Source organism: Phaethon aethereus (genome assembly GCF_964289735.1).
Source record: "Phaethon aethereus genome assembly, chromosome: 1".
Taxonomy (NCBI): domain Eukaryota; kingdom Metazoa; phylum Chordata; class Aves; order Phaethontiformes; family Phaethontidae; genus Phaethon; species Phaethon aethereus.
The window spans coordinates 172,028,046-172,100,134 of NC_138575.1; positions in this window are offsets into that span (position 1 = coordinate 172,028,046).

The window sequence follows — 72,089 nt, forward strand, 5'->3', positions numbered from 1 at the left end:
TCCTCCTGAGCGGCACAGGGTGATGGGGGATGGGGGTTGTGGTCAGTTCATCACATGTTGTTTCTTCCGCTCCTTCCTCCTCAGAGGGAGGACTCCTCACACTCTTCCTCTGCTCCAGCGTGGGGTCTCTCTCATGGGAGGCAGTCCTCCATGAACTTCTCCAACATGAGTCCTTCCTACAAGCTGCAGTTCTTCATAAACGGCTCCAGCCTGGGTCCCTGACACGGGGTGCCGTCCTTCAGGAACAGACTGCTCCAGCATGGGTCCCCATGGGGTCACAAGTCCTGCCAGCAAACCTGCTCCAGCGTGGGCTCCTCTATCCATGGGTCTGCAGGTCCTGCCAGGAGCTTGCTCCAGTTCAGGATCACAGTCTCCTTCCAGTGCATCCACCTCCTCCAGCATGGGGTCCCCCATGGGGTGCAGGTGAATATCTGCTCCACTGATAACCTTCATGACCTGCAGGGGGACAGCCTGCCTCACCATGGTCTTCACCATGGGCTGCAGGAGAATCTCTGGTACCTGGAGCACCTCCTCCCCTCCTTCTTCTCTGACCTTGGTGTCTGCAGAGTTGTTCCTCTCACACATTCTCAATCCTCTCCAGCTGCAATTTCTGTTCCCTTTTTTCTTCCCCTTCTTAAATATATTTTCCCAGAGGTGCTGCCACCATCGCTGATAGGCTCAGCCTTTGCGAACATCGGGTCCATCTTGGAGCCAGCTAGCATTGGCTCTATCAGACATAGGGGAAGCTTCTAGCAGCTTTTCACAGAAGCCACCCCTGCAGCCCCCTACCCCGCTACTAAAGCTTTGCTACACAAATCCAATACAAAATTTTATATCTAAACTGTGCTTTTCCATTTGGTGTGCATAATGACTTCCTCATACCTAATCAGTGACTTGTGGTCATACGAATCTCTTGATGCGTAAGATTTCATGTCTATACTAATGCAGTTAACCTTTATCAGAAAAATTTTCACAATTCTTCTCCAAAACCAATGTACTACTCATTCCTCCAAGATTTATCATATTCTCCATCATGAGCTTTTTATCCTTTTTTATCCTTTGCATAAAATGCAACATTGCAACACAGAAAGTCATACACCAGCAGGTAAGGTTCATTGACCTTCACTCAGAACAAACTGTTTCCTAGCAAAAACTAAAACAATAAGATGGTCAGTCTTGCACCAATATAAGCTTTATGCATATGTTCATAAGCAGTTATGTATAAATACTGTACAGATGTCAGAGAAATGGGCTAGCTAGGCATACGGACTTCATATCTGTGTAAAGAGCTTGTACTACACTAATATGCTAAGACAGATTTTAATTTAGGGATAAATCCTGTCATACCACACTGAATATTAAATTTAACTATAAATTTTAAATTTTACTTAAAATAACTTTCAGTTCAATAAAAATATTTTTAAATCCATCTAATATTCTTCCTTCATACTTATATGAAGGTCTATGGTCTTTTAACTAGTATCCTAAAGGTGGAGAAGAGTAGCAAATGCATAATCATCAAGGAGATTGAAGAATACAAGGCTAGTTAAAGGTAACAGAAGTAGAATCTTTTAAAGATAGGTTATAAGACAAATTTTTATAATGAAAACAGTAAATCAGTAACTGTTTAATAGCCCTAATTTCAGACAAGAACATGAATAACATTTTAATTTTTACAACACTAGCTAAGTTGTAAGTATATTTCTATCCCTATCTCTACCTGCCTCTCTAACCTACATACCAACTTCTTTTCTTACCTACATATATGTACAACTTCATATGGTTTTGAAATTTTCAATTCCTGAATGTTCCTTGTATCCACACAAACAACATTGTGCAAGTAAACCAACATAGTTGAAAAAGAAACCCCCAACTTCTGTCACATATATGCAAGCACATCTAACTACTCTATAAATGTGAAAAAAAACCCAAAACTCTGAAAACCTGTTTCTGGTCCTGAGATTTGGACACTAGAACTATTTACATAGTCAGAAAGAGTTGAAAGCTGTTTTCAGATTTTGCTCATCACCACATGTTAGTCATCAGCTCTGTGGTATGTCAAACAGAACTGACATGCTTTTGACAAGCTTACTGTGCCTGAATTATGTAAATTTTGAGAAAATTTGACTTATTAACCAACATGATGAAAATTAATTTAGGAATAAAACTCATCTGTTTTGCCACAAATGATCATCCTTATCCTGGCTAGATTCTTTTCATGCTATGTAATAGTCTGTCTCAGGAGAATGTTCTGATAGTCAGTAACTTTAACTTCTAGTATGTACAGCTTCTACCTATTTGTTTCTGTCAATCTCAAACTATACTCCATCTGTCTTATGTGGACCTTAATTTCAATTCCTTTTTTTCATTTGTTGGACTTGTCAGTGTTAGATTTACAGTTGGACTTGATGATCTTAAGGGTCGTTTCCAACCTAGATGATTTGATGATTATATGATTTGAAATTGGTAATATCAGTGATAGGCATGGTGTTAGCTTAACTATGGAGGGCTGGATTCTGCAAGCAAACTCTGCTATTTTTACGTCAAAGGACAGTAGGCATTTGCTTGGTTAGTTTGGGGTTCTTATAAGCTTGTAAAGAGGGCCTTTGTTACAGGGACTAAACAGACAGCTTTCCACAGAGTAGTATCCCTGTCTGAATATAGATCATTGCTTTAAGTAATCACCCTATCAATATGCATATCAGTTTAACTCTACCAATGATATCTAAAGGTTATATTGCATCGTCCCTAGAAATACCCTTTTACAGATAGGATGAGGAAGTACATGTTGACTGTGCAGCTATTCTTTCTCTGGTTTCTCTAGCAGCAGTAGAAAAACATTCTGCTCTCCTCCTTGAGCTGAATCAAAATGGTACAGTTTTCTCTGCATACCAGTGATTTTCAAATTTTGTCATTTGTACTTCATTCTGAATTTCATATGTAGATTCATGTATTCCTTTCAGTTACAGTCCCTGTTTCTGTAATTTAATTTCTTCACCTTATGATCAGACTTAGAAGCAACAGGAATCCTCTCCCACTGGAGACCCATTATCACAAATTGTGGTTTTACCTGATGCGCCCACCTGCAGCTAACTGTGCTCACACAACACCAGTCTTGATTCACATCACTAGGTACTAATAATGAATTTGTTAATTTAGGACCAACTTCAGGAGATTTGCATATTGAGTATTACTATTTTGGTTTGTGTTCTTTTTTGGGGTTTTTTTGGTGGTTTGTTTTTTTCCCTCCCCAGAACTCCACTGAGTTCAGCATTACTACACTTGTTTGTACTTGCAGAGGATCTGGGCAATAATGTTTCCTGTAGATGAAGAAAACAAGCAAATCTCCTAGGAAAACACTATGTATCTCCAATACGAAAAACCAGGGGTGGGGGAAGGAAATAATTTGTAAAAGATTTTTACTACGACTCTGTAGGGAAATGTACATTAGCAAATATGCATATTTGAAGCATTTCCAACTGCTGAGTGGTAAATAGTGGTATATGAATGTTGATGTTCTGAATTTGCATTTGCAACCTCACTTTCCTTAGAAAACAAAGTGTAGAGTATTGTCCTCAGAAGCGTATTTGAAAAATGTTGTCAGTTACCAAAACCAGTACAAGTCTTACAACATCTGCAGTATATATTCAACATGCAGAAAACATTTAAAAAATTTTTGCCTGCTTAACAAAAAGAAGTATGAGAGGTTTATTGACTTGTAGGCTTAATCAGTACTCATTGACCTTAATTATCTTGGGTTTTTTTAGCTGCAGACTTTGTGCTTATATTTTTATGGTAAACCTGGGGGTTTTAGTCCCCACTGGAGCAACATGTTTCATTGTATACGATACATAAAACATTGTGATAATAGAAGCCTAGACAATTTCTAGAAAATTGTATCAGGCAGATTTTTCCTGAAGTAATCCAAATCATAGCTATTTAATTTAGTCTGGAAAATAAAAACTGCAACAAGCAAGAGCAAACAAGCTTGGACTTCTGAAGATGTGAGACGGTATGAAGACTACTGGTTTAGACTCTTCTGTTCAAGAATATTCTTTGTGTCCTTAATTCTTTTCTTTATGTCTCTGTTGTGTTTTATGCCTTTCTGACATCCAATCATGCTGATCAGGAAAAATTTTTCATTAAGAAAATTGCCCATAAACTGCAAATGAACCACTAAATTAATTTTAAAGTTCATCTTTGCCAACTGTAATCCTTCCCAGGCCTTCCATGAAGACATTTAACAGATACACTTGGACCCTGTTCAAATGCCTCAACAAAGTTGTCCAGGAAGATGAGCGATGCCCTAGCAAATTCTGGCTGTCCTCCAACTGCCATTCTATAGTGATGTGGGTCTCCTGAGTGTCATATCTGCAATCCCTGTGTGGATCTCTTACATAACCTGGTGCCTCTTGAAAGACATTATCAGTTATGTCCAGACAACCAACTTGACGCTCACGTGCCATTTGTTCTGTGGGCTCCGTTGATCTCCACTGATGATAATGGAAGCAGACACCAACATTTAAATGTCATAATCTTGAAAATAATCTCAGTCCTGTCATCTAAAGAATTCCTGAATATACTAATGAATCCTGAGTCTATGGTTTAAATGAATGGAATTTAGATCTTTCAAAGGCATTTTGTATTGTCACTACAATGTATGTAATACTATTTCACCCATCTATTTCAGGATATGAAGATATGTGCCTGTGAAGAAGACAAAGAATCAGGAATCTGTTAGGTATTGTCATTCAACTTGGATAGTCATAGTATCATAGAATAGTTTGGGTTTGAAAGTACCTTTAAAGGTCACCTAGTCCCATCCCCCTGTTGTGGGCAGGGGCACCTTTCCTAGATTAGGTTGTTTAAAACCCCACCTAATCTGGTCTTGGACATGTTATAAATGATTTAGTCCCAAACAGGATTCCAATTCAAATTTACAATTTATTAAGCAAATAGAGGCAAGCAAACAGCGCTGGGTGCGCCGGGAGTCTCTGCTCCACCAAGACGCACGCGGTACAGTTCCTGTTCCTGGTTTATATCCTGTCCGTTAATACATATTCATGAATAGGCATGTCTTCTTCGGCGCATGCCCTCTTCTCCTTCTAGAATCTTCTCGACTCTTCCTCAGCGTGATCCTGTTCGCTAATACATATTCATGAATAGGCATGTCTTCTAATACATATTAATGAACAGGCGTGTCTTCTTCAGCGCATGCCCTCTTCTCCTGCTAGAGTCTTCTCGAATCTTCCTCGGCGTGCCCCCAGGATGACCCCAAACCTTATGCATGCACTTTCTTTACACAATACTATGCAGTCAGTGGTCAAACTGGTTTGAGCTGATATACCAGCAAAGTAGTTTAACTTTCTCCTGTAAAATACCCCTTTTTATGGTGCAGGAGAAATCCATGAAAGTACAGAAGATTACGCTTCATCACACAAATCAGATAAACATATTTCACAGACACTTCCAGTGATAGGGCATCCACAATTTATCTGGACAACCTGTTCCAGTGTCTCACCACCCCCATCATAAAAAATTTCTTCCTTATATCCAATCTAGACTGACCCTCTTTAAGTTCAAAACTGTTGCCCCTTGTCCTGTTACTAAAGGCCCTGCTAAAAAGTCTCTCTCTCTCTCTCTTACAAGCTGTCTTGAAAGGCCACAATAAAGTCTCCCAAGATCCTTCTCTTTTCCAGGCTGAAGAACCCCAACTCTCTCAACCTTTCCTCATAGGAGTGGTGTTCCATCCCTCTGATCATTTTTGTGGCCCTCCTCTGGACCCATTCTAACAGGTCCATGTTTTCCTGTACTGGGGACCCCAGAGCTGGATGCAGTACTCCAGGTGGGGATCTCACCAGAGTGGAGTAGAGGGAGAGAATCACCTCTGTCGACCTCCTGGCAATGCTTCTTCTTATGCAGCCCAGGATACAACTGGCTTTCTTGGTTGCAAGCACACATTGCTGTCTCATGTTCAGTTTTTTTGTCCACCAGAATCCCAAGTCTATCTCAACAGGGCTGCTCTCAATCTGTTCATACCCCAGCCTGAATTGAGAAGGGGATTGCTCTGGCCCAGGTGCATGGCTTTGTACTTGACCTTGTTGAATGTCATGAGTTTCACACCTCCACATTTCTCAAGTCTGTCAATGTCCCTCCGGATGGCATCCCTTCCCTCTATTGAATGAACTGCACCACTCAGCTTCGTGTCACCCACAAACGTGCTGTGGGTGTGCTTGATCCCACTATGTCATGGATGAAGATATTAAACAGTACTGGTCCCAATATGGACTTTTGAGGAACACCACTCATTACTGTTTACTCTCTAACCGTTACGAAAAAAAGTTAAAATTAAGGGAACTGTTTGCTCTCTTTAATATTAAAATAATATTGAAGTGTTTCTCTGTGTGCTTCAGTAGTATAATACTAATGTCCTTCTTAGGGAAATCGGGAGCAAAGCTGAGTCCAGGAAAAAGGGAGGGGTAGTGGGAAAGTATTTTAAGAATTAGTTTTATTTCTCATTATCCTATTCTGATTTTGATTAGCAATAAATTAAACTGATTTCCCCAAGTCGAGTCTGTTCTGCCTGTGATGGTAATTGGTGAATGATCTCTCCCTATCCTTATCTCAACCCACAAGCTTCTCATTATGTTTTCTCTCCCCTGTCCAGCTGAGGAAAGGGAGTGATAGAGTGGCTTTGGTGGGCACCTAGAGTCTAGCCAAGGTCAATGCACCATATCTCCTTAATTTACCACATTTTCCACTGTTTTCAAAGTTTCAAATTAAATTGCATTGTGATTCTAGTCTGATAAAATGAAGCTGGTCCAAGTGCTGCATCTCCGAAGAGCTGGGAATGATGCACCAGCCCATTCCAGGCTACTCACGTATAACAAGTACCGGACAAGGGGCTAGCCTAGCAATTATTCAATATTTGGCAAGTGTGGGAAAATAATGGAAGATTGGCAGGGAGGATTGTAAACACAGTCAAGTGACTTGCCGCTGAAGTGTTGAAAACTACATATATCACACTAATTGTTGTTTAGTCTTCTGTGTTTTGACAAGTAGAACATTCGTGTTTAGATAACATAGCCCTGTGATAAAGACACTCTATCGAACAGGTGCTTAAGGTTCCTACCCTGCTATGGAAAACATCAAAGCACAGTGGTAAACTATGCCTGTGTGAATCCCTGATATACAGGCAAAACCATCAGGTTCCGTGATCCCCTAGCACGGATCGAGCTCCGCAGTGCCTGCGCCCCGGCTTCTGTGCCTCTGCCTGTGTGCTGCTTCAGGGATCCCCCAGTTGGCAAAGTAATGAAAATAAATTTACTCTTTGCATTTCATCTGTGGTTTTGTGGTTGTTCCTGTGTCCTGTTGGTGCCGCCTCACACAGCAAGTTACCAAGTTACTACATTTTCTCGCACACAGATGTTTATTCCTTTTTTTTTCATCCAATCCCTCCCTGATGTTGTCATCCTCAGTTTGGGAAAGTGTCAAAGAAAAGGTAATACAGATTCTTTCTTTTAAAGAAAGGAAGAAGAATTTCAAAGCTTATATGATAAAAAATGGAATATGATTACATAGAAAACAACAGGAACCAGTTTCTGTCTTTCCTTCTTTAAATGTCATTAAAAATACTTCAGTGGATTGTTTAGTATCAGTTTGGTTTTTGTACAATTTTGTTTACAGCTTGATATATCTGGAAAGTGTTCTATGTATAGAATATGTATATATATTATGATATTATTATAAGGATAATCTAAATTGATTTGAAGAACAACTAAATTTTCATTTGTATTATATTTTTGTCTTTTCCATTTGAAAAAAGATTTGTTTTCTTACTATTTTTTTAATGCTGATGATATTTCCTATGATCTTGATTAATGTAAGGGCTCTATAGACATATTTATTTTTAAAAATAGATTATTCATGACCTTGAACATTCAATATATATTTTTATTTTCAGATAATCAATTGTTTTTATTATTTTTTCCTTATTTAGGTACATCCATGACATAGAGATATGTTTCACTGAGTGGACTCAACTGAGCATACCACAACACACTGCAAGAGGAATATTGAAAAATCTTTCTTTAAAAATTGAGGGTTTTTTTCATAGATTTTATAGAGAAAATAAAATATGTGACTCAAAATAAAATTTTATTGATATCACAGAATCACAGAATCACTAGGTTGGAAAGGACCTTTAAGATCATCAAGTCCAACCATTAATCCAGCACCACCATGTCCCCTAAACCATGTCCTGAAGCGCCACATCCACACGTTTTTTGAACACTTCCAGGGATGGCGACTCCACCACCTCCCTGGGCAGCCTGTTCCAATGCCTGACCACCCTCTCAGTGAAGAAATTTTTCCTAATATCCAATCTAAACCTCCCCTGGCGCAACTTGAGGCCATAATACAAAATAGGAGAAAAGTATAGAATCAATATTGAAAAGAATTCTAATATAATGGAGAAAGAAAATCTTTTCGTACTTGAGTGAAGAAATTTCATATTTATGGAGTGATAAACCAAAAAACACAATATCTAAAGAATGAAGTTAATTACTTAATGAAACATTCTTTTTGCTTGTTTATTATAACATTTTAAAGATTCACACATTAAGAAGATAAAATATTACTCAAAAAAATATTACTCTCAAAACTGAGACTGACTTTTCAAACAAAACTCAATCAAACAATTTTTATGTGCCAGATTGAAACATGGTGAAAATTAGAAGAATTTTGGAAACACCAGACTCTATCTCTGGAATCAGGAAATCTTGATTCTCTCCTTGCCTCAGCCATTGATTATTTGTATAAAATTGAACAAGTTGGTTTTTTTTTTTAGTTTTCAGCCTCTCATTTATCGTATGTTTTACCCATTCTTACTGAAAACTTTCTTTGACCACAATAACCTTTCACTTCGTTTATGTATGCTACCTACCATAGTGGGACCCAATTATTTTAATAATGTCCTATGCAAATTACAGAAAGTTTGCAAAGTCAAAGTTTTACAGAAACGTGCACAGTATATTTCTCTCTGTTTAAGAACTTTATCTGAAGAAACTTGTAAACCAGTACTGAACCAAACTGAGGGCAAAGTGACATAGCATTTACATTTGGAACCAACTGTAATGATCTGAAATATTATTTCCCTACCCCAACTGAATTCAGTGCAAGCTGTGATGATAAAGCCCAGAAGCAGAAGTGATAGATTTATAGACAGGTAATTTCTTTAGCAAGATGTGAAAGGTCCTTTCTGCCTCTGTTAGAAAAAACACAAAGGCTGGGTCAAGATTTTGACACAGCAGTGTCAGGAAAACCTATTTCAGCCATCCATACCACACACAATGCAAATTCCAGGAAAAGTGTGCAAGGCAGATTGTGTTACTAATGAAAAATTATTCTGTAAACATGAACTGTTATGAAGCTGAGGTATTCTTTTGCCAAACGAATATGCAGATCAACAGAAGTCATTAAGTTTTTTAACACTGAAATGTCACTAATAGTGATGGCATACATAAGAGAGATTGAATTTTAGTTTTTACTTGTTCTTTTTCCTGTTGCTCTTACTGATGTTGCTCAGAAATAACTGTTAGGAGTCATTGTGTCAAATTGAGACTATAACTTAGATGTAAGATTAGTTACTCTCCTGTTCCTGACTTACTAGCAAATTTGTTTTCTTATTTTATTTAATCTGTGATTTTGGTACCGTTCAGCTTCCATTTTTTCAGTTTATGGCAGGAGGGTATTCAAATGAGTAGGGGAAGAATAATTGGACATGTATCCCTGAAAATATGATTGTGCTAACACTAGTAAAAAGCCACATGCTTTGTATTGGCTTGACAGCACAGAGACTTGGGACTCATCAGGATTTGTCTTGGCCTGAGCTGGTTTTACCTTTTTTTCAGCTGTGATAGCAGTGCCTAGAGGTCAGGTAACTGTTTCTTAAATTTGTTTTGGATTTTATTTAACTTTATGCAGTTGTGTGATACGAAGCTTACAGTTACAGATAGAAAAAACAAGCAATTATTCTCTGTAGAATGAACCGGCTGTGACTGTAGAATAAAATATAGTATGAATTAATGCTGACAAAAGACAATATCTGAAGTCCCAGACAGACAACAAAAACCACAATGATCAGTCACTGGTCACTACAGCTCTACAACCTTTGTTACAGTGATCAAAGAACAGAAAAGCTGGAAAATTAGAAACCAATTAAAAGAGAAGGAGTTTTAAGAAAACTTGTAAAAAAAACGCTAAGTGGATTCCAAAGTGAAGGATGAAAAACAGCAACCAAACGGCATCAAACTGTTCCAGGCAAAGACCTCTTGACAATGATGACTTGTCATTACCCACTCTCTACACAGACTCACATACTCACAGAATCGTTAAGGTTGGAATGGACCTTCAAGAACATCAAGTCCAGCTGTTAACCCAACACCACCATGCCCCCTAAAACTTGTCCTGAAGCACCACATCTACCTGTTCTTTGAATAGTACCAGTGATGGTGACTCCACCACATTCCTGGGCAGCCTGTTCCAATGCTTGACCACTCTCTCCATAAAGAAATGTTTCCTAATATAAAATCTAAACCTCCCCTGGCACAACTTGAGGCCATTTCCTTTCATCCTATCACTAGTTACTTGGGAGAAGAGACCAACACACACCTCACCACAACCCCCTTTCAGGTAGCTGTAGAGAGCAATCAGGTCTCCCCTCAGCCGCCTCTTCTCCAGGCTGAACAACCCCAGTTCCCTCAGCCACTCCTCATAAGTCTTGTGCTCCAGACCCCTCAAGAGCTTTGTTGCCCTTCTTTGGACATGCCCGAGAACCTAAATGTCCTTCTTGTAGTGAGAGGCCCAAAACTGAACACAATATTCAAGGTGTGGCTTCACCAGCGCCAAGTACAGGGGCACAATCACTTCCCTACTCCTGCTGGCCACACTATTTCTGATACAGGCCAGGAGGCTGTTGGCCGTCTTGGCCACCTGGGCACACTGCCGGCTCATGTTCAGCCGGCTGTCAACCAGCACCCCCAGGTCCTTTTCTGCCGGGAAGCTCCCCAGCCACTCTTCCCCAAGCCTGTAGCAATGTATGGGGTTGTTGTGACCCAAGTGCAGGACCTGGCACTTGGCCTTATTAAGCCTCATACAGTTGACCACAGCCCATTGATCCAGCCTGTCCAGATCCCTCTGCAGAGCCCTCTTACCCTCCAGCAGATCAACACTCCCACCCAACTTGGTGTCATCTACAAACTTAGTGAGGGAGCACTCAATTCCCTCATCCAGATCATCAATAAAGATATTGAATAAGACCGGCCCCAGAACCAAGCCCTGGGGAACACCGTTTGTGACTGGCTACCAGATGGATTTAATGCCATTTGCCACGACTCTCTGCGTTCGGCCATCCAGACAGTTCTTTACCCAACAAAGAGTACACCCGTCTAAGCCATGAGCCGCCAGTTTCTCTAGGAAAATGCTGTGGGAGACACTGTCAAAGGCTTTACTAAAGTCCTGGTGGACAACATTCACAGCCTTTCCCTCATCCACTAGTCAGGTCACCTGGTCATAGAAGGAGATCAGGTTGATCAAGCAGGACCTGCCTTTCATGAACCCATGCTGGCTGGGGCTGATCTCTTAGATATCCTGCACATGCCCTGTGAGCACCCTCAAGATGAACCGCTCCATGATTTTCCCTGGTACTGAGGTCAGGCTGACAGGCCTATAGTGCCTGGGACCCTCCTTCCGGCCTTTCTTGTAGATGGGCATCACATTGGCAAGCCTCCAGTCTTCTGGGACCTCCCCTGTTACTCAGGACTGCTGATAAAGGATGGAGAGTGGCTTGGCAAGCTCCTCCACCAGTTCTCTCAGTACTCTCGGGTGGATCCCACCAGGCCCCATAGACTTGTGTGTATCCAGGTGGCTTAGCAGGTCCTTAACTGTTTCCTGATGGATTATGAGGAGTATGTTGTGCTCTCCATCCCCATCTTCCTGCTCAGGGGGCTGAAAACCCTGTGAATACCTGGACTGGCTATTAAAGACTGAGGCAAAGAAGGCATTAAGTACCTCAACCTTGTCCTCATCCTTGGTGACAGCGTTCCCCAACCCCATCCAGTAAGGGATGGAGATTGTCCTTACCTCTCTTTTTGTTGTCAATATATTTATAGAAGCATTTTTTGTTATCCTTTACAACTGTGGCCAGATTGAGCTCTAGCTGGGCTTTTGCCTTTCTAATTGTCTCTCTGCTTGACCTAATGAGACCCTTGTACTCGAGTTGCTTTCCCCTTCTCCAAAGGTGATAGACCCTCCACTGTTAGCCCTGAGTCCCAGTAAAATCTCCCTGTTCAGCCAGGACGGTGATCTTCCCCACCAGCTCTTCTTACAGCACATGGGGACTGCCTGCTCCTGTGCCTTTAAGTTTTCCTTCTTGAAGACTGTCCAGCCTTCCTGGACCCTTTTGTCCTTCAGGACGGTCTCCCAAGGGACTCCCTCAAGCAATGACCTGAACAGGCCGAGGTCTGCCGTCCAGAAGTCCATGACAGCACTTTTGCTGACCCCTCTCCTTACTTCACTCAGAATTGAGAATTCTATCATGTCATGGTCGCTAAGCCCAAGATGGCCTCCGACCACCACATCTCTCACCAGTCCTTCTCTGTTTGTAAACAACAGGTCAAGCAAGTCACCTCCCCTGGTGGGCTCACTTACCAGCTGTGTTAGGAAGTTATCCTCCACACACTCCAGGAACCTCCTAGACTGTTTTCTCTCTGCTGTGTTGTACTTCCAGCAGACATCTGGTAAGTTGAAGGCCCCCACAAGAACAAGGGCTAGTGGTTGTGAGACTTCTGCCAGTCGCTTGTAGAATGTTTCATCTGACTCTTCATCCTTGTTGGGTGGTCTATAACGGACTCCCAGCAGGATATCTGCCTCATTGGCCTTCCCCCTCATCCTTACCCAGAAACACTCGACTTGGTCTTCACAATCATTGACTTCTATACAATCAAAACACTCTCTAACATACAGAGCCACCCCACCACTTCTCCTTCCATGCCTATCCCTTTGGAAGAGCTTACAGCCATCCATTGCAGCACTCAAGGCATGAGAAATATCCCACCATGTTTCTGTGGTGGCGACTAAGTCATAGCTGTCCCATTGCACAATGGCTTCCAGCTCCTCCTGTTTGGTGCCCATGCTGCGTGCATTGGTGTAGATGCACTTGAGGTGGGCTATCGATTTCAGCCCCAACTCTGACATACCACCCCCAAACTCATCTCTAGTGAGCCTGGTTTTATCCCCTTCCCCATCTGAACCTAGTTTAAAGCCCTCTCCATGAGGCTTGCCAGCTCATAAGCTAGAAACCTTTTGCCCCTTGGATACAGCTGCACTCCATCTGCTGCCAGGAGGCCGAGTGCCGTGTAAACCGCCCCGTGGTCAAAAAACCCAAAATTCTGCTTCCGGCACCAGCCCGAGCCATGTGTTGACCAGGTGTGCTTTCCTATTCCTTTCAGCGTTCCTCCCTGCCACTGAAGGGATTGACAAAAACACTACCTGTGCTTCCGCCCCATCGATCAGTTGCCCCGGTTCTCTGAAGTCCCTTTTGATTGGTTTTGGACTTCTCTCCGCAACCTCATCATTGCCAATCTCTATGGCAAACAGCAGGTAGTAATCAGTGGGCTGAACGAGACTAGGAATTTTCCTGGTGACATCTCTCACCTGGGCCCCAGGGAGACAGCAGACTTCCCTGTGGGTTGGGTCCGGTCAGCATATTGGGCCCTCTGTTCCCCTCAGAAGGGAGTCGCCTACAAAAATTTCCCTCCTTTTTTCCTTGACAGAGGACATCTTGATGCATGGGGCTGGCTGACTCACCCCCGGGACCCCTCTGGATGGACTTCCAGCAAAGTCCTCATGTTCCTGGCCCTCAAGTTCTAGAGCCCAATACCTGTTGTGTAAGGGCAGCTGGAATGGTGAGGGTGGCCGGGAGGGGATTCGCCTGCCACTCCGAGCAGGGACGTCTTTCCATTCTCCCTCATCTCTTAGGTCCCCTCCTTCTGCCAGGCAGCAAGAGGGTAGGGGATCCCCTGCTGCTTGTGGAGCCTCCACGAGCTGCCTTTGCCTCAGGGACGGCTGGGTGTGGCTCCACCAATCTATCTCACTCCTTGGGGAAGCCTGGCATTATCAACCTTAGTCCATCTCCAGTGGGACTCTGGAAGTCATAAGCTCCAAGAAAAAAGGTAGGCACTAGGTTGCATTTATGCAATAATTTTAATAAATTGTTGATGTATATTTTTCTGCATAAAGTAGACTCTCAGTATTAGTATCATTTTAACTGAACAAATAACTGCTTGTTATATTTTGATTATAATGCCAAGACTTTAGTTAGACTAACAATAAGTTCTCGTCTCTGCATACATATGGTGTGTTTTCCCTTTTGCTTATAACAGATTTTTGAATGTTGAAGACAATACCACAAGAAAGTCTGTACTTAATTGATGTGAAATGTCGAAACAAGAAAGTATAAATTGTATAAATGGTGCATACATCTATGTTGACTTCCTTTGACCTATTCTTGTAAGCTATGATTCTACAGATGTCTGGAAGAAGACAAAAGGAAAAGTGGACTAAAAATGGGCTGTATGATAATAAATGTAAAAATGGTACAGAAATAACAGAGGAAGTAAAATGTTGTCTTCACCTTGTCAGATGTGTTGTTGATTGTAGCTATAAAATTTATTTTTTCATTCTCATTAATCTGATGTAGTGAGAAAGAAGGTTTTCTATTACTTCTAGAAATGGTGTATTTTATGTCTTTCTCCTTGTGATACATATATCTGTTTCAAGTAAGTATTCTTTGAGCTACTTGTTTCATTATCCTCATTTAAAAAACTTAGTCAACCCTCTTGAAAAGCAAGACGCATTGAAAATGACTGAAGCAGTTCATCTTGACATATGGCAACATCACATTGTGTGTTCATAGAATCATAGAATAAAATCATAGATTCATTAAGGTCGGAATGTATACATTTGCACTGAAGAACATAATTTTTGCTATATTCTTCTTCTTATGCCCTTCTGCATTCTTTTTTAGTCCAAATCTGTGTAATATTTACTCTTCCTGGGAATGCTGGATCTTTACTTCCATTATTCTAAATATTTACAGTAAGTCATTCCCATGATCTAGATTAATATAGTGCATGGGTGGTGGGGGAGCATTCCAGTGATGGGATGAGACCTTTTTCTCCTGATTCTACATGTTTCCAAAGACTGAAATGACAACAAAGTAAGGTGAAAAAATATGCTAAAATTAAGAAAACTATTAAGAACTACTTCACTTTTCATAAATAACATTCCCAAGGGCACTTTCCCATTTGAGTTTGCTTCCTTCCATTTTGTTTTGTCCTTCCTTCCTGGTCTGCTGACATTTCTCATTATGTTTTCCATCTAATTTAGACTATGAGCTTCTCTGAGTAGGCACATTATTTACAGTTTTACTCTTAAAGCACCACTTATTCCTATTGTGTTATAGGAAGAGAAATCCATATTTTTAGTAACACCATCCTGGTTTCAGATGAGAGAGAGTTAATTTTCCTCATAGAAGCTAGTATGAGGCTATGTTTTGGATTTGGGATGAGCAAATGTTGATAACGTACTGATGTTTTGGGCTGTTGCTAAGCAGTGAAGGATTGTCCAGCTTTTCATTCTGGCCTGCCAGTGAGAAGACTGGGGGTGCACAGGGAGCTGTGGGGGGACACAGCCAGGATAGCTGACCCAAACCGGCCAAAGGGATATTCCATACCATATGACATCATGCTTGTTATATAAAACTGGGATGAAGAAGAAAGAAGGGGAGGGGGGATGCTTGGAGTTATGGCATCTGTCTTCCCAAGTAACCGTTACGTGTGCTGGAGCCCTGCTTCCGTGGAGATGGCTGAACATCTGCCTGCCCATGGGGAGTAGTGAATGAATTCCTTGCTTTGCTTTGCTTGTGTTGAATGGCTTTTGCTTTGCCTATTAAACTGTTTTTATCTTAACTTATGAGTTTTCTCACCTTTACTCTTCTGTTTCTCTCTCCCGTACTCCTATGGGGGAGTGAGTGAGCGGCTGTGTGGTTCTCAGTTGCTGTCTGGGCTTAAACCATACCACAACAGTGGTGATACAATGCATTTGAAAAAGGATGTAATATAAACTCAATAATTAGTGTACATTGTTTGAAACATGGAATTTTTCTAGTTTAAAATGCAACTATGAACAAGAATCATCTATGAAATAAATAGGGGAGATTTTGTAAACATCTGTAAGTTGTAGTGGTGCAAAATTTAATTTAAGTCAAAGAAAGGGGGTGATTTTTCAAAACCCTTCTTTACTATATGAATATAAATAAAATTGAAATCACCATTGATTAAATTGCATTGTCAACCTACAAGCCAGCCTCAAATAGGCAGTACCAAATAATTGGGTAATTTTATGTTCCTTCATTTCTAATCCCTTCTAAATCTGTGATAATTAGGTTACTAAATCTTACCTGCCTTTACTGTTTTGATTGCTCCAGATATTAATGAATTTTCCTGCTTACATTACTGCCTCTTCAATCTGTTTTTAAGCATGACCTTGATTATGTTCTACCATATTAGTGAAACTAATTGCCCAGAGCATCAAATCATTAGTGACCGTAAATTATGTGAGGATGATAATTTTCTAGTTTACATTAGGGATCCAAACACCTACATTTGTGTCAGTGACAGCAAAACTGTAACCATTCAACTCAGCAGTATAAGGTATGATAACATTCCCTCATGATTCTGCATTTTAATACTTGAAGCAAGATTTCCACAATGGAACATAAAATGTTAAAATAGTTATTCAGTATACATTGTTCTAATATTTCAGAGGTAATTGGTTTAAGTAATAAATAAATGTTACAGATTTTTTTTAAGAGGGAAAAAATAATTATAATCAGAGCTATATATTGTAACTCAAAATGCTGTTTGTGCCCATTACCAGCTCTCAAGTGGAAATAAATTCAGTTATGGGTAAGAAAACAAGGGGTGAGATATAGTGCATATTATTAAGGTTAGAAATTTAGCAAATCTTGTTTGGTTTACATATTACCTACACTCAATAATTTTCAGTAATAATTGGAAAACTTCAAGAACTCTATACTAACGTTGCAAGATTACAGGTTATAAACAGATTATAGACAGTGTGTGACCTGTGTAAGGCAGTGAGCTTTAAGTGAGAAACTTCACTTAAAAGAAAAACAAAACAAAACAACAAACAAAACCTGGAGTTAACCTGCATAATATGAACTAAATTTAAATGAAAATAATCTGCTGCATGTCTGTCTTATATTTATTGCAATTCAAAGTGAAAAAAAATAGTTTGCTGCTCATTACAGAAGTCACATTTTTTTGATCCCTGGGTACATTGACATAACCAGACATCAAGATAAACAGATAAGGCAAGACTGTGAGAGGAACTACCAAATTATTTATTTGGTATGAAACAGCTGAACTTGAATGGATTAAAATTTCAAAATTTGTTTGACTGTACAGTAGAGTTTATGCTGATAAAACACTATGTGCACTTTAAATATCTTACTGAAATATTCAGAAAAGCACAAATTATATTTTTCAAAATATTTTAATTGAATCCTTTAATATTTGACTGCAGGGTACAGTACAGAAGCATCAGCTTTGTGTAGTAGAATAACAGAACTTTCCTCTGCATGTTGATGGAAAAGGGAGCGAAGGCAAAAGTGATAAAGTTCACCAAAGATATTAAGCTGATCGGATAGAGATATCATCAAGAACTTAAATAAATAGAGGCATAAATAGATGTAAAGCAAAAATCTTCAAAAATTGATCTCAGTCTTACTTATACAGTGTTGGGCTCTAAGCTCATTGGAAAGAAGCTCATTGTAGGGCTGTAATAGATCATTTTGTGAGTCATTGACCCAATAGTAAGGTTTATTCAAAAAAGAAACAGCAAAAAAGTATAATTATTAGTAAAAGAATGGAAAATAAACCATTGTGTATCTCTATGATGCGCCCATGAGTCTATCTCAAAAGAGGGTAGAGATGGAAGATGTATAAACAAGGTCATGAAGGATCGTCTCAGAGGTAGAATGGTTTCACATGTGGAACAGCAACAGACTAGGACAGTTCAGCATGGGAAACAGATGACTGAAGAGGGATATAAAAGAGATTATGAAATCATGAGTCTTTGTCACAGTTTTGGACTAAATTGACAGTGTGAAGACTACAAACGCTAGAATATCAAAACACTTAGTCACAGCTATATTTAATGTTCAGGAGGGACATGACTCCTCTGTCCTGCAGGGTTACAACATGGTCAGGTACTTCAGCACAGGGCTGGCAAGTGTATTCCTGGGGCCAGGTTGTAAGGTCCCCTATCTTCTCTCTACAGGGTGTCTCTCAGGGTCTCTTCCAGATTTCTCCCTGAGTGACTACAGTAATAGGGCAGAGTAGAGAATACCTGTTTCTGATCAGCTCATTCAGATATCTGCAGCACCTAAAATAGGCTGTCACAATCACTGGTGCTCACCATCTGTCCCTCTTAAAGTTTCTCTGCTTGTTCCTTCAGGTACTGAAATGTCATTTACCCTTACACTACTCCCTCATTTTTGAAACCAGGTCCAACACATGCCAACTGCAACAGTGCCATAGGGAAGGATGAACAGAGAAACATGGTTCATTTCTCTAGCACTAGAAGTAGCATGTACCAAATTATACAGGCTGATCATTGGTTCAAAACAGACAAGAGATACTTGATACAATCTGGAGTTAGGCTTGCTGTGGGAGCTATGGATGCTGAAAGATAATACCAATTGAAAAAGGGTTTGAACAAACTTACAGAATAAAACTGTAAGGTGTTACCAAATTCTAAGGGACCACTAAAGCTGAGAAAGCCACAGATTCACTAATCAGCAGATGAGTTACTGTGTTAATACTTAAGTTCTTTTTCTCTTCCACAGGGCATCCACTCCTGGCCATAGTGAGCTGGAAGAATTTTAGATATATGTATCTCAGTAAAGTAAGCTACAACCTGGCACCATCCAAACAAGGATCCAGAGTCATCCTGATTATTTAATTGCTAACTTGCTCCATGGTGTTATTTCGACCTCCATGCTACTTTCTCAGATGATATCAAAATGTGTTTCAGAAAATAACATGGGCTGGGATCTGCTATAAATAGAAAATATTGACAAGACCACTCTATTTTGACAATAAGGGTGTAAATTATGCTACTGCACTAGTACATTTACTGCTATATGTGTTTAGTCCTATTGTCATCCAGTCCAGTTGCTCTCATATTCTTATAATGTAATCTTATCTCCTGAAGGATTTATTTTTATGATCTATTTGCAGTGTTCAATTAGCCCTTTTGGGAGTGCAGAGATATTTGAAGAAGTTTGTAACAAACCACTCTGGGAGTACCCAAAGTCCTCAAGTGATCTACGGTACTAGCCAATCTATCTTCAGGCTTATGTATTATTATTTAATGGTAGCTTTGACTGATTTCTTCTTGTTAATGGTGAATGAAGTATAGACTATAAGACTTCTCAGCTGCCTTCAATATTATGGACTACTAACATCAGTCTGTGAGCTGGGAGGCACTTGAGACATGCTGAACTTATTTCCTTTTCGTTATTTTATTTTGTTTTTATAAAAATTTCCAGTGTTTAATAGAGTCCACAGGGTTTTTTTTCTCCATGAGCTCTCTTCTAAAGTTTTGTGTCAGATTTTGTTCCATCATTGTTTCTGCTCAGTGTCCTGGAAACTTCTAAGAGAGTTGGAGGAAAGTTATGGGTTGGTATTGAATAAAAATGTGAATAATGTTCATATTTATACATGAAGCTTTTTAAAGAGTGCAGTAGTAGTCCACATGAACTTCCATTGAGACAAAATTTTGTTACGCACTAGTTTTCCAGTCTCAAAAAACTTTGTCAATTGTCGTCTTCTCTTGAGTCTGAAGTTTTGGTGAGGACCAGGTGTATTCATATAGTGAAATAAGCTATCTTCAAAGAAGATGGTGTACACAAGCTCAACAGTGAAATCAAAAGAGGATTCTGTCAGTGGAAGTCTTTACAGATGACTGGTGTTACGCATTGTTGCTGGAGATCAATTATCTGTTCTGTTTTTGAGTGCTGTTGTACTATAGCCCAATAAAAATTATAGTGTAATTTAAAACACACCCTATCCATCCTCAGGAAATTTTTTCAAGTACATTTTCCCCATTTTTTTCATAGCAATAACCTCTTACTGGTAATAAGATCCATAAAATAGAAAATTAATGTTACAGTTAAACCTTCTTTGAAGTGCATATGCATCTGCAGTCTACAAAATAAAATGATTGAACTCAGCATTTGATATGCCTCATTATAATCATGATCTTAATGATTGAAAAATAATTTAATAGAAAGATACTGTATATTACAAGTCCTTCATGACAATGCAGAATGTAAATTTTGTAATAAAGCCTTTTTTTTACTTTTTTAAAATATAATTTATAATCCAAATACCTACAACTAACTTTCACTAATAATTTGGTTTTACATTCTCTTGGTTTGAGTCTTAATACTGTAAGCAAATAACTATTATAAGCTGCTTAAATCACAGAACACTTTAATGTATAGAACAGCATAGTTTCTATTTTTCAGAACAGAATTAGAATGGGTTATTTAATCAAAAGATACAGACTCATTCTTCTTTGGGTCTATTACAAATATATTTCTATTTGTATAGAGTATGAATTACACCAAATTTAATTTGACCTGGACAAGACTGGGTTTTTTTCAAGCAAATTAAGACAGCGTCTGTGCACAAACTTACCATGCCATGATGTATTATTCATCTTCATCATCACTGTTCACTAGAGGCATACTCCTATGTTTTTGCTCAAATCTTTTGAATTTCACAGTCATTCTTCTGAGGTTTTTGCATCATAAATTTGTGTAAAGAAAGAGATAGAGGTGGGAAAAAACCTGAAAACCCCTAGAAGTCCAGTGTGCTCACAGACATCTTGAGTTCTTTTTAGCATGTACTAATATATGTACAATATGTTCAATACGTTCAATGAGTAACTGCACAGAAATACGTTGGCAAGTTTCAAGATTAGTATCATCTAAATAAAATTTACATTTAAACTCCATGATTAACTTTAGTAGCCTTTATAAATTATTCTCTGTGATTTGTCAGAGGTTCTTAAAATGTGTATCAAGCAACTTAATATGCTGAAATGGTAAGCTGAAATGCACTTGAACTTATACAGTGTTTAGAAGCTAATACAGTCCAACCTGAGCACCAGTCGTTAGAATAGTAAAAGCAGAATATTAGCTGAAGGAGTGAATTCATGTAAAGAGGGGGCTGGAGAATTACTGTCAGAATTGTAGGCAGTTAGCTAACTGTGATAGCCTTGTAAACTGTAAGGTATTGAAAATCAGTCATTTGCACTGCAGTTCTATTCATAATTATTCCTTTCATTGAGGTATTAAATGCTCTCAAAAGCAGATACTCTCTGTGCCTAAGAAAACCTCATCTTCAGCTATTGTTCACACCTGAAAAACATGCTGCTAGAGAATGTCATGTCTTACTATATAGATGATATATGAGTCTCTGTTTTTTCAGTTTTAAAGAAAATTTACCAAAATCTACTGTTACACTCAAGATGTTTTGTAATAGTATGAAGATATATATCTCCTGTCTTTTGTTATTTTCTTCCACTATCTTTTCTTCTTATCAAACTGTAGTTTTAAGAGAGTTTTTCTTCTCTCTTACTTCATAATTTTACTATTATTGTGGACTGCTAAGTAACTTGACAGAATGAAAGAGAACTTAAAAGAACTACATAAATTCACATTTTTAAGAATAGTAATAAGGTTTACATTGTCACATTAAAGAATGTATACTCAGGATAAACTTGTCAGTTAAAGATTCTCAGTTCTTTTAACATTAAGATGAAACTCATAACCTTGGAAATATGCATGTTCGATAAAATTAGTGCTAATAGTTTCATGAATACTACTCTCTCTAGATTTTTTTTCAGTTCTAAGGAATGCATTATAGTATTAAAGATCAATAATATGTATTTTAAAGATTGCTACATGAAATAAAAAATGTAGTTCAAGTGTATTAATCATACTAAACAGTTCACAACTGAACATTTCTAGATGGATTATAAAAGTATTAGCTCTTGAATAAGGAACAGTGATTTTTCTTATAAAATCTCAAGTCCAGAGGATCATGGAATCAATGGATCATAAAACATCATCACCTCGTGGTGCAAAATACCAAGGGAGTTTGGGTATTGCATTGCTGGAATTACAAAGGTAAGACCAGAGTATCCCCCCTTGCTGTAGAACCACTCCATTCAGAGGATCACCAGTGCACTCTTGTCTCAGTGTCTGGAGAGGATAATGACATTTTCTTAACAAAACAGTTCCAAATGCAATAAATTTAGTTTTGAGTTTGGGTGGGTTTTGTCTCCTAACATTCATCCCAAATTTAACTTCTTGTTTGCATAGTTACAGTTTTCTCCCCCAAGCTGGAAAATCAGAAACAATTCCTTATTAGCTTCACTATTTCCTCACATCTTATTTATGCCAGATCCTCTAGATAAGCAATGGAGAGCTGGTGCTTTGTTAATTTTATAGGTAGACAAATCCAGACCTCTATGTTCACACTGCTCTGCTGTGGAAATTGGGAAGAGTTAGGTGAATGGCAGGTTTTCAAGGAGATAGATAACTTCTGAATGTGAAGCACAATACAGTACCTTCTTAACAGTTCTTTCAGGCTTTTTTATGCTAAGCTTGTTTAGCACACATCATGTTAGAATATGTCAGTTGCAATCCTGCAGGTGTGATCTGTAAAGGTCAATACCCAATTTGAGAAGCAGTATTTGAATTATGTCAGGGATGAATAGGACATTGGCCACTAAATTTTCTTCAGTGTAGCCCATACCCCTAGCGGAAACACAGACACTTAAGCCATCCTGGCAGAAACACAGGAAACTCCAAGGTTAGGCAAGAACCTGATTTTCATAGAGCGACCATTGGCTAAATGGTGGGCTTAGGTACTGTAAAGCAGCAGTTCTGAACCTAAATCCTTTCTTAGATTTTAATCATAAATTAGGGATTACTGTCAGTTTTCTTCTGTTCTTGCTCTCCACATCTCCTCAGATTACACGTTTCTCCGGCTAATTATCTTTCTAACCTTCCCTCAGGTAACAATCTATCAAAGTAAAGGTTTAGTTTGAAACTGCTCCAGAGCCTTAAAGTATCAGTAGCTCTTGGGAGGAGCACAGAAGAGATATTTAATTTGTTAAGATACATATGGAGATACTATTAAAATCTACCAGATTATATATCTCTGTTAATTTATTAAGTACCTGAAAGATGCAGCTAATGAAGGCATAAAATTTTAGTTTATAAAAACTCTGGTCCTTACATAACTGCCATCTTACTGAATAAAAAATACACAGTCCTTCAAGTAAGTTAACAGGCACTGAGTATGGCATACAGGCATTTGCTGAAATTATAACACCTCATCCAAACTGGAATATCACACATTTTCTCTCCTACCTGCTCCACACTTCTGCTGTCTGTCCTTAAGTCACTCTTGTTGGACAAGTCTGTTCAGATCAACAGCTGCAAAATAACTATGGCTATACTTTTAAAATGCCTGTCCCTTCTTGTCATAAGTTTTAGTAACCTGTGTATCTCAGAGAAGCCAGAAGCCATCTCAAGAGACAGGATATAGAACTATGGGTCTTCAGCTGAAGATAGTGCAAATCAGGTTCAGAACAAATAAAGAAGCCTGGAATGTTCCTAGGTGATATATTCCTAGGAGAGGTATTTGCCCTGCTCTTCGTCTTTCCTGGCATCCGTTTATGGTTATTGTTGGAAATGGGATACCAATTCAGGTGGTTCATGCATGTGAAAGTGTATGTCCATTTTCATGTTCTTACTTACTGTAGTGTAGCTTTCCATCTCAGTGCTTTCATATTATAATAATAGTTATTATTAATATTATTATTATTGGTATTATTATTATTAGTGGTGGTGGTGGTGATGGTGGTGCTGTTCTTGTCATGGTTGCATAGTTATAAAGAACTATTAAAAAGGACAATGCCCATTTTTTGTATTGTTTACTTTCTTGAACTTACAATTTTTTTTCTCTAATGCTATGTTCATAATTTTTAATTTTTCTATTCCAAATGTTTTATAGGCATGAGTTAATTTATTTTATCTTCATCTTCTTAAGGAGGATAATTGTTCATACTCTGGTTACAGATGGATCCTTTGTTTACTGCAATTCAGTTTTCTTAATATTTCCTTATTTATAAAAACAATGAAGAGTATTTTTATGCTTTCTTTCTCCTGAAGAATGTGTTAATTTAAAATTTTCTAAATTAAACTAATTTTATAATAAAACATGTTCATAGGAAAGCTTGGGTTCTAACCCTAACGTTTGAAAAAAGCACACAGACAGAGGCACAAAATGGAAAATGCTATTGTCTTCTGGCACAGCCTAGCAAGATGCTATTTGTCTGTTCACTGCAGAAAGAGTAGAGAAGATTTGAGAAAAGATTAACAGTCAAGATTAACAGGATTCCTCTTGAATAACTTCCACTATCTATAATGTAAGTTTCCACTTCTCAGTGGTCACTTTAGATATCCTTTGCAGTTTAAAGAGGAAAGAAATGTGTCTTCTGGGCTAAGATTCAATTAACCTATTTTAAACAAATACTTTAGGATAAGAAGAAGCCTTAAAGTACTATTGTCTTTCCATTGCTTCTGAAGAGCACCTAGAATGACTAATTCAGTTGTAGATGTCCCCACTATAAAAATTTACATGGGAGGTTTTTCTTACTGATTCTTTTATGTGCTGTTCCCTGACACCTCATCAATCTGTACACTGGATATTTTGAGCTCATGGAGTGACTAAACTTGCTCTAAAAGGAGCTCCTTTGAGAATCCAAGTACCCAGTTCGGATACATACACCAGCAAATTTAGTGCTCGGAGACTATTTAGTGCACATATTTAGGTTAAATTACTAAACAAACAAACAAACAAACAAAACTTCTCTCTACACTTGCAAACTGTCAAGCCTTCAAAATAAGACAGTACGTGCAAACTGCTGCTGGTGTCCTGTCAAGATACAATGTTTCTGACCATTATTCCTTGCGTATGTCCACAGCACCCATATACTGGTTAAGCATCAGCTCTCATCATTGTAAATGTCTGCAATGCAGGAATTTTTTTTTTATACAATTTCCATTAATAAATAATAGGCATTTTTCAGGTACAATTCAATTGACTTATTTAAGACGTGAGATGGATCTCAAATTAGATGTGCCCGTTTCTTCCTATTGACTATAAAAAGAGTTCAGATCAAAATCTTAGGTGTAAATACCTACACTGAAGATACAGAAGGGAAGAAATGTCTGAGTTTATAAAGTTCTAGTTATTCTGAGGGAATAGGGTAGAACCCACAAATAAAGATGACCATCAGATTTTTGAATGCAAATATTTTTGTTTACTGTTTATACAGAGCTTTGGAAGGCTACTAATTTCTCTAAGTGTTGATTCAGCAACAATGGAATGTCCTGTGGAAGTGGAAAAGCCATTTTTGTCATGGACGAAATTCCTGATCAGGATGGGAAAAAATGTATGTAGCACCTTTTCCACTTTTATGCTCACCCTTTCAGTGCTCCTCCAGTTTCAGTGCATCTAAGAGTGATGGTCATACTCTTCCTCAAGAACAAGGGAAGGAAGGTTGTGCTGAGTCATCATCTTTTGGAGATCTTCACCAGGAGGAGTATGATGGTGATAGCGATGGTGATGGTTTCTTCCTCATCATCCTATGGTCCTCTTGGGATAATCCATGCAGTACACCTTGTTTTTTATTCACTGGTCTGCAGGTCCATGTTATACTTGAATTTACATGACATGTTTTGCTTGTGTTGCCTGTTTATTTTTTCTTTGTCCTTCATAAAACTAATTTTACCAAGCTCCCAAGATTATTTTCCTTTAAAAAACAGTAATTGAGCATTGGTGATTAGTTCATAGCTCTGTGACCTCTGTTTTCATCCTGCACCCAGGCTTCTGAAACCTCTGCAGTCATTGTGTGGTTATACTCCTCTACACTGCACCATTATCCTATCGTCATTGTTTGCACTACACAGAAGAGTACTGTTTCACTACCCATTAATTACAGAACTATATCAAAAGCAATATAACAATGTGTTACACCACACAGTCATTCAAAGCTAAGCAAAATTAAAATTAATTAGGCAAAAGTCACAAGTCTTCTGGCTGTTAGACAATTGTTACTGCTAAAAAAAGTAAAAAGAGCTTCAGATTCTTTCACAAATTAGGCAAATCACAGCTAATAAATCCTTCTGGGAACCTGCAGCTGAATACAGACATGTGGTCTGCTACTGGTAATGGTAATCCAGATTTACCAGGCTGCAGAGGTACAACTTCCTATGTTTTATTTCATGTTGTTTTTCTTAGGCGACTGGAATACAAAACAAAAATCTCTATTTCTTTCTCCACCCTTCTCCCCAGTGGTCACAACATCAGTGCCAAAGTAATGTGACATACATTTTTCTGCTATAGACAGGACAGATAGGATGTAAAAATTATTTGTACATTTTAGGCTTTTATTTCTGGTTTGTTTTTTTCACCTCTTTATATTATTTCCCTTTGGAACCTTCAGCAAGTAGGACTGCTGAGGATCTCCTCTCTGTTTTACTGCTACAAACACACATTTCACCTATCCCTACAATATTATTGTACACTCTCTGAATACAGAAAGATGGCTTACAAAAAGGTTTTTAGAGGTCAGATACCTTGCTTCCTTCTTCCTTACATAAAGGATCAACAATTTCAGGATATTTTCTTGTTGTGTTAGATTGAATAATGAAACCAGAAGTGGTTATAAGAGCTGTAAGTTTTATATGCATTTCCTAGTCCAGAAAAAAAGCTTTGAATTGAGTTTGTATATATACATTTTAGAAATCAAGGGGAAAAAAAAGAATAAAAACTCTGGCACTTTGCAAGTGTTTCCTGGGATTTAGAAATTGTTTTGGCAGTTGATAGAAACTTACAAAATAAGCTGTTTTCCTTTGATTTCTGACAGATTTAACCTTCTGAAACAGCTGTTGTGATTATTTAAAAATGTCTCCTCTAGTTTAATATTCCAAACCAATATGTAGCACTGGATTAAACATAACACCATTCTGTGACTTTCAGGACCCAGAAACAAGCTAATACATACATAATGCCAGGCATAGTCCAAGTTGTATTGCAGGTTTCAGCTCTTTGATGAAAGTCAGTGGAGGGCAATTGCCAAAATTCGAGACACCACTGTGCAAATAGCTTCTGTTTCAGAACACATGCTTTACTGGGTAAGAGCGTGCTACTGAAGTGGCTGTTCATTTTGGCTTTCTTCATTTTAGATCACCCCTAGGCAATCTGGAGAGTAACAGGAAAAGGTAGTTTACGAAAGTGCCGCCTAATCTGACTTCTGATGTGGACCCTCATTATGTATCCCCACATGTCACTGAACTGCTGAAAGGCAGTGATGAAAACACTGCAGGGATTTCTTTTGCATTTCAGACGTTGCTCTAGTATACTCAAGGCTAAAGGTTCCATGTACACCTGAACTGGATTTATAGCTTTTCTGCACAGAGCGATATTGTAGTTTGATAAAACACAAAGCAAGTAAAATAAAAGTTTAATCTTGTTTCATCCTAGCAGTTCCATGGAAATCAACAGTGGTGTTTGTGTGAACAAAGCAAGGAAACAGCTCCTCATACATGACAATTTTCTCCATGAATATCACAATTTAAGAATATCTATGAACACTGAGGTTTTGAGGAGTGTAAGATATTTGTAAGGAATAGAGGTTTTTATATATATATTTTCTCAGTCACAAAATGAAAAAGTTACATAAAGAAAAAGTTCATGATCTCTACCGCAAAGAAAAAATGGTGAGTTAAATTTGATGAACGATATTCCCTTATATGTGTCTTTGGGCAGGCAGCTTAATTTTGTTGCCAGGAGTTGCTGAAATATTACAAATCAAAACACAGATATTTCACAATTTGACTTCTGTACTGTTCAAAGGTTATTCAAGGGGAAACTTGTACATTCGAATGCGCCACACAATTGTCACATATATGAAATAGAAAAGCATGTGCTTCCATTAAGAATGACAAACATTATTCCATCATTACTGAAAGTACAGCTGAAAAATATTCATTTTACCCAAGAATTAGTAGATCTAATTCTTATAAGTACAGTTTACTTCAGTCAAGGACTGCATTATTCACCTTGGGTTTATTTCTTAAATCAAGTCAAACATAAAACTTTCCTGTCTGAATGGACATTTCTATGACTTGTACCAGTTGCTAAAATATTTAAGAGCTGAAATAAAAACGTAATTTTGAACTTATGCATTTTTGCATTTTTTATCTCCATGCAACTTAAAGCAGGTCTACTTTTTTCTACTACATTTTTTCAAAGATGTGCTGCTTAGCACAAATAAATGGAATATAGATTTTTAACTAGTTTTTGTGAGTGACTATTTAAACTTGAGCAAACATCCAGGAGACAAGAGAAGATTTGAGTGTTTGAAGAACACAGTTTATTGATCTTAAAAATACACTGAAACCCTAAAGAAAATAAAAACCTTAATTACTTTGAGGTTTCTGTATTGAAAAGCCTGAACAATCAGTTTTTAGGAACACTGAGAATGAAACCAAGATATAACTAGCTTTTCATTAATTGTCTTTTTCTTTCTGTAAAACCCTTTTGGTCTTTCCTTGTTCACTTGTGATATCCCAGAATGCACTATTCAGTTAATGCTGCAGATACCACAGGTTGCAATGAGACTTCTGTTCCCTGAAAAGGAAAATAATAGGATATTGAAAGTGAACCAAAAATACATGTATTTCACATATATTGCTAAAAACTTCCTCCCATACTTCCCATACACTATTATCTCATTAGCAACTAGTTGCATTTGATCAATAGATTAATCTCTGCTTAACAGAGTTTTATTTCTCATTATTTTGTCTTCTTTTGTGCTTGTTTAGCAATATTTTATAACTCATTGGCAAATTTTGATGCTTGTGAATTTCACTATATCTGAATGCTACATTTTCTCACCTTTTTATGTCTTAAAATAAATGAGCATTCACAGTCTCTGTTTGTCAACAGGGACTTACTTCTTAATTCTTCTATGTCAGTTTTCATTCAGAATGAACTATAGGGATTTTTGGTTTAGTTTATTTGGTTGTTTTTTTCAAATTGCACTTTTTGAGGGAGACATGGTTGTTTGTTTCTCAAGGACTAGGGATGTTTTTCTTCACACCTTTTTTGTCAGTCTGTAGTTCTTAATATCTCCCTAAAACACACTGCAAAATGAAGGCAGAAACTGAAGACTTTTCAAATCAATCCTGACAATAAACTACAGCAGTAACTCTTTTCTCACTTAAAGTATAGCAAAAAGGACAATTGCTAGCATAAATTTTTTAAAGTGAATGAAAAACTCTGAGAATTCAGAAAAGAAGGATTTAAATTACTATGTCTGTGATCATTGCAGAAACACACACACACACAGAGTATGCAAATGTAAACTAGGAAGCAATTTAGGGAAGAGTTTTCTATTACTTCACAGTCTAATTCTAGAATTAATAGAAAAATAAAATAAGCTATATTATACCTCTTGTTCTTTTTACTGTCTCATCACAAACATATTTGACCTTGTCTTTTCCTAGCTTTCTAAAGTGTTTGTATTTTCACTGAATTCTAATGTTACTGTCATTTAGTAACATTAGTTACATTTAGTGCCATCTTAATGTTTATATCTTCATTTTTTTAACTATATTATTCTTGCATCTTTCTGTGACTTAACTTATTCAGTCTCTACTTTTAGTTGTAATATAGTCTCTTTTTCATCTTGCAGAGTTAATTTCCATTTTATTTTTTTACTCATGTATTTTGTATTTTTCGTTCCATTACTGATGAAAACAACAATATTTTTTTGTTGTTTTCGCAGAGACTTGCCTATGTCAAGGAGACATCCATGGAGCCCTTCAATTTCTTTTGCTTTTGTAGCACAAGCAGATATGATTTCTCTTTCTAGAAAAATCTGTTTACCTGTTCAAGCTATTTCAGGACAGTGTTCCTAAGCAGGATGCAGAAGGCTTTTAGATGGAAGAATTTCACATAACTTAAAAAATTCCTGAATCTCATGGTAGCTTCAGTCTTGCCTAAATGATATGCTGAGCACTATGTGCTATTTCAATAGCTGGTGAGGATGGAAGAATTTTAAGCCTAATCAGTAATGGTCACTTAAATGTTTTAAACACCAGGACACGCCATGCAAACATGATTTCTTTCTTTAATGACATTACAACTATGTTTGATTGAAAAAACTCTGCAGGTGCAGTATACATAAGGTTTTTTAAGATCTGCAATTTTATACTGCATGACATGCAGATTAAAAATGTGAAATACTGTACAGAATTGATAAATTTTACATTAACTATGCATATTTAATGGCAGATCTCATTGGAAAAATGTCAGGAAATTATGCAGTTACAGAGTGTATCAAAATGAATATGCACAGCAAGTCTCAATTTCAGCATTTCCAATCTACTGAGTCTTTGATTTTGCAAACTATGTAACACTCTTGTAACTAAGAGGAAGTGAACAGCATGGTGAAGGGGAGACAAGGGCAAGAACAATTTTATACTCTGGATCCCTTCTTCACTGGTACTATTTTTATGTCTCTTTCAAAGTTGTGGCATTCAAAAATATGAGTAGATAAATGTTCTTAGGAAGAGCTGGTTAGAACTTAACCAACGTAACAAAAAGCATATCTATTCTGTAGTGATGTCTTTGCCAAAAGGCTAAGTTAAGTGGATAAACCAACTAGGATGGGAGCAACTGTTAAACCTGCTAGTATAAAATTCACATACATTAGAGACTAGCTAGTTAGCTTAAAACTATCTGAATACAGAGGTTCAACTCTCAAGAAGACAACTATGGAGGCTGGTGGGGTGTCCCAAGTTTCAGGACCTATGATCATCAAGACTTGCAGCCTAAGGGTCTGAGAAATCTGTCTCTGCCTCAGGCTTGATTAAGGTGAGTTTTGGAAGATTTCATGCTCTGTTATAAGCCTGGGAAGTCTGAAACAGACTTACAAGATCTAGTGGATCATGACAGAAACCCCTTGTAACTGCCCAGTAAAAATAGCTTTTCTAAAAATTTTAGCACAAGATGCAGAATTTTAGCATCATATAGTTCATTGTAACATTAATTAAAAAAAAAGAAATTCTGGAATCAACTGAGAGTGAAGCAAACTATTGAAAGAATTCAATTTCCATGAACCTGAAATCCATCTTTTAGGTGAATTCTCTAGTTAAATCTCCTTTAAAATACTGCTTCCATTTATTTTCCTTTTTAATATTACTAGTTTTGTGTAAATGTCAACAGAATAAAATAAGTCTTCCTTACTGATTAATTAACCTTATTTGAAAGTTTTAGTTTAGCAAAATTTCTAGGTGTCTGTTTGAAATAGGCACTAGTAGTAATGTGTTGTTAATTTGCATGACATTTTTGATATTTACTGTTTAAATAAACAGATAATACTCCACAAAAATAATCACATGTAAAGTAAAAAATAAATAAGTTGATTCAAATGAAACAGCAAAGACTTATTCCTTTTTCCCTTCTCATATATGATAGTTTTATATCACTAATTTGAGAGGCTTTAGTCTCAAATTACACCAATATGTAAGAAAAACAAGGAGGTGCGTGAAGAATATGACAGGGAACCAGTACCCTGCAAGGGAAACAGAGGAAGGTTTTTTGAACTGGTAACAAGGAAATGAACAACTTTCCACAGTCTTCTCAAGCTAGAAGTTAGAGGAAAATAAAGTGAGGAATGACAGATGCCTAAAAGAAGCTTGGTTCAATCTAGAAAAGACAATTCCAGTGTCTAAACACTCTGAAAAAAATTACTTTTCATCTCAGGATATTCAGTGATATACAGGGAGCAATCCATTGTGTGAAAAGCCTTTTGTGTTATGGCATATCAATCTAGTGGCATAAATATGATTTTCAAGGGAAAGAAAAAAACAAAACACAATCTCTCTCTGTGTCACTGCCCCCTCACACCCTGTTTTTTCTCCCTTTCTCTTCACTGGAAACATGGTTATGTGGGGAATTTACCCTACTCAGACTCACGTTGAATCTTGCAAATCCTCTGCACTGCTTTCTGTTCTTAAAGAATTGGAAGAAAATAGCTTGTTATTGCTTACATTCTGAGTGTTTCCTCCATAACTGAGGAACCAGCTGAGAAGTAGTTGAAGTGGAAGTAGTCTTTGAAAGTGTCCAAAGATCCCATTTACCTTAGACCAGTTCTTAAGATATCAGTATTCCATTTCAGGTGCTAAAATGCATTTGAAAGAGTTTATCTGGGCTTTGAAGTTTCTCTAAAAATCTATAAATAGCTCAACCAGTCTGTATGTTTTCAGTGAACAGGATTCATATATAGTTATTGCATGATATATATAAAATATAATATACCAATATACATAGGATTTAATATTTGTGTCGTGGTTTAATCCCACCCAGCAACTAAGCACTACGCAAATGCTTGCTCACTTCCTTCCTGCTCTGAAATTGTGACGGGGAGAAGAATCGAGAAAAAAGGTAAAACTCATGGGTTAAGATAAAGACAGTTTAATAGGACAGCAAGGGATGAGAAAATAATAATAATGATAACAATGATAAGAAAATATACAAAATAAGTGATGTACAACACAACTGCTCACCAGCTGCTGACCAATGCCCCGATAGTTCCCAAGCTGTGGTGCTCCCAGCCAACTCCCCACAGTTTATATATTGATCATGACATCATATGGTATGGAACATCCCTTTGGCCAGTTTGGGTCAGCTGTCCTGGCTGTGTCATGGCTGTGTCCCCTCCAAACTTCTCGCTATCGGGGCATGAGAAGCTAAAAAGTCCTTGACTTAGTGTAAGCACTACTTAGCAGCAACTAAAATATAAGTGTGTTATCAACATTATTCTCATACTAAAACCAAAACACAGCACTATAGCAGCTACTAGGAAGAAAATTAACTCTATCCCAGCCAAAACTAGAACAATTTGTCATTCAGAGGCAGAAAGACTTTATTTTAAATGGAAGAAGATGTCTTCATGCAGAATAAATAACCCGCTGATCATAGCTCTCCTTTGTAATAAGCTCAGAATGTCAGTGTTAGAAACCTTTCTGCTGACAACAAACTGTCGTCTTTTGTTAAGAAGAAAGCTGAAATTGGTGGCATTCAAATTTCTTGCTTAAGCTTTCAAAGGGTTAGTAGCTAAGATGAGAAAAGATATTTTAATCTTCAAAGCATCCTTACTGTTTTCCTCTATTTCTGTCATAACTTCTACTATAAATGCTATCTTTCAAGGTTTACTGCATCAGCTATTTTCAAAACAGACTTGGTCTGAAGATTGTCAGTTCTGAAAGAACCAATAAAAAGTTTGTTAAAAACAAAAAGCAAACAGTTTGTATGATGCCTAACTTTATTATCAGAACATTTGAAACAGGAAACAAAGTGCAGCTATGATCACTGTTTCATCAAGAAAAGTTACAGGGAATTGACATTCTGGATATTCAAATTGACTGATATTTTTTTCTTTTTTTCTTTTCCCCTTTATTTGTGGTCCAGATCTTATGCAAGTGTATTTTTTATGGAATTTTCTCTTCTCAGTCATAAATCATATTTTCATGCTTCACAATTTAAATATATAGCAGTGTGGTCAATGCAGAAAAATAAATATGGACTCAAATCCACAGCAAGCTATACCAGTATTATCTTCCCTCTGTGTCTTTTGTAATTTTACAGAGCTTACTTACAGGAACGGTGTTTGCACAGTCAAGGGGGCAATTGCAGATACTGTATTTAGAGGTGTATTTGGGTTGCAGTCTGACTCCCTCACTAGCTTATCAACTGGAGCAAATAGTGTCCAGAGGAGGTAATGGGAGAGATGGACACATTATTGTCCTATTCTAGTCTGCAAAGTGAGACTAGAACACAAAAGTGAGAACACAAAGCATAGCTGCCTATGCTCCATCTCAGGACATCTGCTGCTGCTGGATGGCTGCTTCATGTACAACTCTTGGTCCCTAATGAAGTGTAACAATATATGATTTCAGCAAAGCAGATAAGCTGTATTCTCAAATGCAGTTAATTAATAACTTCATTGACATAGTAAGTGATTAAAAGACATCCAGAAGCAGACTAATAACAATATATTTCATGGTGCATGTCTGCAAGCACTTACTCTAGAAGGACTTGATGGTAACTTTTTAAAGTTACATGTTAGCATGCAAATGATTTCTCAGTTACCGGTAAATGTAGGACCAAGACTACCCAAAAGGGTCATATGATCAAAAGAAATTCCTGCAACTTATCCACTACCTACTTGCTATTAGGCTGCTAACTAACAGAAATATTTTTTCTTATCAGTTTTTTATACTTCAACCAACTGCTTTTGAAACTCCAAAAATTAATTTTCCAATGTGCAAAGACATGTAAATCCGGTTATATGATCAAGCATGGGAACAGAAGCATATATGTGTACATTCTGAAAGCGGAAAAAATGAGTCTCATATTTCCATTTACATATTGTTTTCATAGGAAGTGGGAGCCAATTTAAGGTATACTGAAGGGAAGTTACTTATCTACATCTTTTAATGTAAGTATATGGTAATTCCAATAATTTTTTAAGAAAATCATTAAGATATTTAAAGATACTGGAAAAAAAAAAATTGAAAGAGTTTTAGGCCCATAACCAAAAAGGCTAACTGAGGAATAGAGTAACTGAGTAACTCTATACTTATTTTTCATAGAAAGTGATTTAAATTTAAAATCTGAATTGTTCTCTGGAGATACCTAACCCTCTTTCGTGAGCATAGGGAAGTGTAAATGAGCTAGGCTCTTAAATTAAGTACATCAGCTGGTGCTCAATTAAGGTAGGATGTAGATTAAGCCTCCTGGTTTATTTCTTTTTGCTTTCTTTTCACTGAACAGTTTGTCTGGGTTTCACAAAGGACATTTTCTCTTTGGTTCACTGAGGAATGTCATGATCTTGATTCACTGTGTACTTTCCAGTTCAAACAGTTCTCACGTCACATTAGCTGTTCATTGTTTGATCAAAAAGACAGGAGAAAGTGAGACTGTAAAGGACTTTCAGATGATGGCTTTTCACTTCTTAAGGACTGATCCAAAATTGCAACATTACATACTGTTCTGCATTGCATATTATTTTAAGGATTTCATCTGACTTTGCAAATTATTTTCTTTTTCTGTTCCTAGTGGTCTTGCTAAACATGCTCTCTTGACAAGTGTCTTTCATAATATTTCTTGTTAGAATTAAATGGGCATTAAGTAGTTTTGTTTCAATAATAACTTCTGAAATAATCTACACTCCCAAAACTCTCTGACTGGGGGAACAGCTAGCATTTAATTTTGTATTTGAAACTGGGTATCATTTACCTGGAGTAAACTCATTCACAGAGTTTACTATATAAATCCTACTTATAACAAGAATTCACTGAGACCATAGGATTTTTGTTTTGTATAACATCCAGACTTGTAAGCAGCAATACAAATAAATAAATAAATTAGACAAATAAATAAATAAATAAAATCGGTTAGCGTTTCCTACTTGGACATTAATTTGTCTGGGAATATATTTGATAGACTGAGTACCTTTTTATAATAAACATGTGTTGGATTTACCTTTGCCATCTTCCAGACACCTACCCAGTTGCGCTCTCACTCCTCTTCCTCAATAGGACAAAGGTGAGGAAAGACAATGAAAACTTTTATGCATCAACATAGACAGGGAGATCACTTGCCAATTACCATCACAGGCAAAACAGACTCAACTCAGGCAAAATTGATTTAATTTAGTTATAATTAAAATAGAGTAAGTTGTTGAGAAACAAAGACACACCCCCTTCCCCCCAAAGCATCTTCTCCCCAACCCGATCTCTTTTTTTCCCAGGTTGAACTTCATACTCTCATTCCTGACTCCTCTACCTCCCCCACCCGAGAGGGGGATGGGGAATGGGGGTTGTGGTCAGTCCATAACAGCTCCTCTCTGCTGCTCCTTCCTCCTCACACTTTTCCCTTGCTCCAGCATGGGTCCTCTCCGCAGGCTGCAGTCCTTCAGGATAAACCTGCTCGAGCATGGGCTTTCTATAGGCTGCAGTTTCTTCAGGGCATATATCCACCTTCTCTGGTGTGGAATCCTCGATTGGCTATAGTGTGGATGTCTGCTCTGGCATGGTCCCTCCATGGGCAGCAGGGAAATGCCTGTTCTGTGGTCTTTTTCAGGGTCTGAGAGGGAATCTCTGCTCCAGCACCTGCAGCACTGCCTCCTCCTCCTTCTTCTCTGACCTTGGTCTGCAGAACTTTCACATCATCTGCAGTAGCTTTTGGATAACCTGCTAACTAAACATCAGTTTAATTTTTACACATAACTTTCTAGGAACCCTCTCCCTCCTCTGTCTCCCAACAACCACAAAAAGACACTGAATGGATTTTCTGTGAATATCAGGGTATCCTCAGTCTTGCCATGTTATCAGTATAAACATATTGTATCTTTATTAACTGGTATACCAAGTGGGGGTCTTGAGAACCAACTTTACCTACATGTAAGAATCCTAAAGTCCAAAAAAGGTGCTTAAATATCACCCTGCAACTGGGATTCTTGTGTATATAAAGGAGATAAAGTCATAGCACACTATTTTTCTTGGTTTTTTCCTCCTTTTTGAAGATGTTCCTAAACGTTTCCTATTAATGAAAAAGATTCACTTGGAGTTTGAAATAAAGTACCTAACTTGATTTATCACTTCTCTTAAAAATGTTCTACATGAACACTGAACCCAGTTTTAAACTTTTTGGGTATCTGTAAAAAGCCATGAATTATAAAGCACCACTGCTCTTTAACAGGAGTCAGGTTAAGAGTTGTTGTAATCTAAAGGAATTTATACTTCAAACTATAGTAAAACTAGTCCAAGAATTAGGTTCCTAGATTTTCTAGGAAAATATAATCAGTAAGGGTTTAATAAAACCTAGGTACATATCACAGATGTTCTCTCCCATCAGAAAAAAACATGAGGAATGGTGATGTAATCACTCTTTCATCCTAGGGCAAGGAAGCCTGCCTTCCCAAACTCTCTTTGTTACCTTAATGCTAAGTTAAGACTCCTTCAAAGTGTCCTGTGGATTTTAACATCAGAGGTAATGTTTGTATTTTATTTGCTTGCTTTGTCCAAGTTTGATATTGAATTATTGCAAGCCAGTTTGCTCAGACCACCAGCGCCCTATGAGGTGAGCACTACACTGTTGGAAGAGCAGATTACATGAAGGTAGCTCACTGGTTTTGGTACATTTGTGCTCATTTTTCTTAAAACATACCACAGTACACTCCAGATTTCACTAATCATCCAGACTGCCATTCCAGCCATACACTTAATTTTCTGCCATGGTCAGGGCTTAACCTGATAAGGCACTGGGACATTGGCACTAGTCCAGGACAAGCACCTGAGTAGACATCAGCAGCATGGCTATGCAGTGAAAACCCCATAGTTGCTATGAAGTCAAGTCGTCTCAGGACAGTGTGCATGTATTTCTGTGTGTATGCATATACTTTCGTATATAGAGGTAACTTTTGAATAAAACCCTCTACATTTTAAAATATTTTTAAATTAGTGTCATAACCCTCAGGTATTATTATCATAATATTTTTAAATTATTAATAAAGTTAAATAGGTAAATAAATGTCTGTGAGACTAAAATCTAATTCACCATAATAGACAAGTGTACAATTTCTTCTGTATGAATTTTCAGCTTGCAGTACTGTCAACAGTGAAACCTAACTTATTCAAAGTTGTCTTTTAAACTGATGTAAACTTTGAGATAGTTTCATAGCTCATTATATTTTGTGCTAATTTATGGAATGTAAAATGCAAACTAGGTTTCTTACCTTTCTCTTTTCATATTCTTAACAAGGATCAAAATTATTATTGTAGGCAGACTGAATAGATTTCATATGTGTATCCCTATTAAGGTTTTCTTCGAAAAAGAGGAATAAACTCAAGTATGGCTTTGTTATTTAGTTAGTTTTATTCAAAATAGATTCCCTGGGGCATTTTAATGAGAACAAAATAAGCAGGGAGCCACATACACAAGCTGATGCACAAATATTTTAAAATTAGATGCAATTACTGTTAGGCACTTTTACTTGGCTTAGGTTTTTTCTGTCACCCAAAAAAGAAGTCAGAAAACACATTGTTTATAAATTCTTATCTATAGATAATCTCCATCAGATGATCTTAAATAACTACTAGTTAAATAACTGAATAAAATTTTTAAGTCTTGAGTTAAACACCTTTGCAAAGTAATAAAAGTAAGAATAAAGTAAATGTTTCTGATCAGTATAAATCTTGCTTCCAATGTGTTTCTATTTTTCATCAGCCAAATGAGGTCTAACAGAATTGTATTCCCAATAAGCCAAGACCAGTTTCTAACAACTGCACTGCTGTCCATAACCGGTGTTAAATAGCTCAATCTATGAGGTCAATAAGAAGTTTCGTACTGTTGGCATCCATAAGTGATTTAGCAATTAAAAAGTGGATAGTGAAGTGGATTGAAAACAGTCAGAACTGCTCGGCTCAGATGGCTATGATCAATGACATCAAGTCCATTTGGATGCCAGTCACTAGTGATGTCTCTCAGGGACCAATACTATGTCCAGCACTGTTTAACATCTTTGTTAATGACCTGGGTGACAGGACAAAGTGCAGCCTCATCAAGTATGCAAGCACTACAAAATTCAGTGTAGATACACCAGATGGGTGTGTTGCCATTTAGAGGGACCTGGACAGGCTGGAGAAATGGGCCAACAGGAATATCATGAAGTTGTAATCACAGCAGCTTTTTAGGAGGAAATAATCTGCTTGAGTTGAGTAAACAAACATGAACTCTAATAAAAAGTAATTAAACAGAATTTCAAAAGCAGCAAAAATGCTACCTACTGTCCATTGGGAAAAGCGTTAAGAAAAGCATAAATGAAATATTTAGTTGAATGCTCTTTTCAGTCTTATTTTTATAATAGGTTGAAAGTAAAATAACATGGTAACAATAAGTAATATACGTATTTTAACAAAATTTTTGTGCTTTTAACTAACACATAGGCAAACTTCATGTCTATTTCTGCATTTTTTTTCAATAGTTGAAAAAGAACTGAATATGGCCTGAAGACAATATGAATGAAATAACAGAAATATATTAGGCATTTTAGCATCTGTAGGCACTGGAAATAAACAATTATAAGAATATGAACATGAAGATGACAAAGACAGTGGAAGCTTGCTTTATAATATCAGAAAAAACCTGGATGCACTGTAACATATATATGTGAATACAATACGCATGGATAGGTAGCCAAGTGATACTAATCATTTATTTAAGACAGTGAAGCTGTATTCAATTATGTCAATTGAACCCCACAATTTCTGTTTACAGACTACAATCAGTCTTTGGGCATGTTAATTTTGAATTTTAATCACACTCTCTCTTTAAAACATATCCTTTGTTCTCAGTTTCAGTTTATCTGTTTTCGTGTCAAACCATCTGATCTTTCTTCATCACATGTTAAAAAAAACTTGTAGTTTTATGTTAGTATATGTTCTGAAGGGTAGTTTGTAGATATGGTAAAATCATTGCAATTAAATCTGTTTCTTTTTTCACTTCCTGCAATAGAAAACAAGAGAAACAGAAAAATTGAAAGAAAGAAAGAAAAAAATTACTTTAAGGAACTATGTTGAGTAGAAAGTTTTACAATTTAAATCAAGATTTAAAAATCTGAATTATTGTAAATATTGTAGAACGGGTTTGATTGTGTTTTGTTCTGCTGTTACTATTACTTTGATCAATTTTGAACACCTTAATTCAAGACCATTATACTTCTGAATTTTTTAAGTTGTCCTTTCTAAAGTCAGGACAAATTTCAAACAATTCAGTAGAGAATAATGGACCATTACTTCCTCATAAACTTACTAATTACAAAAGGACTAAGATCTATAGCTACCATACATGATGTACTGTCAAAACGATCGATTTGACTTTGATATCACCTCATAGAAGAAACTTTCTGTCCATATATTTAAATTATTACCCATATGGCATATTTCTTTTAGTAAAAACTTAGCAGTTGCTAGCCTTGGGGAAGACAATGAGCTATCCGGAGCTTAGTTTTTATATTTTATTTCAACTAGCATGAACGCATAGCGTGACCAGACAAATCTGAAGCAACATGAGCTCATTATCTCTTATTATTCATATCAGGCATTTTTTACATCTATATTTCTCAGTCTGTTACTGTATTTCCTTATCATCTGAAATCTATATACATGAAATCTATAAACATATTGAAAGTATAAAATTTAATGTTTGGTTTGAATATGAAAATGCCTTTGATCCCTTCCCATACTCTTTTCTGCAGAAAGCCCTGTGTTACTTAATATGAAACAATAAGTTCCTTATACATGTTTCAAAATGGATGTAGTTGAGGAACCATCAGCATTATTAAACCATCATTCTTATTAAAAGCCACATGCTTTCATATAATTACTATAAACTCCTAATTCAGTTCTATGGAATTGTTCTGGTTTCAGCTGGGATAGAGTTAATTTTCTTCACAGAAGCTAGTATGAGACTATATTTTGGACTTAAGATGAAAAAAATGTTGATAATGTACTGATGTTTTTAATTATTGCTAAACAGCCAAGGACTTTTCAGCTTTCTGTTCTCTGGCCTGCCAGCGAGAAGGCAGGGGTGCACGGGAAACTGGGAGGGGGCACAGCCAGGACAGGTGACCCAGGCTGGCCGAAGGGATAGCCCATACCATATGACATCATGCTCATTATATAAACTAGGGGAGTTGGCTGGGGAGGGGCCGCAACTCAGGAACTAACTGGGCATTGGTCAGCAGGTGGTGAACAATTGTGTTGTGCATCACTTGTTTTGTATATTCTTTTATCATTATTATTTTCATTTTCCCTGTCCTATTAAACTGTCTTTATCTCAACACATGAGTTTTACCCTTATAACCCAGTTATTTTCACAATTGTATAAGGAATGCACTATGCAATTATTTAAAAAAAAGAAGTCAGTATACATGTTAAGGAAAATAGATAAAAGGAAATGGGAATATGGAATATGTCACTGCAGAGGCTTTATGACTCATGTTTGTTATGCACTGCAGCATCTTGTACATTCTGGAACCAAAAAGGTGGTCTGTGCTCTCCTCTCACTATGGAAGGGGTGAATGGCATCGCCTGTTGCTGTAAGTTTGCCCCCAAGAGAGCCCCTGGGTAACCTGCTGGTTCTACCTTTTGGCAGTCGATTTAGCCAACAGCATACTTCATTCTGACCCATGGAAACACTGTACTAGGAAATAGGACAGTCATATTTCCCAACAAATCTTAAATTTTCTATCTATTTTCAAGTACCATGAACTCCTGAGTGGCAGTATGTTAGGGAAGATCTTAGCCAATCGCTATACTTCACAGCTAGTCTTTTTAAAATAGCTGTAATACAGAATGAAAAAAACAAAAATTTGAGAGAAAAGAGATCTCCTCACATCCTCATCCTATCAGAAGAAAGAATACACAAATTGTATACAGCATCTATATACAGAGAGCTTGTAAAGCTAAGGAAAATACCTCCTTCCACATAATCATTGAATAGAAATGTACATTTCGCTAATGTCCACTATCCCTCATTGCATCATGCACATTACCAGACTCTGGTCTTGTTTACAAATGGGTAATACAGATACTAACAATTCAGAAACAATTACTGTAAAAGAAAAATTAACTTGTGATATTTTATTTACCAATCATGACAACTTCTAGTTCAAAAAATAATTTGAATTGAAATGTCATTGAAGTGAATGCCAAAAGCTTGTGGGTTGATTAAAGTAACTCTTTATATTTCAAATGGATATATTTTGCTGTTTAACACACTAGAGGATTGTGATAATTATCTCAGAACTAGAATACTTAATAGTTCCATGATGCTGCACGATAATATCTGCAGTGCTTGTCTTGACATTGAAGATATGATATATAATTAATTTTATTTATTTTACAAACCCTTTCTCAAGAATAAAATATTTTCAACTGCTTTATCATACTTGAATATTTAGACTGTATGATACTTATCATTTGCACAGTAGGTAAGATATATGTATACTTATTTGTCTACAGATATAAAATGAAGTTAAATTTAAAATATTTTGGATTACGTATTTAATTAAATTTCATTACATGTTTTTCTAATTCAATGGATGTTTTCAGTTTTCTTTAACTTTTTTCTTGATTCATAAGTTTCAGATTCTGAAACATATTAATTATAAGCTCTTGATTTGGGGCATTCTGTAACATTAAATCTTCCATATTTTATCTCTAGTTATTCAGAGATAGCACAGCTTTACAAAAAATGAGTATCAGGTTGAAATAACTTGGAATGTTAGCTTAAACAGCCTGGTGAAATACAAATTTCAATTACAGAAGTTCAGCATCATAAGCTGCTTAAGAGAGGTGTAATTAATAGAAATAGTATTAGTTCAGTATTCCGTTTCAGTTTGTCCATAGAATGGAAAATCTGATTTCTGCTTCATTCCTGTTAGGATATACTATATTATCATAAATACTCACAAAGTAGAAAATACAAAAATTATTAAAAGCATATCACATTTCTTTCCCAAAAACATGTGAAATACATCTGTCTGTTCTTCAGAAGAAAGAATAAGAAGCAGTCCTGTGGTATATTTCTGTTATACTTCATTTCAGTCAGACATGGAAGGAAACTGACACTGGGAGAAGCCATCAACCCATAGAGGAACTAACTGAACTGTAAAGGTTTAGTTCCTCTCCGTTATGTACATACATGCTATAACCAGTAAAAATTACTACTCTCACACACACAGAAACAGAGCATAAAATCCATCCAAACAGGTGATTATTTTCCTGGTATATGGATGCTGAATAGCAGGAGGAATTGAACAGGTGATTCTGAAAGATTTGCTTTGCATCTGCATTCTAAAGTCTTAATGTGTGTAGCTTCTAATTTCAAAAGACTGCTCAACATCAGGTTGCTAATTTTGCTGAGCATATTGCAGTTTTTTCCTGCCTCTGAAATGTATATGACGACTTACTCCAGACATAGATACATGCTCCACAATGGTCCTTCTGAAACCATAGATCAAGATGCCCAGTAAACAAAGCTATCAAGACAACAGCCACCTCTAAGCCACTGTCCTGCAATAGCAAACACATTTTCTATCACCCTCACAAATGTGAGTGTCTGGGTCATGTGGCAAGGGTACAGATACAGGATTTTTGGAGCAGGTAAGAAATAATATAGATGGAGCCAATATTGTCTAATATAGTAATGTAATGTTGCACTATTAAAGGTTGCATTTGCAGTTCATTGAGAAGCCTATGTTATTGGAATAGACTACAGACTCCCTTGATGCTGATGTTCATTAACTTCAGTAGTCTGCATAAGAGCTTTTGGTACTGGTTTAAAGCAAAGACTATCATTCTAAACGTTCACACTAACTACAAATGGATAAGGAGCTTTGCTTTCCACTTATATGCCACAATTTATTTTCTACATTTGCAAAATGTAAACAGAAATGCAAAAACACATTATCACAATCTCTAGTAATTTACATATATGGTATGTCTGGCAGAATTTTTGGATTGCTAGTGCAGACTTAAAAAAACATGGCTAATTATATCATCACCTGCAGGAACAGATCACATTTCATATGTACTTGATTTCTGAAAGGAAGGAGGCAGGTCAATGAACTTCTGAGAAATGCCAAGCAATCAAAGTGAATACTCCATCCTTCAGATATATGGTTTCTTAGAACCTTGATGAATGGATGTGAGATATGCACATTTGGGAAACAAATGTTTTTAAATTGCAGAGGTGGAATATTTCTTGCACATAATCTCTTGAAATTTTTCCAAGGATCAGAAATAGGGAGTGGGGAAGGGAAGGAGCTTGCCCAAGACAGTTGAAGGTTAGTCCAACTAGAGAGCTCAGCCCCACACAGCTGCTCACTCACTCCCACACAGGCTTATGTGGGAGAAAATCAGAAGCGTAAAAGTGAGAAAACTTGTGGGTTGAGATAAAGACAGTTTAATTGGTAAAGCAAAAGCTGTGTGAGTAAGCAAAGTAAAACAAGGCATTCATTCGCTACTTCCCATTGGCAAGCAGGTGTTCAGACATCTCCAGGAAAGCAAGGCTCCATCACATGTAACAGTTACTTGGGAAGACAAACTCCAAACATCCTCCCCTTCTCTTTCCTTCCCCAGCTTTTATTGCTGAACATGACATCACATGGTGTGGAATGCCCCTTTGGTCAGTTGGGGTCAGCTGTCCCGGCTGTGTCCCCTCCCAGATTCTTGCGCTCCCCCAGCCTTCTTGCTGGTAAGGCAGCTTGAGAAGCAGAAAAGGCCTTGACTCTGTGTAAGCACTGCTCAGCAACAGTTAAAACATCCCTGTGTTACCAATAGTATTTTCAGCCCAAATCCAAAACAGCACAATGTGCAACCTAATATAAGAAAATTAACTTTATCCCAGCCAGACTCAGTACAAGTGAAGGATACTTTCAGAGAAAGAGGTCATTTAGAATATGATTTAGTGATGAACTATATGCAGTTATAGGAGTAGAATAAATGATCAGACTTCTTTTTCAGCACCTGCAACTTAACAAAAATAGTGTTACAGGAAAAAACAGAACAAAATTCACCTTTTTCAATTTTTTCTTTTAATTTCATAAAGCGTGGTTGGCTTCATTAGGAGGGCTTTCAACTAGGAATGACTGGGGAGGAAGATGGCAACCAGCAGTGCTGTGAGGGAGTGATGGACAGGTTTGCTGAGCAAAGGGCATGGGGTGGCGTGAAGGGGAGTGATCACAAAGTAAACAAAATGGGGATTGGGTGGGGTCATCTCCAGCACCTACATGTGAGCAAGGAGATGCCTACAAGACACCATTGTGGACAAATCCCTCAAAATCTCTCTGGGAACGTGTTCAGGTGGCCCTCTTACGCGCTTGTATACTAATGTACACAGTATGGGGAATAAACATGATGAGTCAGTCATCTGAGTGCAGTTGCAGGGCTATAATCTTGTTGGGATTGTTATAAATGATTTAGTCCCAAACAGGATTCCAATTCAAATTTACAATTTATTAAGCGAATAGAGACAAGCAAACAGCGCTGGGTGCGCCGGGAGTCTCCGCTCCACCAAGATGCACGCGGTACAGTTCCTGTTCCTGGTTTATATCCTGTCTGTTAATACATATTCATGAATAGGCGTGTCTTCTTCGGCGCATGCCCTCTTCTCCTTCTAGAATCTTCTCGACTCTTCCTCAGCGTGATCCTGTTCGCTAATACATATTCATGAATAGGCATGTCTTCTAATACATATTAATGAACAGGCGTGTCTTCTTCAGCACATGCCCTCTTCTCCTTCTAGAGTCTTCTCGAATCTTCCTCGGCGTGCCCCCAGGATGAGCCCAAACCTTATGAATGCACTTTCTTTACACAGTACTATGTGGTCAGTGGTCAAACTGGTTTGAGCTGATATACCAGCAAAGTAGTTTAACTTTCTCCTGTAAAATACCCCTTTTTATGGTGCAGGAGAAATCCATGAAAGTACAGAAGATTACACTTCATCACACGAATCAGATGAACATATTTCCCAGGATCATGGAGATGTGGTGGGATGGTTCTCATGACTGGAGTGTTGCAATGGAGGGATACACACTCTTTAGGAGGGACAGGAAAGAAAGACAAGGAGGGGAAGTTGCCCTTTATGTGAGAGAGCAGCTGGAGTATATGGAGCTCTGCCTGTGGATAGAAGAGGAGCTGAGAGAGAATTTATGGGCTAAGACTAAAAAGAACAGGCAAAAGTAACATTATAGTGTGTGTCTGCTATAGACCACCTGACCATGAAGAACAAGTGGATGAGGCCCTCTACAGGCAGATAGGAAAAGTCTCATGTTCATAGACCCTGGTCCTCATTGGTGGACTTCAACCACCCCGATATATGTTGGAGGGACAACACAGCAGGGCATAAAAAATCCAGGAGGTTCCTGGAAAGTACTGATGATAACTTCCATCTCCAGGTGATAAAGGAGCCAATAGGGAGAGATGCTGTGCTGGACTTCATATTCACCAACAAGTAGGGGTTCATTTGGCATTTGAAGGTCAAAGACAACCTTGGCTGCCGTGCCCATGAGGTGGTGGAGTTCAGGATCCTGAGGTAAGGAAAGAAGGTGAAAAGCAAGGCCACAACAGGCTCTTTTCAGTGCTGTTCAATGACAGGACCAGAAGCAATGGGCACAAACAAAATCACAGATAGTTCCTTCTGAACATCAGGAAACACTTTTTTACTGTGAGGGTGACTGACCACTGGAACAGGTTGCCCAGGAAGACAGTGGAGTCTCCCTCCTTGCAGATGTTCAAGAACCATCTAGACACCATCTTGGGCAACTGCCTCTAGGTCACCCTGCTTGAGCAGGACGGCAGTGGACCAAATGACCTCCAGACATCCCTTCTAATCTCAGCTATTCTGTGATTCTGTGAAATGACAATTAGTTCAAAAAATCTGAAAAGAACCTACGAGGATTCTAATACTTTTCCAAACTTTTCAAGATATCCAAATTACAACTAAGATTTATCTGGTTCAAGGGTACATTTATTAGTCCAACAGAGAAATTCTAAAATATTAACAAGATATTTACCATTCTAGATTAGAAAACAAAACAACCACCACCTCCTAGTTAAATTTTTAGCTTTTTGTCTTCATTTTTATACTATGAACACAGCTTCGGGCCAAAAAAAAGTCATCCTTTTATATTTTATGTGTGTGTACATGAAACAGAATCTACAAGTCTGATAAAATGAAAATTTGGCAATGTTGTGGTCCTCACAAAAGAGGCAGAATAACAATGAATGAAATGTAACATAACAAATGTCACTGAAAGTTTAGTAACTTTGTCAGAATACTAAGACAACTTGAAGTGAACAATTTAACAGGACTATATTTAATTTTATTTAAAACTATTAAGAATACATATAGATTACAAATCCAAGTTAAATCAATTTTTAAATAGCTCCCTTTTCCGTCTGTCTGAAATATTTTAATTTTATTTTCTATGATATTACTGACAACTGTAGATAAATTTATATATGTATAGAAAACTGTATAATTAACTTGCACGGTGAAGGATTCTGGCTACCCTGGTACTGAATTTAATTATGAAAATTCTCTGTAGTAAAGGTACTGTTTAAATTTTACTAAATTCTATCCATCAGAACCAACTTATTTTTAAAAGTCTTAAGGAAACTACACCAGAATAGGGAGTAAATCAGATTAACGTACAAGTGATATTCATAAGGGAAGATAAAATTATCTAACGTAACAATAAAGGCACTGAAGTGTAGCACCTTTTCACAGTTATGCTGGAAAAATTACATATGAATCATTTATGTTATAAATGCATCCTGCAGAAAGGCTCTGCTACCTCCATTCCAAAAATCAATGAGTTCATGTTGGGATTTTACAGTCCTGCATATGCAGTCATGAATGAAACATTCAATTTTATGCTAATAAGATCTGTAAAAATATTCATCCAATAATATATAACTTGTTTGTAGTTCCTACACAAAATTCATGAGTGATACTCAGCTTCTAGTTTTTTAATTTTGCAAATATTTCTTAAAAAATTATTTGTTTATGGTAGGAGGTTTCTAAGTACTGCAAAGATAATCACATTAAGTTTTATTATTCAAAATAAGTTATGCTGAAATATTTTTAAATTATAACACATAAATCTTTTATATAATACACAACACATTATATTATAGTCACACTCATTACAAGGTTTTCTTTCTGCTGAAGTAAGCCATTGATCTGTTTGATTGGCTTGTGGAGTTCTAAACATTCCCTCTGGTTTTTTAGATGTATAAATCACTCAACTTCAAGGCATGGGTTAGTTCTTTCCTTTCTTTCATAACTAGCTGTGTTTCTTAGTGTAATAGAAAGGGATTTTCTTTTAGAGAAGAAATGACTGAAAAACAAATTTTCATGAAAGATTCAGTAAAAATAAAATACTGAATGCAAAACAATGGCTTCTGTACTTAGAAAGGACTATCTGTAGTAAAGGATAAAAATCAAGAGAACTGAACAAATACAGACTCTCCTTCCCTGTTCCCAAATGCAACAAGAAAACTTTATTTTCCTTAAGTGACATCTGGCTCTTCTAACAATTAAAACATATTTTGGAAGGATAGAGGGTTCCCTATGTTCTTCACAGTTTTCACTATTTTCTTATTTGTACTTCAGTGAACAGTACTTCCAGAAGCGCTATTATGTCTTACTCACATCTTACAGGAATCCTTCACTATAATTCATTGACTTCATGACACTCATTACTAATTTATTTTGAAAGCAATATCCAGACTACTAATTATGACTGTAAGCATGATACTCTGACAAAGCAACAAAGCAAAACAAAAATTCTCTCAAAGACTTGTTGCAAAGAGAACTGAAGTGTACTTTTTCAAATCTTGAATCTTTAACAAATGAGTGAAATTTTTCTTAAAGAGTACTGGACAACTACTAACTCAGTTGAAAATATTTCTACTTTTTAGTGAGTTAACTCTGACGGTTGTCAGCAGAGGTCCAACAGTTGTTCTTTCTTTGTAATAAGAAAGTCTCTAATATGAAAATACTGGTAATTTGAATGGTCTCTGGGATATATTGTACTTTTAAATTTTGTTTTATTTTGAGCAATGGGACCATTTAAAATAAAACTAAAATTTGCATAAACAATGGCATGAACTGTAAATAAAATCTAATAAAACAGATACTTGCAAATTATTCAAGGTGTCTTTCCACACAGTGGAGGTGTCCTAGTGATGTACTGAACCTTTGGACACAACTTTATCCTTGTGATTGGAGATTATTTGGAAAAAGAGGAGCAACAGAGTGGATGACTTATTTTTCTAGCTTTTATTTCTAGTCCTTTTTATTGTTCAGTACACTGTTGGAGCATTGCATAATTGGTACACCTGTAACTTCAAAGTTTTCATGAAAGTAGTAACAGCATGTGAATGTAAAGAAAGGAATATTTCTTTTTCTTTAGTTTGATAGAGGCAATTATGTCTTAAATTCTTTGCAAAAAAGCAGCAAGTCCATTGATGTCAGGAAACCTCAAACAATGAGAGAACAGCCCCTGACACCAGATATTGCTTTAGGTATACTCCAGCAAGAAAACTATAAATTCAAAACAAAACTTAAAACTTACAAATGAAATCAGTTGTTGTTCTCAGGTGAATTGTCCTCTCTATATTAAAGCAAACATACAAAGATCTTAAAGCAATTTCAACAAAAGAAATTCTAAAAAGGGAAATCTTTCTTACGAGTTTCATCAAATTATTTTTTCTTTCACATTGCATTAAATTTCTGTGACTCACTTAGTTGAGAAAAATAAGATTTTATAGTATAATTAAACACCATTCAGATACAACTTTTATAGCACAAAATCACAGAATCAGTAAGGTTGAAGATCATCAAGTCCAACCATCAACACAACACCATCATGTCCAATAAACCATGTCCTGAAGTGCCACGTCCACACGTTTTTTGAACACTTCCAGTGATGGTGACTCCACCACCTCCCTGGCCAGCCTGTTCCAGTGTTTGATCACCCTCTCAGTAGAGAAATTTTTCCTAATATCTAGTCTAAACCTCCCCTGGCACAACGTGAGGCCATTTCCTCTCGTCCTATCACTAGTTACTTGGGAGAAGAGACCAACACCCACCTCACCACAACCCCCTTTCAGGTGGATATATCAAGTATATATTTCATTATGCATTTCATTACTTCACAAACATTGTCCTCCTTTTATATTTCTCTATCAAAGGAAATATTTCCTCTGATAGCAGTATTACTGCCTATATTTTAACCTAAATATCTATGACAAGGAGCTTAGCTGGAATCAATCATTTGCTTCTCATAGATATTCATAATCAGTTTCTTAAGTGTCAGGATTTCTGCTTATATCTGACAGTGAAAAAGCACACTAAAATAACATCAAAAACAAAGAGTATCAATGTTTCAAATACCTGCATGCTTCTTTATGTTCAGCCTCACAGTTTCTCTGGTCTCTTGCATGTTCTACTGGTAGTCTGAAGTGTGGAGGATTTGACTGTACTCTCTACAGGTTGTTCACCCCTAATTTGCAGCTTAAATCTCAGCTGTATGTAACCACGTACAGTCCAAAAAAGTTAACTTTACACTTATTATTGTTTTTTTTATCATTTGGATTGCTTTTGTATGTTTCCTTCAGATGAGCTGACACTTCAGAAACAATCAGCTACAATCTCATTTTTGTAAACTTAATTGGTTGACTAAGTTATGTTGATTTTATGAAAGCTTCTACTGCATTCTTATACCTTTTTTCTTACTCAGAGAAGTATTCTCACTCTGAGATCTACTTTTTTTCAGAACAAGTCACAAGCCACAATACGTAGATTTTTTTTTTCTAAATTCACTCAGCTGCATAGCAAAAGTGATTTTTTATTGAACTTGACAAACTATGATTGTAGCTCAAAAGGAAGACAACAACTTCTTTTACTAATTCCAGCACATAGAATATCAGCATACTGCTTTATAATCTTCTGGCAGATTTTATGTTCGTAAATCTTTTCCAAAGATTTACAAACTATTTTAAAAGCTTGATATAATTGGATCCTAAAATTACATGCAACTGTCCATGCTACCCTACAATACTCTCTGGAATATGGTTTTCTGAGTGTGGAGGCAAATGTTGAGACTACTATATGTCCAGAGTACAGCAACAAACCAGACTGCAAGGATTTGCCAATTTGAGTTGTAGGCACTTTTTACAGTTATCATTCATTTCTCTTTGGGACATGTAAGTGGGGGGAAAAAAGGTGCACTCCTGAAGATTTATTCTGCCTTTAATGTAATTCAATACTAAAACCTTCATAATTTGCAGAATGTTTTTGAGAGGGCTGCCAGATTCAATCTGATTGTGACTCAGTGGTTATCCTTATGCTACTAGATTAAATGTCCCTGAAAACAGTTCAGGGGACCAAAGTCACCTGGCATGGGGTATCTCAGACTTCTGTTAGTATGCACACTGCAGACCGTTATTCATAAATAGTCTCTGAAATACTCTAATTCCCCAAGGAGTTACCAGGAATTATTTGGGACAATAATTGGTACAGACCACCCTTGTGTCTGGGGAAGCTCTTAGATTTTACTTACTTTCATACATGGGAAGTGCTTGAACTTTCAACATCTACAGGTATGTTTTAATTTATATAGGGAAGTGAGAGAGCCCCTTACACAAAGCTTATATAAAGCACGTTTTAAAACAGATTTGTTTTGAAATTACATAGTTGGAAGGGTTCAAAGCAGAGTAAGGGAGTAGACTAAGCAGTTAAGCAGTGTGAACAATCATTGAACCAGTGCTTATCTTTATCCCCTCTGTCTGTGATTTAGCATTACAAAAAAGTCTGGGTCTACCTGAAGAAGGTTTACTCATGTGCAGGTCTGGCACAATCACATTGACCCATACAGACCATACACTATTCAAAGTTAAGAAACAGCAAAAAGGTTCAAAAACAGCTAGTTAGAAATACTTTATGGTACATTCTGAGATAACATTCAATATTACTAATGGAAGCAGCAGTTATTTACTGATTACAGAGAGCTCCAGAATTGTTTTTTGTTTTTGTTTTCTTCTAAAAAAATATGTATTTCTCATTAGTTGTTCCCATTAAATAAAACCTAGTTTTATTGCTGTTTTCTCAGCCTCTTTTTTTTATTCCAACTCATAACAACACAATGTAGATGTTAATTTCTGTTGTGTTTCTCTCTGATCCAAAAAGTGCTACTTTTAAAAGTTCGATAAAAATGAGAAAAGGACTTGCAAATTGCTCCTAAGTTCATAATCCTGAAAAGTTTAAAGTAGTAATTATAATATCTCTGTATCTTTGAGATACATATCTGGTAGTCTTCATCTAGAAATGTCAGTATGTCAGTATTAATGATATCATAAATAAGGAGATTCACATCAAACTCCATACATTGATAGAAATTATTAGTTAATTTAAAAAAAAACCCTAAACATATTGGTTTCTCCATTACCTTGAAAATGTAGGTATGTCATGCAGGTCAGATTGGAAGCTAATTACTGCAACAGTAGTTATTTTTGAAGTATAGGAACCACCAAATATTAAACATATTTTCATATAGAGAATTCTGTTATATACTATGAACCATAACATTAATTCACAATATTAATGCTTAGGTATATATTTCTACCTTCACTAATAGCCATACAGCTTTATAAAACACATAATATATGTTGTGGAGGGACGTTCGGAGTTATGGCATCTGTCTTCCCAAGAAACCATTACGAGTGACGGAGGCCTGCTTCCCTTTCTCGAAAACAACTTCTGCTGGGTTGCCCCATACGATGATGTCATCAATGTATTGCAGATGCTCTGGAGCTTCACCCTGTTCCAGTGCAGTTTGTATCAGCCCATGGCAAATGGTAGGGCTGTGTTTGCTCCCCGTGCATCCCCAGAAACATGGTTTAATAGGGCAGAAAGAAAGAAGGAAACAACAATGATAATACCAACAAAGGAATGTACAAGAACAAGTGAGGCCCAATACAGCAATTGCTCACCACCCGCAGATCGACAGCCCGTCCCTGAGCAGTGATTTCCGCCCCCCGGCCAACTCCAGTTTATGTACTGGGCATGAAGTTGGATGGTAGGGAATATCTCTTTGGCCAGTCTGGGTCAGCTGTCCCGGCTGTGTCCCCTCCCAGCTCCCCGTGCACCTCCAGCCTGCTTGCTGGCAGGCCAGCACGAGAAGCTGGACTGTCCTTGACTGCTCAGCAACAACCCAAAACATCAGCACATTATCAACATTTTCTCATCCCAAATCCAAAACTCAGTCTCACACTGGCTTCTGTGAAGAAAACCAGCTCTATCCTGGCTGAAAAATCCCCACTCTGTAAAGCTTACAGGGTCAGAGGTTTGAATTTTAATAGAGACACTGTAACAAAGGCATTTGCTCTTGACAGAGATAAAATTAATACCAAGGTGCCAAGCTGCTTTCAGTGTACATAATAAAAATGAGTTTCCAGTCATTGACCTTTTTCTAATCCTCCATTTTTCTAGCTGAAATGACAATTTTGCATCCCCCATTACGTTTTGAACTCTTTTTTTAAACTCAAAGTAAATAAAAATTTTTCTTAAACAAAAATAAAATTAGAAAAGCCAAATAAAAGGTTTTTTAATTGTTGGACTTGGTAATTCTTAGGTATTCAAAGACTTCTTTCAAACTGTACCATGTAAATACTAAGCAATACAATAATTCTTCCATGCTGAGGGACTCTGGGAAGTCACTTCACAGAAGTGAAAGGAAAATTTGGGGTATGGGTAAGACTTCTTTCTACATTATACTTATCAGGCAAAAATGATGTAGCTGGGAGAATAAGCAGCACTGTGACGCAAAAGGATGTGGCATTCTTTATATGAAAAGATTTTCAAGGTTGCCCTGTTCCAAACCAAGACAGCATTTCCAGATGCTCCTTTTAGCACGGTCTTGTACATCCCCTTACTCTAAGATATGTCTTTTCAAAGCTTAACTTATGTAACACTGCTGAAAGTATGGGGATTTTTGTTTATTCTTTTACAATGATTTCTCTACTTAGTAAAGGATAGCTACAGCCCATGTTAACTTATGTAAGAAGGGAGAAGGAAATCAAAGGAGACAGAAATAACAAGAACTAGAGACTGTCCAGGTCATTCTTGATAAGGTTAAAACATACTGAAGACAGTGAGAAATCCAGTTTACACCACTATAATAATTTATTCCTGAGAAGGTAAATACAGTCACTGAAACCAAGAAATACTACCAAAGAGAAAGTACATGAAAATGTTACTTCTTTTTTTAGATGTTATGGTCAAACAGCAGAAATTCTACCAGTTTTATATATAACCCAACACAAATGCCTTGGTTTTGCTTTGTTAACTTTAAGCATGCTCAGGACAAATGGTGGTTGATAACAAATGCTTCTGACAGCTGCACAAGGGTGTGAGTGTTCCCTGGCCCAGTTCCTTCAACAATCCAGACCCCTTTGACTGAGATCTGATGTACAGTATTGAGAGAAATAGCTGAAAGCTTTTGATGTTACTGAGGGACTTTGAGAGGGAAAATGCAGCCTGTTTTGATTTCACTTTCTGATAAACTTATGCATCAACATCCCAATTCCTTCTCTTCTGCTGTCTATAGTAAAAATCCTGTTTCACCTCACTTTTGGTGACAAGGTCGTTTACATTGCCCAATTTTGCCATGTGCCATGTGTCCGTTTTGGGTTTATCCTGACAATTTTGCACATAAAAAAACTAGTTCAGCTTCACGTCTACAGCCAGACCTAGTAATTTTCTAAATAATCATGTTTTCTTTGAAAACTAGTATAGTTTTTCCTCTGACACTCCCTCCATGTTTAGCCCTATTGACTCCCATTTCCATGCTCTGTAAATCACATCAATCTTTGATTCTTTCTCAATAATTGAACTATGTCCACTGTAGCTCTTATTTACTGAAGTAATATGCCTCATGCACATTAAAGTCCACTCTAAATGCACATTTTGTTCTTCACTAAATTTTGCTTAGACTCTTTACAAGGTATTTTATACCATGATCACTGGAAATGGATGGAGAGAGACAGTTAAATAATCCCTTCATGTATGTATTCAACAGGAATGGGTTCATTTTGTGTCTATATGTTAGGGCTAGATAAAGTCAAATACAAAGAGTTCTATTCTGAACATCACAGCATGACATTCAGTCTTTGTCCCAAAGGAGTTAAAATATATATGTTCCAAATACAAAGTTCAGCTTTGACAACCTCTGACCTAATTCAGTTAAGATTCAAGTTAGGGTATGGTTTTGTGGGGGTTTTTTTACTGTAAATATATGGGAGAAGTCAGTTTCCCAACTGCCTTCTTTGAGCAATTTTTGTTTATATTGCTCTTTTAAATGGGATTTTTTATACAGTGTTTGATTTGCGAGGCTGTGTGACTTCAATATCACAATTGCTTTTATGCTGTATTGTACCTTTATATTCTCTTTTTTAGAAAGAGAACTGCAGAGTGGTAACACATTTATATTGAATGATGGGAGAGGAAAAAAAAAGTTACATGCAATTATGTACTAAAAGAGATGTTTTACATCTGTTCAGGTTGTTACTACTGGAGTTGAGTTTGTTAGCTGTTCAACAAATTTCTCGGTTTTGCTGTCTGACATGCAGGTTCACTTGGAAAGATGCATAAGCAAGCAGAAGCATAGAAGTAGAAAAAAATATTTCTACCCCAAACCAGTTAAGATCATCTTGACACTGACATATTGTTAGCTTGATTTCCTAAGGAAATAGGACATCCTGGTACACTATGTTTAATTGTGTGCCTCTCAGTTACTTATCTGATACTTTTAAGTCCACTTACAAATTGTATATAATATTTAAGGCTTGAAAGACATAGAATTCCACCAAGTTTCAAGAAAAATTGTCTGAAAAGTAGACAGTGGTCCTTTAAGCTCCATCAGTGACAGCAAAGCTGACATATGATCATGACAGTTGTCTTTCTTTTAGAGTGCCTATTAGTTGATCAGCACAGTACTGGAAATAAGTCAGCACATGTACAATTTCTACACAGCTGCACCATTGCTCCACTCAATCTGGTCATTAGGGGACAAGGAAGGGAAATGAGGATTTTGGTGAGTAATGTGGTACTGGAAAGAAACTGGAAGTATCATCCAATTTTGCTTTCTGTGTTTCTGTAAAGTTATGCACCAGAGAGGTTTCTAGGGAAATAACATACAACTCCATAGGAAGACAGGACTTGAAGTTTGCCTCTTGGAAGAATTTATTGCTCTTTTTGAAACATTGTTTTAAAACTTCATCACATTGTGTAGAAACTTTCCATTTGTGGCCAATTTACAGCTACCTTGACTTAGATCAACATTTTCTTTTTATCTAAGCTGTTCTTGAAAACTGGTTACTTAACACAGTCTTTTGATTCTCATCTACATAACTTGTTGTTTCAAGTATTCATATACTTTTGTTCATTTTTGACATATGGAATTTACCACCTGTCCTGGTTTCAGCTGGGATAGATTTAATTTTCTTCCTGATAGCTGGTATAGTGCTGTGGTTTGGATTTGGGATGAAAATAATTTTGATAACATACTGATGTTTTCAGTTGTTACTAAGCAGTCAAGGACTGTCTGGCTTTTCATGCTGCCCTGCCAGCGAGAAGGTTGGGGATGCATGGGAAGCTGGGAGGGGACACAGCCAGGACAGCTGACCCCAACTGGCCAAGGGGATATTCCATACCATATGATGTCATACTCAGCATATAAAATTTATACAGCCTTAGAAGCCTATCTGTGGGCAGCCAAACTGATTCAATAATTCTTCATTGAAGCTGAGATTCAGGGCTTAGTTACCCTGGAACTCTATGTTTATTTCATACATTTCTTAAGAAACAAGCTAGAAACAGAAAAAAACAGTTGCATGTGATATAAGCGAATATAAAAAGGGAAAAGTCAATCAATACATTGAAAAAGTCAGAAGTGAAGTTTAATTTAGTCTCCTTGTGCATAGTCACTATAGTTCATTCTTTAATCGTACAATATTGTATCATTTTTCTATAAATTTAAATCGTGCAATCCAGGTTTTTTCTAATAACCAATAGTTTGCTATCTTATTTTCTTATTATTACCAAGTGTGTAGTGAACAGCCTGCTTTAGTACATCTGGTTCAAACAATGTATGTGAAGACAAAATTAGTATTTTTCCTAGCAGATTTTTATTGGTTGAATATTTTACTCTCCTGCAAGTTTCATCGCATTCATTTGTGTTGATATCACTCATTCACAGCTGAAACCGTTAGATCTCCTCCACAGGCATCTAACATTTGAGCTGAGAGAGAAAAGACTAATAGGGAATAGTTTTCTTGCACTATCAGGAGAAAGGACACACATAGATTTGCTCTGACAACAGAGGATTTGCAAGAATCACAGATCTTTTGTTCCATTCCAAAAAATGAAAGGAATATAACCTATATTAGCACAGACAGTTCTTTCTTTTTCCTCACATTTTAATTAATTTTGCACTCTCCCTTCTAACTTTTTAATTGCCTTTTTTTCCTACTCCAATCTCCTCACAAGTAAATATGTTTTTTAACTAGTCCAAGTAGTGTGTCATAAATACTTCCATTTTGATGTTGTATATCACCTTCTGAAAGCTTTCTTTATTGACTCTCGACAGTCTTTTGAGACATTTATGATAGGATTCAGTTGCTAATACACTGACGCATGAATCTTTTGTGATGTTTTGGATGCTGTATGATACCACACCTTATCTGTGCAGGACAGGAGTGTGCACGAGTGATGTATCTGTCTGCCTTATGTAGATGGATGCCTTGGATACTCTACATGCATATACCGAGGTGTTGGCAGCTAAGTCCTCCATTCACTTTAGAAAAGATTGCTTAAAAATGACTGCAAAAAACTTAAGTGCAATAGATGTCTAAGGCAGGTGGACTGGCTCCCACATAAGCGGCACTGGAATATAGAAGTTTGGTCAAGTTAGTATTATACTTGTTATTTTTTGCAGTCATCTCCAGATTGTTGACAACAGCATGAAAAGTTAGGAAAGTAGCTTTTCCATTCCAAATAGGCAGAAGGCCATTTTACAACTTTATTCCAAACAATGATTACTCAGGGCTAGATAATACTCATCTGTCTTACTTTGATGAAATGTGAAGGGGCAGATATCTGGCCCATAATTAGAAACATTTAATTATGCAAAACCACACAGGAAAAGTCAAACAACTTTAATTAGAGAACTGAACACTAGAAGAGAAAATTGCATAATGGCATACTAAATAATGAGAGGTGTAATTGGCTGTATGGCTGCTTTTGTTCCCTATAAAATAGAGTGGGCAGATTTTAGATTATTTTATTTTATGTTTAGTAGTACCAAAAATATTGATAGAGAAAGTCTATAAAGGCCTAGGATAACTAAAGATAATTTTAGAAGTGTTCTTTAATTTTTATTGCACTTGTTTACAAAATTCTAAGCATTTTTACATAAAAACAACTTTTCCTTAAAATATACACATACACCCCACACACACGTGTAGATACATACATACATACATGTTAATATACTTTACCAACCTGCTCTCTATACCGTGCAGCTTGTGAGTGCTAAACATTTTTTTTTATGTTCTATTTAAAGCTTATCAAAGAATTGAAATTTTTTCTGAACATAAAGTTTCTCTTCAGTGTACTCAGAATAATGAAGGTGAGGTTGAGAGTTTTGGGTAAGTGTATATTAAAAGCTGAAGGGCTTTTTCCATTAATGACTAGGTGACTAACATGTAATATACTGCATTACATAGGGAAACAAGCCTTGGAGCAGAGATCAAAATTCAGAAATGAACCTTGCTGGACAGGTCCTGCGATCATTATAGCCAAGAAATTTTAAGTTTCTTTCTTCAAAATGAGTTAACTTCCACAAAAGGAGGGGAATGCCCTCCCATAAAAAGCAGCCTGCAATTAGAGATTAGTGCCTGCTTTAGCACAGCAGGAGCTGTGGTTGAGGCTTGCAGTCAGAGAAGAAATCAAATCTTTAGCCTAAGTTCAAACCAATTCTTTGGGAGGAAAAAAATATAAACCCAACATCTTTACCTGCTTTCAGGTAAAGCATCTCTTACATAAATCACAAATGGCTAACAATTCCTCACATAAGCTCATTCCATAGCTAAGAACAGGATTTAAGACTCCAGTCAGGGCTCAGTATTTCTTATTTCAGTATGTCCAGTGCACTGTTTGACTTGGACACTACTCAGAATGTTAGCTTTTTGCACTTGCTAATAGTAAGACTCTGGAAGCCTGACTGTGGACACCAGGTTCCATGCTGCACTATCAGTTCAGTTATACTTATCTATATCACATAAAGAAACAGGTTTCTCATAAGTTAGTATACCAAATTCTCACTTTAAAGCAAGTTGTCCCTGAAGAGGAATTGCAGAACCACATGTGGTTTCCAAGTCTTTTATACAGTGCACGCAGGACTGGTTCATTAGAGCAATGATTCCCAAAACAGTGGCTGGGAAAGAAATCAGCCTAGAATCATCAGAAAACACTAAACAAATAGATATGTAAATGAATATACTCAAGGCTGTAAGCAATAATTTCCATCCACCTGGGGTGCAGAGAGCAAATCTTCCCTAATCCACGATTAGTCACATCTGAGAAGTGTGATCAAGGACCACTAAACTGTTGTAAATAAATGCTAGGAGCATACCGAGAGGTGATTCCTGCCCAATTTGGATGTCCTAGAAGCTAAAACACTGGTAAAAAGTACAGATATGGTTTCAAAGGCTGCCTTCCTTAGATCTATTTGTATTCACATTAACGCATCTCCCAGCATTTTGTCATCTAGTCAAGGTCACCCACTGTGCAGGAAAAAAAGCAAGCCCAAAAACAATGTCTGCATTGTGTGAGGAGGTGACCTTGTATTGTGTGTGTTGTGGAGATATTAAGTTTCTGGCTGTACACTGAGTTTTATGCTGCCTGTGAAGCTTCTCTGGGCACACGCAGTGACAAAACTGCAATGGCTCAGTGAATGTTCAAGTTAAGCAAAAATTTTATGTGTTACGGAGCTGCTGAGCAAAATGTGGGTTTTTTATTCTTTAAGACAGAAATTTGGGACTTCAAAACACCCACGCCACTTAATATTTGCTCGAAGTGTAAAATGTACTAGTCTTTATCAGATCCATCCCTACTTTGATATTTCCCCTCCCTCCCTTTCCTGACAATGAGAATTACGACATATCTAGTATTTTGGAAGTAAAGGTCATTTATAAAGATACGCACCCAAGCTTTTCTTGGGAGGTCAAGTGAAGGTATCCAGATACATTCTGTCAAAATGTCAGGAAAGTCTGATGTATGTCTAAACGTGTCTCAACTTACACATCCAAGAACTAGTTCAATATCAGTCACTTCTGAAACTTTTGATGTAAGAACATGGTTTCCAGCATTATTTTTCAGAAACTTAGTACTTCATATTTTCTGTTAGATCACAGCTGCATTGTTTTGAAAGTACAACAATCATTAACAGTTAGTCCAGTCAAAGGTTTGACTGTTAATATTATTAAATAATTACAGCTTCCACAAGCTTATAACAAATAGCCAGGTTCCTTTGCAAGTGTGAAAAAACCCACTCCATTTTATGGTTTATAATTTAGATAGCATCTGGTCCTGATCTTCAGCAAACCTTCACCACTTTTATATGTGCAACCAGAGTTATTCCTGATTTACATCATTTATCAGTGAGAATATAATCAGTTCAGATGAGTTCAATTACTAGAAGCTGTATCAACTTCATCACTCTTTCTGTAACCTGAAACAACCATTCATGCCATAGCGTAACTATTAACTATACAGAGAGGCACTTCTTCTTCCATATTCCCCTTCAGCTCTGCTAGATCTAGATAAATTGCCATAATAAAAGCCACTAGTGAGTGAGGAAATATAGCAGAGGAAGGGAGAGAAAAAGAAAGAACGGATAGCCCATCTGCTTCCCTATTAGATTAATCAGATCCTCTAAACAGATTTTAAATGCCTGTGACACGTTTTTCATTCTGAGAGTAATAATATTCTATCATGCAACTAGCAGAAAACATCACTCACATGTCTGACAAAAAGGCAGCTAGCACAAAAACCAAACACAAGATACTTACAAGTAACTCATATGCTGTTTCCATAATCTAGTCCAATGAACGTGCAATATGAACTTTAATAGGAGAAACACAAATACCAATATGAAGTTACAAAGGAAAAATCAATAAAATGGCCATAACTTAGCATCTAAAGTGGGGGTCTATAACTGAAAACTATCTTCCCTTCAAATACAGGAGAAAAGAGAGGAAAGAAGAAAAGATAAACAAAGGAAACTAACTACATTGAAGTCATCTGTCTGATGGCTCTTTTTACATCCTTGTTGTGAGCAGATTCAGCTTAATGAACATGTTTGTTGTGAACTCATTCTAATTGCAGTGTGCCCAGGGAGCAGACATCCTGTTACTTAAAATGTTGCTGCAGTTGTGATGATGAACTGCCTGCATATTATTCTAGTAAATTTGCTTTATGCTGTTTTACTGCAGTTGAATTTGTTTGTTCTGCTATTGTTATGAGGACTTTGGAGGCTTTCCATTAGAAAACCTATTTTCAGTCATTTATACGGGGGATGCTGAAGGGTAAAACATACAAACTATAATTGACAGACACTTCAGTTACTTCACTGTTAAATGAGATTCTTGAAATTATTTGATAAAAACCAGTATGTGCTGACAAATTAATTTATGATGAGAATACTCCACAACTGCAAATCAATTTAATTTTGTGGGTTGTTTGCCTCCTTAAATTCCTCCTCTCTGTTTAATGGTGAGTTTGAATTATGAAATTTGGAGCCAGAGTCTCAACTGCTGTAAATTGACTTAGTTCTACTGAAGTCAGTGGGAGTGTATTGATTGACATCTGATGGATTTTTTGTAGTTCTTTAAATCATATGTGTAACAGATACTTGGACAGTGTGTTTAGTCAAGGAGCTAGTTATTTATCATAACATTCCTACTTTTCCTACTACTAAGGCTTACTATTTTATTCCATACAACTACTATATCCCCACTCTAACTAGATCTGCTAAAGGCTCTGCTGAAGATTTGCTCATTTCTGTGGAATATGCATCAGTAGAAGTCTTTTAACACGTGTAAAGCAAAAGGAGCAGGGTTAACATAACTATATTTTATCCTGCCTTGTGCATTATTGGGATAATTAGTTGCATTGGAATTCTTCCAGCCCTATCTTTCTCTGATGCTTTGTGACATGGTAATACAACAAAGTCATTGTCTCTTAAATGTGATTACACCAATTGTAGCCTCCACTCTCACTTGCATTTAAACACCCCCACAAAGACACTGCAGTGCCCAATTCTCCATGTCACAGACTCACCAATTCTCACTTCTAGCTGCCCCCTTGGTATTTAGTCAAATGTAGTCTGAAACCTTCTGTGGTGGTATGACAACACATCCCATATTTCTGTGGAGTTCTCTGCTGCAGCCAGCAAGGAATTAGGAATTCAGCTGATTAGGAAATTAAAAAAAGAAAAAAGCAAATTTATGTTTCTCTCATGCTTAGGTTTTGGAGGGGGACATGTGTTCGAGTTTAAACCCAAACACTTTCCTTATAGAAAGAAGGATCAAGAGATATTCCAACACTAAGATGTTCAAAGGGACTAAGGAAAGAGTAAATTGAAATCAGTTTGTTACTAGGATCAAACCTGAGTTTTTTCGTTCATTATTCTTTCTTTAATATTGGTGAGAAATCAGCCGCTGTATCTGGAGATCTGAAACTAAAGAGAATTCAGGGAATTACAAACTGATCAGCCCCACCTGACTCCCTGTGAAAATGATGGAGAAAATAGTTCTGAGAAAGTTTCCAAACACATTATAAAAACAAGACAATAATTGGGACTGATCAGCATGGATTGGAAAAGGAGAAATCTTATTCGACAAAAGTGATGGCTTTCTACAACAGAATGTCTAGTTCAGTGGATGAGGGCATGTTGTGGGTCAACCCCTGTAGGCAGCTAAGCACCACACAGCTCCTCTCTCACATGCAAACCCCTGCCCTGCAGTGGAATGGGAGAGAGAACTGGAAAGACAAAATAGAGAAAACTCATGGATCAAAGAAAAATAAAACAAAACCTCAATAAGTGATGCAAAATCCATTGCTCACCACCAGCACATCAATGCTCAGCCAGTTCCTGAGCAACAGCAATTTTGGAAAAACTCCCTCCCCAGCCCACCTTCCCCATCTTATTGGTGAGCATGACATCTTATGTAATGAAATATCCCTTTGGCCAGTTTGGGTCAGTTGTCCCGGCTGTGTCCCCTCCCAACTTCTCATGCACCCCCAGCCTACTGGGAGGGGAGATTGAGAAACAGAGGAGGCCTTGACACTGTGCAAGAACTGTTCATTAATAGCTAAAACATCATTATGTTTTAGTTACAAATACAAAACATAGCACCATGTGGGCTGTTGTGAAGAAAATTAACTCAATCCCAGCCAAAACCAGTGTAGGGAGAGCATCCCTTATAATTTTGGGAAGTAATTGGATCTCTTTTAATTTTTTCTGGCCTTTTTTTTTTCCAAAATAAGCAGAAGGTATTTCAATAAGCATGTTTTATAAAAATCAGTCTGCTGTCTATATTAACCTGATGGAATATATGACATTCCACCTGATAAATTTAAATTTAAGTGCACTAAAGATTAGAAAAAATAACCACCATTGTTGCCCTTCTCTCAAAAGAATCCTTCCAACCCTAAAACCATTATGCACTGTATCTTTCTGATAAAAGACATAATGAAAGCTATGAACTCCTTTTCATTTGCCAGTAAAAACTGGGCCATGTTAAATAATTCCTTTTTTTTTTAGGATAAAATAAGCGTGTTAGAATCATAGAATCATAGAATCATAGAACAGTTTTGTTTGGAAGACACCTTCAAAGATCATCTACTTCAACCCCCCTGCAATGAGCAGGGACATCTTCAACTAGAGCAGGTCGCTCAGAGCCCTGACCAACCTGACCTTTAACGTTTCCAGGGATGAGGCATCTACCAGCTCTCTGGGCAACCGGTGCCAGGGTTTCACCACCCTCATTGTGAAAAATTTCTTCCTTATATCTTGTCTAAATCTACCTTCTTTTAATTTAAAACCATTACCCCTTGTCCAATTGCTACAGGCCCTGCCAAAAATTCTGTCCCCATCTTTCTTATAAGGCCCCTGTAAGTACTGAAAGGCTGGAAGAAGTTCAAAGGTATTACAAGAATACACAGGCTAGTTTATCAATTTAATTGAGATTTATTTTATTCACCAAATTTATTAAAGGGTTGACAAAAATTGGACAAATTTCAATCATATCACAAAAAGTATATAACATCCAACAGCTACAGTATCAAGAAAATTAAGGTAATATAAAAAAGTTTGGAGATAGGTATATTAACCTGCCCTTTGATGCAGTTCAGCCCTATCCAACAGGCAAAATATTTGCTCTTCAAAGGTAATTGCATTAAAGCTCTAGAAATAATTCATCTCTGGAAGAGACGGTTTCACATTCTGTGTGAAGCCGTAATTTACATCAGAGATTGGAAAATCACTCCAAGCTTCCACTTAATTTGGTGATGGAATTTTAACAAGAACTCCCCAGGTTTCCCCTCAGGCATATAATTGATGCAGTTCTTTGTATGTTGAAGGACATTGGGAAGATACCTGCTGCGAAAGTGTGGTGCAGTATACTACAAAAAGACATTTCATTTGTAGCACAGCGAGATGGAATTTCCCAGGGGTCCTTCAGGGGATGTATCATACAGAAGAAATACATGTACACATACAAGCACTGCAGCAAATTGTTTGCTTTGCATTTATGCCTAGATGAATAAAACTATCAAATTACTGTTCAATTTCTGGATTTAATTTATTATGCCTGATAGTTATTTAAAGCAAAAATAAATGAGTTTTGCAATGTCTTCTGTGCTTGAAATATTACAAGTGCATGGGAGACCTTTTAATATGGATGTTGAAAAATGTTGGCTAAACTTAAAAGGGAAAAAAAAGAAAATGTTTTTTCTATTAACTGGGAATTATTAATATTTATTTCAAATATTAACTTTGAAACAAGCATTTTCCAAAACACACCTACAGCATGTGCATGTTGTAAAGATTGGTGCTGTAATTACCTTGTTTAGTGAACAGTATAAAGCTAAATACTGTGTGAAGAAACAGATAGCAAATTAGTCTACTCTCCTCCTTCCTGGGTAAGTTCAAGCTTGCACTAACAGTTTGGAAAATGACTCTGAAATTATACCCATGAATAGGCAACATTTGCTGGCTTTTGATTCTCTCCAAATCCTGTTGTGTTTGCTCTGCAAAGGCCACATTTTCCTAAAGAATAGGTTAATTGAAAAAAAAAAAAATCAATTTCTGCTTGAGCTTCCTTTAATAGAAGACTTGATTCTAATTTTCCTTATTGCAGTGTCAAACACAGGCAATCCCAATTAAACAAACAAACCAAAAAAATTGCAATGACATAAAAAATGAGATCAGTATGATGGTTGAAAGATCTGGTTTAATTTTTTTTCCCTGTGAAAATCTTTTTTAATTTTTGTATTGAGGCTTCTCAAAAGGATTTTTTAAACATCTACACATACACAAGACTGACTTCATTCATGTTCATGAAAAAATGAAGTCAGTCTTGAAGTGGTGCAGATAATTTCTACTGGAGTAACTGGGAGAAACCAAAACCTGTTGAATGAAAGGAGATAGATAGGTATACACATGAACTCTGTGTATGTACCAAGCTAGTCAGGGCAGAGCTACTGATCGGTGGGAACGTACCACATGTGTTAGCTGCACTAAGATATTTCTCTTCTACAAACACCTCATCTCAGACTGAAGTTGTGGGCAGGTGATCTTGATTCTGCCTGCATCTATTCATGTAGACATGCTCTAAGACAGTCAGACTTGCTTAGGTCCAAAAAATTAAGGCAGAGCTGGAAGAGAATGCTCAGGTTCTATTGCCTTTGACTATTTTCCCATGTTTTTTCTTCAAAGTTAAAAAAAAAAAAATCTTCCCAGTTGTATGCGTGAAAAAGAAAAAAAAAAACAATAAAAGAATACAAGGTGCTTTTTTTTAGGGTACAGAGGAGAAAAGTCGAGGAGTGTCCAGTTTTCCTTGTTCATATTTCATTGAGTTTCAAGATTCCCAGGCATTACTTGTCTCTGCAGGAAGTACAAAAATGTCTTTGAATATCCCTGGAAAATTCTAGGAGGTGAAAACAAGAGCAAGGATATACAAGTGACAACATTTTGGGGGTTAAGAAGGAAGGAAAAAAGATTTTTTGAAAATCAGACAATATCTCTACTGAGAGCACCCCAATTTCAACTGTTCCTATAAGGAAACACTGCTACTTTTGTGAGATACGTGATTCCATTCACAAGGCAGCTGCACTCTAAGAAGAAAATTCTTGTAGCTAGCAACTGTGTAAAGAAACATGATGTTTTCAGGCAGGACTTCTTTGAGTAAGACATACAGTCAAAGTTCTCATTTTATTGCCTTGTTTTTTAAAGTCAAATTGTGATTCTTAATTGCATTGGACTTAATCTGTTATGAAGTGACTGGCTTCACAGAGTCATTCAAGATTAATATTCGTCTATCTGTCTCTACATAATTATATTGTTTTTATAATGCTTACACGGAATCACCACAGAAGCTGTTACCATTCTTAATTGTTTGATTGCTAAAGAGGAATAGTGTTGGTTTTGGGGTTTTTTTACATCTTTGAGACTAGACACTTGATTTTCAGTACATTTATTGTAAAGTGGGATCTGAAATGAATTATAATGTGCTGTCTGAAACAGAAACTACAGAAGGGCAATTCCTCAACCCTTTTTTGATGGGCTAGCTGTAGAAGTTCAAATCCCATATAAAAATAAAGATAAAATTGATTTTACACCAAATATTTGCAATTTCTAGAACTGGGACAGGGTTAGTCTAAAAGAAAGGACTTAAAGACCTTTCCTTGTTTCAAAATTATTTTGCACAATTAGTGTTGCTCTCTTTTAGACCATCAGACTACATTCATAAGACTTCATAAACATCCCACTACAGTTACTCTGAAGTTTAGAGATACACCTAACTCCAGGCATTTCTGAAAAGTTCTGAGGGCTACAGAAGGCAAATGAAACTCAGATGCTAATATTCTCAAACAATATTTTTTGAAATATTGTTCAATATTTTAAATAAGTTGGAGAAATATATATTGAATAGTTGTCAGTTTGGTCATTTGATCATTTGATCCCTACATCTAGGATTGAAGTAATCAACCCAGTCAGGTTTTCTACCCTCAGCCTCAGAGTCACTTCAGATATGCATTAGATACTTCAAAAGAAAGTTGACATGAAAAATATGAAGATAAGAATGTATAAATCTGTCTGCAGTAGGTTAAATCCACCCAGTTTGATTTCTATTGTCTCATTCAGAAGAATACCCTCTGACCCCAAACCCTTAGCTAACTAGTCAGATTTCAAAGTCAATACCATTCATGCAGAAAATATAGTATGGATTAAACTGGCAACCCTTCATACAGACAGTGCAACTAATGACTTGGCTTTATTCATACAGGCAGTCGGCAAACTGTGAACTGAACTACTTAAGCCCCAATAGTGATGGGTGAACTTCAAAGATTTTGATAAGTGAATTACCATAGGGTTCAAAAATTTCAGTGCTCATCTAAACACTTTATGAATTATTGAGGTTTCCTTGTTATGAAAAAAAACCAGTCATAGTGTAATGAAGGCAGGCTCTATGATAGTTATTACATGTTCTTTTCTGTTCAGGCTGCTAACATCAGGAGAAAATTTGGGCACTATCACTACTGTAGATAACCAGGATTAGGAAATGTAAAAGCAGTTAAAACTGAAGTCAGGGCTTCGTGTCCTGAATTGCTATTATTAATTCATTCTATTACAGTGACTCAGAAGCAGAAATTGGAATCCTGGCTATAATGTATTAAGTAATATACAAGCATTTAGAGAGGTATTTGCTAAAGTCAAAATGTTAACCTTTTATGATTTATATGAGGCAATAGCGACCATTAACAGAAGTCCCAGATGAGATTATAGATTTGTTGGTGTTAGGTGCTGTGGCAAAATCCTCAAACGATACCCAGAAAAAGCAAGAGATAAGCTAATGCCCACATCCTGCAAAAACTTATTCTAACTGTTCAGTTTTATGATACTCATCAATCACAATGGAGCAGGAATTCCAGGGTACATTTTGCTTAGTCACACTTAATGCTACGACAGCCAAAATTAAAGTTTGCTCTTACATTGCTAGAGTAGAAATGTATGCAATTGAGTTTACAAAGAATAAGCTTATTCTGGAAATAGCTCCAGGCTTACACACTTGCAAAGAGATGAAGTCAGAACTTTCAAATAAATTTGATTCATTTCCCCCTCTTCCCCTCAGGATGCTGTTTGAGCCTGTAAGCAGTCTGTACAATTATCCCACAATGGGAGTGACATTAACTAATCTTTGGCAGGGCTGCATCCATTTTGGGGAGATATATTCGTACAGTCTGCATTAGAGCACATTTAAACATCTAAGTGGATGTAAAGAAAAATGCTTACAGTAAAATGCCATACAGTTAATGGAAAGAGGAAAGTATTTGCAAGGGCCTCAATTTCAGACATGTGAATAACCTTTTCCCTTTCTGTGACGAGGCAAATAATAAAGCCAAGGAAACAAGACTTATTTGGTCCTATTACTGGAAAATCATCAATTAAGCAAAACTCAGTGTTTATCAAATGCAATAGCCGTAGTTATGCAGTACAATAATGAAACAGGTTTAAAATATTAATGATCAGTCTATTAAAAATACATAAACTTTTCACATATAACATTTCATTCAGAGTCTCAGATTCAGATGCAACCCTAATTGAATAGCTTCATTCTGAGACATCTTTCTCCATGTTATCATCTTTCCCTGAAGATATTATTCACTAGCATTGAAGGCAGACATCCTACTCCTTCTAAATATTGATTATTTCTTTAATGCCTTTGTTTTGGGAGGGTAAGAGTCTTGTGAGTGTAAGCCTTTAAAAATATTGAAGGTGACTTAAACACAGCATTGATTTAGCAATATTAAAATTTCTTTTTTTGACTACCTTTTACAATACTTTTCAAGTTCTCAGTAAACACGTAGCATTTGAAAATCTAAAACTCTCCTTTTCCTTTGCTATACACAAATTATTATTTAAACCATGCATTTAAAAGAAAAAGTAGAAAACTGTATTTCTATTATGGGAAATGGAACAAGATCTCACCCTTGCACTATTGACCCCCATAACAGACAACTGAAGTCTTGTTTGTTTTATGAGGGATGCTTAGGGACAAGAATACTATGGGGTCAGTATCATGGAGTCTAAAAGATCTAATAGCTATTATATACTCTCCATATTTCATGACATTACAGGTAGGCAAGCTTTTATCTAGCTAGCCACACAAAAGATAGTTTTCTGCAAACTTGTTAGGTTTGCATCTCATTTCTGTTTCTTATCTTGCTCTCTTTTGAATTCAGCTTCTAAACTGAGAAGGTTTCAAAATGAAAGGATGGTGACTCCATGTAGGAATAGTAGGATGTGAATCATATAGGATCCAGCATATCTAAGAGAAGGTTCTGCCAGACTGTATTAAGTCATGACATGATTGTGATGTTGAAAGTTGACATTTTTTCATTGCAGATACTGTTGATATGCCTCCCTGATTAAGCCAGAATTGAAAATAGGGTTAAGGGAGAACATTCTCTGAAGAGGTAATACTACAATTTGTCTGTTGCCATAAAAGATCAATTTCTTGTTCTCATGCTTTAACCCATTCCATCTCTCTTAAAGGAAGGAAAAATATACAGTAAGACTTCTAAGCTTCCTTTATTATCAGGTTAAGTGTTGTTTTTATTCTCTCCATCTAAATTACATTTATATGGGTAAAAAACTTTAAAAAATATTTTTTATTTATTGTGGAATAATGGTATTAAATAATTTTTAATTCAGTCTACTTAGTCTATTTTCAGTTACACTTTAGAAGATCTCAGAAATCATCTTCTCTAATTTGGTGACAATACAGGCTATATTGCCTCTGGATAGTATGGAACTTTCTCACACATGCAGACAAGAAGAGTATGGCTGTGAAGACTTTACAATAGAAGAAAACCTGAGAATATCATGTTTGCAGTATAACCTGAGAGGAAGTTTGTTCCCAGATATTGTACCTATTTTTCAGAATGGGGTCACAAGGAGACTAATCTTTATAGAAATACGTATGAAAGATGCTGGTTCAAAAAAACAATAGATGCTGTTATTGCATCAGCCTCCTGCTTGAAACCTAAAAAGACATCAAGGGAAGTTGATAGCTGTCACTGGGAATATTTTTGTGCTACATTTTCTTCAAAATAAAATATGGGGAAAGTATGTGGATAGCGTGGTACTCTACATGCCTCTAAGATGAAGGCTCTTTCTTCAGTTTTAGACATATTTGATCTAATTAATTGTTTTGTGTCTCATCTCACAGAATCACACAGAATCACAGAATCATTAAGGTTGGAAAAGGCCTTCAAGATCATCAAGTCCAACCATCAACCCAACATCAACCCACTAAACTATATCTTGAAGTACCACGTCTACAAGATTTTTGAATACTCCCAGTGATGTTGAATCCAGCACCTCCCTGGCCAGCCTGTTCCAATGCCTGACCACTCTCTCCATAAAGAAATTTTTCATAATATCCAGTCTATAAACCTCCCCTGGTGCAATTTGAGGCCACTTCTTCTCATTCTGGAGAAGAGACCAACACCCACGTCACCACAACCCCCTTTCAGGTAGTTGTAGAAAGCGATGATGTCTGATGTCTCCCCTCAGCTTCCTCTTCTCCAGACTGAACAACCCCAGTTCCTTCAGATGTTTCGTGTAAGACTTGTGCTCCAGACCCCTCTCCAGCTTCATTGCCCTTCTCTGGACACACTCCAGCACCTCAGTGTCCTTCCTGGAGTGAGGGGCCCAAACCTTAACACAATATTCAAGGTGCAACCTCACCAGTGCCAAGTAGAGGGGCACGAACACTTCCCTACTCCTGCTGGCCACACTGATACAGACCAAGACGTTGGCCGCCTTGGCCACCTGGGCACATTGCCAGCGCATGTTCAGCCAGCTGTCAACCGGTACCTCTGGGTCTTTTTCCTCCGGGCAGCTCTCCAGCCACTCCTCCCCAAACCTGTAGCCTTGCATGGAGTTGTGGTGACCCAAGTACAGGACCCAGCACTTGGACTCATACAGTTGACCTTGGCCCATTGATCCAGTCTGTCCAGATCCCTCTGCAGAGCCCTCCTCCCCTTCAGCAGATCAACACTCCCACCCAACTTGGTGTCATCTGCAGACTTACTCAGGGAGCACTCAATCCCCTCATCCAGATCATCAGTAAAGATATTGAACAAGATCAGCCCCAAAACTGAGCCCTGGGGAACACTGATTGTGATCGGCCACCAACTGGATTTAACTCCATTCGCCACAACTCTCTGAGCTCAGCCACCCAGACAGCTCTTTACCCAGTGAAGGGTAAACATGTCTAAGCCATGAGCTGACAGTTTCTCTAGGAAAATGCTGTGGGAGATGCTGTCAAAGGTTTTATTAAAGTCTTGGTAGACAACATCCACAGCCTTTCCCTCATCCACTAGGTGGGTCACCTGGTCATAGAAGGAGATCAGGTTGGTCAAGCAGAACCTGCCTTTCATGAACCCATGCTGGCTGGGCCGGATCCCTTGGTTGTCCTGCACATGCCCTGCAAACGCCCTCAGGATGAACCGCTCCATAATCTTCCTCAGTTCCAAGGTCAGGCTGAAAGGTCCATAGTTCCACAGATCCTCCTTCTGGCCCTTGTTGTAGATGGGCATCACATCAGCAAGCCTCCAGTCGTCTGGGATCTCCCCTATTAACCAGAACTGTTGATAAATGATGGAAAGTGGCTTGGCAAGCTCTTCTGCCAGCTCCCTCAGTACTCTTGGTTGGATCACATCAGGCCCCATAGTTTTGTGGGTGTCCAGGTGGCTTAACAGGTCCTGATGGATTATGGGGAGTTTATTGTG